Source organism: Ovis canadensis, chromosome 2 (assembly GCF_042477335.2).
Source record: "Ovis canadensis isolate MfBH-ARS-UI-01 breed Bighorn chromosome 2, ARS-UI_OviCan_v2, whole genome shotgun sequence".
Lineage (NCBI taxonomy): Eukaryota > Metazoa > Chordata > Mammalia > Artiodactyla > Bovidae > Ovis > Ovis canadensis.
This window is the reverse complement of record NC_091246.1, coordinates 251457499-251529126: the sequence shown is the minus strand read 5'-3', so window position 1 is coordinate 251529126 and position 71628 is coordinate 251457499. Positions and strand designations below refer to the sequence as shown.

At 51.1% G+C, this 71628-nt stretch overlaps 1 long non-coding RNA gene across 1 annotated transcript; it reads right to left on the bottom strand.

The window, feature by feature from the left end:
* Window positions 1–12671: 12671 nt before the first annotated feature.
* On the bottom strand, window positions 12672–32798 carry LOC138433057 (uncharacterized). The gene is made up of 4 exons (XR_011254122.1): window positions 32675–32798; window positions 21229–21343; window positions 15721–16125; window positions 12672–13331 (listed from the first exon to the last, which is right to left on the bottom strand). It is a non-coding gene; the product is annotated as an uncharacterized lncRNA (long non-coding RNA).
* Between the last annotated feature and the right edge of the window lie 38830 nt (window positions 32799–71628).

Sequence of the window (71628 nt, the reverse complement as noted above, 5' to 3'; positions counted from 1 at the left end):
TTCTCCAGGAACGCATACTGGAATGGGTTGCCATGCCCTCCTTCAGGGGATCTTCCCAACCCAGAGATGGAACCCAGGTCTCTGGCACTGCGACTGGATTCTTCACCGTCTGAGCCACCAGGGAAGCCCATGAATACTGGAGTGGGTAGCCTATCCCTCCTTCAGGGGATCTTCCCAACCCAGAGATCGAACCCAGGTCTCCAGATTGCAGGTAGATTCTTTACCAGCTGAGCTACCAGGGAAGCCCGATTAAGCACAGTACCCACAGTACCGGTAATAAAATTAAATGAATAAAGGTCCTCAAAGTAGCTGGCCTCCACATTAAGTCTGCTGCCTGGGATGGGGCTGGGCTGATCAGGGAGGGGGTGGTCACGGGCAGAAGCCGGCCTGGCAGTCCCCCCTCCTGGCCGCCTCTGCAGCCTCCAACTCGCCAGTTTGGGCCCAGCTGTATCTCCTGTCCCCTTCCTCTGCCTCTGTCTCCCAGTCGTCGCCTTCCCTTGTCTTATCTCCTCTCTCCAGGGGCGCCCAGCCGGGGTCTCTCCCGGTCCATTATGCCCGCTCCCCTTCCCCACTCCGACCAGCGCCCGCCCCCGCCCCCGCGCGCCCAGCCTCCAGACCCAGCGAAGCCACACCTGTCCTTAACCCAAAATCCTGCCAATTAAACCGCTCCCTCCGGCTTCCGCGGCTGCTGCTGACGTCGGGAGAACCAGGCGAGGCGAGGCGGCCGCCTACGCGGGTGGGGTGCGGAGAGGCGATGTCCGCGCCCCCGCGGCCCCCGCGGTCTGTCAGTCCGCCCACAGCCAGGTGAACCTCCAAGGTCCAAGCGCAGCCCGTCCGAACCTTAGTCCCATCCAGCCTCGTGCTCAGAGTACCCACCTGCTCCAAGACCCCCCAGCTGGGGCCCTCTGCACCGCGCCTCCATCCCATGATCCGCCACCTGCTCCGAGAACCCGCAGCTGGGCCCCCGCACCCCCCACCCCACTCCCAAGACTCCAAACTGCGCTCAGGCAGGCCTCTCACGCTCCGGCTCAGGGACCCCCACCCTGCGCTTCTCAGGTCCCCAGCCCTTCAAACGCGCACCCTAAGCACCTCGGCGCCTCGCCCGCGCGGGCACCCCCACCCGCCGCCCCCTCCGCGCGCGGGTCCTCGGTTTCCCCGCCTGCAGCGCTGACTCCGCCGCCGCCACAAAGGCGTCGCCGTGGGAACCGGGAGGGGGCACATTAAGAGCAATTAGCCCGCGCACAGTTGGCAGCGATACCTTAATAAATAATAGTCTGAAAGGCATGTAAATAAATATTAGAGCGCATTACGCGGGCAGGAGGCGCGGCGCAGGGGCCCACGAGCGGTTCCCAGACGAGACGCGGGCAGATTGGCACGTGCTGGCGGCTGCGGGGGACCCCCGCGCCCCAGGGGCTGAGCAGGGCGCGGAGAGGGAAAGGACATAAACCAGGCAAAGGGCAGTGAGGACAGACGTCACAGCCAGGATCGAGCGCCCCGGGAGAGAAGTGAGCGCCTTCTCCCTTTGGATTCTCCCCCTCCCTCTGATGGCTCCTCCTCAGTCCTCTGCTGGCCTCAGATGGCTCAACCTTGGGGTCCCCCAGCGCTCAAGCCCAGGGCCTCTTACCCTTCCTCACTTGCTCACTAGTTGAGCACATCTGATCTGGGGGCTCTAACTGCCATCGAGGGTCAGACCTGTCTCCTCCGAGCCGCTGGCTCACCTGCCTCTTGGATGTCCAGACCTTCACATGGCCAGACCGCAAACCGCCCTCCCTCCCCTTTGCCCTCAAATTCTCCCCAGGTGGGTTGGGGGCAGCTCCTTCTTTCCATGTTGTTGAGGCAAAAACCTTGCAGTCATTCTGGCTGCCTCTCCCTACCACCTCCATCTGATCTAGCCCGTCAGGGAATCCTGTCCTCTCTGCCTTGAAAAGGGTTCTGAAGTCTTTCCGCATCCCCCAGCTCCTGGTGCCCTGTGAGCACAAACTCCCATTGTTTCTAACCCAGTTGTTGTAACGACCTCTCCTTATGGGGCTCCCTCAACCCCAACAGCCTCTCTGCAGACAGAATGGAGATTTTAAAATAAACATACAGGATTTACTTAGTGGTCCGATGGCTAAGATGCCGTGTTCCCGGTGCAGGGGTCCAGGTTGGATCTCTGGTCAGGGAGCTAGATTCCACAAGCTGCAACTGAGAGTTCACATGCCACAATTAAAGATCTCACGTGCCACAGCGAAGACCCAGCACAGGCAAATAAATAAATTTTTTATTAACTTATTTTAATTGGAGGCTAACTACTTTATAATATTGTGGTGGTTTTTGCCATACATTGACATAAATCAGCCATGGGTGTACATGTGCCCCCCGTCCTGAACCCCCCTCCCACCTCCCTCCCCATCCCACCCCTCAGGGTCATCCCAAGGGACCGGCTTTGAGTGCCCTGTTTCATGCATCGAACTTGGACTGGTGATCTATTTCACATATGGTAATATACATGTTTCAATGCTATTCTCTCAAATCATCTCACCCTCCAAAGAACTAAATAGACATTTCTCCAAAGAAGACATACAGATGGCTAACAAACACATGAAAAGATGCTCAACATCACTCATTATCAGAGAAATGCAAATCAAAACCACAATGAGGTACCATCTCACGCCAGTCAGAAGGGCTGCTATCAAAAAATAAATAAAAATTTAAAAATATGTATATGAGTGTGTGTGTCAAATTAAGCCACTCCTCTGCTGGAACGTTTCGTTCGGAAGAAAAGTCAACATCCCTAAAATGGCATAACAGGCCCTAAGCATCTAGAACCTTCCAACTCCCCATCCTGGCCCTGACCTCCTCCCTGATTTCTCCCCACTCACTCCCTCTGTGCCAGCCAGCCCAGCCTCCTCTCTGTGTCTGGGAAACGCCAAACTTGTTCCTACCTTAGGATCTGTGCACTACCTCTTCCCTCCTCCTGGAAAATTCTTTCCCCACACACCATCAGAGGTTAGCCATCACCTGCCAGTCTTCAAGGCTTTAGCCTTCAAGTCTTTGTTCAAATCTCCCATTCTCCATGAGGCCAACTGTTCCATTAAAACTGTGAATTTCTCTCTCCCCCACCACAAAGAACAGCTCCCCCGTCCTCAACACTTTGCTGGATCCCTCCAGAGCACTCAGCCCCTTCTAATGTGCTATGTAATTGAACTATCTTGTTCTTGGCCTCACTCTCTCCCAGCTCCACGAAAGCATGGATTCGGTCCTTTCCCCTCCCCCATGGCTGTGCCTCCAGTATCTTGCAAAGGGCCAGGTACCTTGGCAAAAAGAGACTCAAAAATATTTGAAGGAAAGCAAGAACGGTGTGGAGCTGGTGGGAGGGAAGGAAGGGGAATAAAAGAGGAGAGACAGTCCCGGGAGGAGGGAGCAGTGCTGGTGAAGGCAGGGTGGCCTGGGCAGGCACAGCAGCCTGGGGAAACACTTGGACGGAAAGCCCTGGGGCTGCTATGTCTGAGCGGCTTCCTCACCAGCCTGATCCTCGGCTGGAGAAGCACCAGTGGGGGATGCGGCGGCCCCATCTCTGCTGAGCCCCCAGCCCCCTGGCAGGGAGCACCAGCCTCACCTCAGGCCCCAGCTGGGTGTTGGACCCCAGGGTTTCGGGCGGTACTGCATGGGTAGGCCCCTGGTAACAGCCACAGTAATTACTGGTTGTATGCGATTAGGGGATAATTACGCTTAATAAGTCCAAAAGTAATTACCATGCAGCCTGCTTGCTGCTTTGGAAAACAGAGGCCCCCGGTGAGCTGGAGCCAGAGACGTGAGAAGGGGGAGAGCGGGCATCGTGGAACCACAGAGGCACTGGTCCATTTCTCCAGCAGATGCCTGAACCCTCCTGGGGGCACCCACCCCAGGAGCTTGCTCCCCTCTGGTGATGGGGAGCTCACTATCACACAGGTAGTTTCATCACTGGATGCCTGCACCTTCCATTTTGCATAGTTTTGGCTATTCCTGTCTCTTCACTTTTTCATTCAACATCTTAGCATGTGCAGAGACAAAGAACAGAAAAATTAATTGTAAAAGGAGAGAAGTCCATATTGCTCCTAGCTATCTTATTGACTCACGACATCACTGAGGCAGCATTCCCTATTAGCCCCACTGCACAGGTGAAGAAATCCAGCCTCTTGGAGGCCAAGCTCTTAGCAACGGTGAATAGCAGAGTCAGAACTCGTATTTCTGCCTGTCTGATGCCAAAATCTATGTTCCTAACACCTAAGTTTTACTGCTTCCCCTGGGAAAAACACAGAACCAACCCATCTTCCCAGAAGCTAACCCACAGCCCTTCAAGTCTTTCCTTTTTTCACTCTGCACTGAAGCAGCGGCTGGGCTCATGGCACTGTGCCCAGGAGGCCGTGTAGCACAATGAGAGGAAACTTGATCCTTTCCATTGGTTCTGCTGCCAGCTAAGCGAGGCTTGGGACAGGTCAGCTGGCGTATGGGTCAGGTCATTTTGCCACCTGCACAAAGTGGGGAGGGGCCCCCCACTGCTGATTTGATTCTTCTCCTCCAGGTCAGCCCTAAGACCTGAGCAGCTCCAGGCCCCCACTGGCACCAGGCTTCCACACCAGGGGCCTGGGAAGACTCAGCGACTTCTTCCAACACCTGGGACGGTTCCCTTTCTTCCTCTGGGTTGAATTACCCTGTGGAGGCACCTCAAGAAGATGCCTGAGAAGGGACAATGGCCAACACAGCTCTGGATACACAACCGTGCCCTTCCATTACCCCAAACATCTACCTTCAACTTCATTTTTAGACTTTGGTCTCCAGAGAAAAGGGAGAGAAATGGAAGCTAGCAAGACATGAAGAATATCATAATAAAATGCAAATAAATGCCCCCCTTAAGTTTGTAGCCATCATCTGGGTTCAGATTCCTCCGTATGATTATAATAACTTATGGGAGGGGCTTCCCTTGGGGGCTCAGATGGTAAAGAATCTGCCTGCAATGCAGGAGATACAGGTTCAATTCTTGGGTCAGGAAGACCCCCTGAAGAAGGGAATGGCAACTCACTCCACTATTCTTGCCTGGAGAAATTCATGGAAAGAGGAGCGTGGCGGGCTATAGTCCATAGGGTCGCAAAAAGCTGGACATGACTGAGTGACTGAAACTCTGACTTTCCAATGGTGACTTACAGGATGACACTTTGATGTCCATTTTCTCATGTGATCTCTCCATCAGCCCTGTCGAGGCATGGATAGTGCTGTCCATATTTCACACACCAGGCAACTGAGGGTCAGGAAGTAGGAGCAGTTTGTCCAAGACGGCACAGCTAGCAAAAAGCAGAACCAACCTTTGAATCCAGACATGACACCAAAGCTTGTGCTTGCGATCACTATTCTGTACCTCCTGACAACCTCAAAGCCAGCCGCTCTGGAATCTGGAAATCAAATAAGAGGGTAATGCAACTTACAAGGGTCCAACTCACCCTCCTCCCCAAGGGGGCTGTCAGAGGCTAGTGAAGCTCTCTGGCCCCATCCTGCTGGCATCTGTTTTGGTAGAATGTCCGTTGTGACTATTCCTCCACTGACAATTTTCTCTTTGGGGTCTCACAGGGAAAGAGAAGTATCTAGAAGAGTAAATACCATAATAAAGGCATCTCATCTCTGCCTGGAGCAGTTCAGTGTGGGGATGGAGAGCGCATGAACATAATTAAAACCACTCCAGCTCCCTGAATCACCAGGCCTGGAGGCAGAGGGAAAGAGTGGAGTGGAGTTCAGAGGACCGCAAGTATTGGATCCGGAAGAAGTGTGCACCCTCAAACTCCCAGAGTAGAAAAATGGTTGCCGCTGCTATAAAAGTAATTGAACAGCCAACCACCCATAAAATCTGCTCTATTAATATGAAACATATAAAAACGATTTGCTTTTCTCTGAGAGCACTAAAATTACAAATTTATTAAGAAAAATCAGAAAATAATATAACTGAAAAGCAATGATCCACGGGAGAGGTGGGCTAGGGTTGGGATACGCAAACATTCCCCAAAGAATTGCGGTGTGAAACCACTCTCATGGAAGATTCTCAAATGTGCAGAAGCTGAGCACTGACTCTGGGAGATTCTGATTCAGTGAGCGAGAGGCAAGGCCTGGGAACCACAATAATGATGGATTTTCCCCGGGAGATTTTGCAGCAGCCATTCTCCAGCCAGGTCTGGAGTTGAGGACCCCCGCCCAGGTCCCAGCCGTATTTCAGCACCAGGGACAGTGACACAACGCATTGGCTCTCTCAGAAGTTCCTGGTCACTCTGCCTGTTGGGGGTGGGCGGGGTGGGGGTAAGTTTAGCTCTTTTGCCTTCTTTGGTAGCAGAGAGAAGAGTGGGAATTTCTCACCTCCTCCCTCTCTCTTGGCGGGGGGAGGAAAACATTATTCTTTATAGCCACTTGCAGAACATGCAAGGCGAATGGAAGTGGGGCAGAGGGGACCACATCAGTCTCAGAGATGAGGGACACTCACTCTTCCCCCTAGAGAGGATCTCACGCTTCTCCTTGACAGCAGGAAGGAAGGGAGGGGAGAAGTGGAGGAGTCCTGGGCTGGGAGCCCTGCGTATGAGCCTCGGGTCTCCCTCCAGCCAACTGTACGGCCTTGGGCAGCCCACTTGTCCTCTCTGGGCCTCATCGTGACATTTATTGAGCCCTGTGGCTGGTAGGGTAAAGCTGGGGGTGACTTCAGATCTCTCAGATGACTCAGAGAGTGCTTTCTCCCTCTACCTCAGTCACCATGGTCTCAAAACAGTGACTAATCTCCAATTAGTATGTCTCAGACTATGACCTTCAAAAGTGGGTGTGTTCTAAGAGACAGGTGTTCTGTGCTTACAAAAAAGGAAGAGGGAGTGCTCTGAGAAGTCCAAAGGTAAGCAAAGGCCTACAGACCTTTTCGCTGTAGGGCTCCTGGGGCCTCTCCTGTGCCATTGTGCGTTGATGACTTCCAAGATGATGGGTTATTACAGAAGAGCTCAGTGTTTCTCAGACTTTCTCTCATGGAACGCCTATAGGAATAGCTAAGAGTCATTCAGCACTTATTACGTGCTAAGCACTGCTCTAAGATCTTTCCATTCTAAGGCATTTATTCTTCACAACAACTTATTGAGCAGGCGTTATTGTTGTTACCATTTTCCAGAAAGGCAAACCCAGGCACAAAGGGATCAGATACTTATCCAAGGTCATGGCTCATGTGCTGCCGAGCAGGGGTTGGCACCGAGGCAGACAGGCCCCAGTGCCGGTGCTTTAACCACATCTCTCAACGGCATCACCCATCTTGAGGACCCGGAGTTCACAGGCCACAGTCTGGGAAACGCATGTCTGTTAGCTTTGGAAAGTTTTAGCCATAGAGTTTCCTTTTCTGTTTTGCTGGCTTTGGGCTGACGTTTTGATTGCCTGAGCAAACAGTGGCAGGGGAAAGGAGAGACGGGCAGAGTGGCTGGAGGGAAAAGAAAGAGAGGAGGTGGAGGAGAAGGAAAGAGGGGGACAGAAGAGACAAGACGGGGGTGAGCGAGAAGGAAGGAAAGAAAGCAGGCCGAGGAGGACTAGAGGCAGACGGAAGGGCGAAAGAGGGGAGCGGGAAAAGACCCCCTCCCCTCGGCTGCAGTGCTGGGGTCCCCCCACCACCCCCTCCAAGGCCGTCACTCTCCCCTATGCTCCCCGTGGGAGCACCTCCCTTCTCCACAGCCCAGGTGACCCCCCCTTTCCAAGCGGTGCTCTGAGGACACCTGGGAAGCAGGATCTGGGGCTAGCCCAGCCTGTGGACCTCAACACTGTGTCTTGGGAACCCCCACACTCCCACAGCCCCATTCTGGGCCCAGTCCTCTCTCCAGGCACTTTCTGCACAGTTTCCCCAGAGCAAACCATCCTGCCTGTCACCCGCCACCACCAGGAACCGCAGCTCCCTTGCTGTCTCCCTGGAAATTCAAAAGGGCCCAACACCCTTCCTCTCCGGCAGCTCTTCCTTGCTGAGGTGGCTCAGCTGGCTCCAGGACTCAGCTGTGCTGCTCATTTTCTGATCTTTAAAAAAAAAAAAACACGGATCCTGTTTCTCTTCTTACCCGGAGCATCAGCACCAAATTGGAGCATTATTGGTGACAGTCCCTGCTCAGGGCCCAGCCCTGGAGCCTCCTTGAGGGCATGCGGGTGGTGTCATCTCCATGGCCTGAGACACGGGTGGACTCCAGTCCCATCCAGGTCAGCCCCCACCCCAGTCTTAGGCCTCTCACAGCCCGGGGCGCCTCGGGGAGGAAATTCAGGGCCAATGTTGCCGTGGTAACCATGATGCTCAGCTGGTAGGATTATATGACCTGGGGTTTCAGATGGGAAGCAGCTGACATTGCGGAAAAGCCACGCACTGGGAGTCAGGAAGCCACTTCCAGCAGGAGCAAAGTCAGCATCAAGCAAAGTGGCTCTGACAAGTTCCCTGTCCTGGCTGGGACTCGGATGCCCCACCTGTCAGATGCCTGTCTGTGTGAATGTGGGGAGGGTTGTGTGAGATGGTCCCCAAGCTGGACAAAATTGGTGGCTGCCTTCTATAGCTAGGTGGCTGCACGACCAGTTCCCAGGAGAGGGTGAAAAAACAGTCCAAAGTATATTCTCAAAAGCTCTGATTTGGGGATCCCCAGGTGACCCAGAGGTTAATATTCTGCTTTTCAATGCAGGGGCCACAGGTTTCATCCGTGGTGGGTGAACTATGGTCCCAACTGCCCCAAAGTGTGGCCAAAAAATAATAATAATTTTAAAGCTCTGTTTCTATTCGAATTCCCTCAACCAGAGATCGGGATAGTATTAGTCCAAAGGAAGGCAACATCCCTCACGAGTTGGTCTCTCTTAGAAAACAGCTACCTCCCTCCTGTTGCTAGGAAGCTTTGGTCCTCTTCCCATCAACCCAGCCCTAAAAGCAGTCCTTCCTTTGAGTCAGTAACCCCTCTTCCGGAAATCTATGCTCAGAAAATCACTTAAAGTACATGAGAAAAGCTTCAACACAAATAAATGCATCACTCTGATGCTTGCTACAGAGAAAACTTAGAGTCTATTCAAATGTCCAAATGTAAGAGAATGGCTTCCCTGGAGGCTTAGATGGTAGAGAATCTGCCTGCAATGCAGGAGACATGGGTTCAGTCTCTGAGTCGGGAAGATCCCCTGGAGGAGGGCATGGCAACCCACTCCCGTATTCTTGCCTGGAGAATTCAGTGGACAGAGGAGCCTGGCGGGCTACAGTCCACGGGGTTGCAAAGAGTCAGACATGACTGAGCAGCTAGCGCACAACAGCGCAAGGGGATGGTGAAGAAAATTAGGGTACATGTCCCCAGCCGGAATATTGTGACCATCATTAGCAATTACCCTCACTGCGAGTCTTCACTCACAGGAAATTGCTTTCTCTCTAATGTTAAGCAGAAAAACTAAGATGCCAGTGGAGTGCGCTGTATGATTTTTTTTTAAGGGCATAGAAAAAAAAAATTGGTTTAGGGTCAATTTTATTTCTTGAACTCTACTTTCCAAATCTCTACAGCTAGCATGCATTAGTATGTTCTAGAACGATTCATAAGTCATTTTTAAATGGGCCTTGACAGAGAGACAACAGGGTTTGACAGCTCTTGGCTCACACCCCAACTCCAACACCCTCCAGCTGTGACTTCCTTGACCGCTATGCACGGGGATGACACCCAACGTGAAGCTGGGATGAGACAGCACCCCCTAGGGCACCTAGCGCGGGACTGGACACGTAGTGGGTGCACAGGAAACTGGCTGCAGGCTGTGTGGCCGTCCCTCAGACCCAGGCTGGCGGAGGCCTCGCGGCCTTTCTGAGTCTCGGCCTCTGCCGCTCAGGCTGCGGTCTGGATTCACTCATGCTCTCCTGGCTCCATCTCTGCCCCATTTGGAGAGTCTGTCCCCTGCCCCCCGGCTCAAGCCCATTCCAATATGCCAGCCACCCCAGATCCTGCTCAAAGAGCTGCTCTAAGGGTTTCCCCAGGATGCCCAGCTGAGTCCGACACCCCCCCAGCCCCCTGCTGCCGGCCGGACCACTCCCCAGCCCTCTCCAGCCTGGTGGGCTGGGGTCTGCCGCCTGGCCTAGGATTCTCTGATCAAGCTGCTCTAAAGAAATTCTCCAGCCCTAGAGACTCTTCTCATAGCCTTTGCCCCTTTCTCCGGGGCCTCTGGGGAAGACGCAGTCGGGCCTGAGTCCGCCTCTACACCCCAGCCCGGAGCAGATAAGCATCTTCCGATGAACCAGCCGGGAGCAACACCCCACCCACCATGCCTGGTGACAGACGTGTTTTACCTCTGATAATTCCACCGCTTTTTGGCACCTACGAGGCAGGGAGAGATGGAGCAGAGCAGGCAAGAGAACAGTGAATATTTTGTGGGAGCCAGAGGCGACTGAAGATCTCTGCTGATGCCACACAGGCAGGAGCGGGCTGGGGAGACGTGTCAGCACTGCAGGGTGGGGAAGAAGGGGTCCCCGCGGGACGTGAGCCGAAACCCATCCTCCCCGCCTGCCTGTTTCCCCTTTCATTTCTTTTTTCCTCCTGTTTTCTTCCCTCCCTTCTTTCCTTCTTTTCCTTCCCTTCCCCCTTCCCTCTTTTCCTCCTTCTTTCTTTCCTTCATCCCTTCTTCTGCTCATTCACTCATTCCTATTTTTATTTTTAAAAACTTTTTATTTTATACTGGAGTATAGCCGATTATGCTGTGATGGTTTCAGGTGGACAGCAAAGGGACTCAGCCGTACATACACATGTATCCACTCTCCCCTAAACTCCCCTCCCATCCAGGCTGCCACATCACAGTGAGCAGAGCTCCCGGGATTCATCCCTACGTTCCTTCCTCTTCCCTCTGTCTGTTAAAAGGATATTCCTTCTGCTCCTGCTCTGTGCTGAGTCTTGTTGTTGGGCGCTGGGGACACAGATCAACCAAACAGAGCCCAGGTCCTGAAGGACATGGACCCCAACAACCCCATCACTCCAGAGCACCGGGGAGAGCAGCAGCAGAAAAGCCCGGACCAATGTATCTGGGAAGGCTTCCCCAAGGAGGTGCCCACTGTGGAGAGCCATGAGGCCTCTGCCCGCGGGCAAGGCAGGGCAAGGCATCTGGGCACAGAACAGCGTGTGCAAAGGCACAGAGGAGGAACTGCCCGGGCGTGGCCCGACGTGAGAGTGTGGCCTCACGGCAAGGAAATGATGCCGCTCACGTGACTTCCTGTGGGCTCGGCACGTCGGTAAGCACTATACCTTGTGCAATGGGGAAACTGAGGCTCAGAGAGTCATGGGACTTGCTTAACATCACACAGCCAGTGAATGGTAGAGCTGGGACTTGAATTCAGACCTGGGTGGTTCAGAAGGCCATGACCGTGCCTCTTGATCATGATAAACCTCAGCTCAGTAGTTCTCCAAGGTGCCAGCCACAGCCATCGGGTGACCGGTGAAGCCCGCTCCTGCAGCCTCAGGGCACACAGGGTACTTTTCTGCTGCCCACAGAGGTAAGGAGGCTGCGCCCTGCAGGCAGGAGCCCTCCTGCCACCTTGAGCCACTGGGGAGAACGCAGATCTCCCCATTTGGAACATGGAGCAGGGTCTGGCTGGAAGGTAAGCCCAAATGGCTTTGAAGGGCAGTGCCCTATCCTAATCCCCGCACCCCCTTCAGGCTGGGCATCCTCCCTGGCACCTCCAGGAGCGAGGGGCAGGAGGAGGCAGCAGCTGCTTCCCCCCAGCCCTGCCCTGAGCCTCCCAGAATCACAGAGTTGCCAAAGGTGAGAACCAGGAACAGGACATAAAGAAGGCTGAGCACTGAAGAACTGACGCTCTTGGACTGTGGTGTTGGAGAAGACTCTTGAGAGTCAAAGCAGTCCATCCTAAAGGAATTCAACCCTGAATATGCTGAAGCTGAAGCTCCAACGCTCTGGCCACCAGATGTGAAGAGCTGACTCATTGGAAAAGACTCTGATGCTGGGAAAGATTGAAGGCAGAAGAAGGGGACGACAGAGGATGAGATGGTTGGATGACATCATCAATTTAATGGACATGAGTTTGAACCAACTCCAGGAGAAAATGAAAGACAGGAAGTCTGGTGTGCTGCAGTTCATGGGGTCGCAAAGAGTCAGACACAACTTCGAGACTGAGCAGCAGGGAACAGGTGGAAGGTCACTCCACCAAAGGCCTGTAGGTGGAGGTGCTGACTGCCACCGGGCAGGAGGCCCATCTTAACCCCGAACCAACCTCCCCACTTCTCAATGCAAATCATAACCCCCACGTCCCACTGCTGGTGTCTCCTGGCTCAGCAAAAGAGTGGCCTTGGATGAGGAAAGACTAAGAGCTTTAGAGGCAGAATCCTGGGTCCGGGCCTCAGCTGTGGGACCTCTCCACTCAGAACCTCAGTGTCCTCAGGCATAGACCGTTGACAATAACATCCCGCTTTGGTAAAGAACCCGCCTGCCAGTGCAAAGACATAAGAGATGTGGGTCCCATCCCCGGGCTGGGAAGATCCATGGAGGAGGGCATGGCTGCCCACTCCAGTGTTCTTGCCTAGAGAATTCCATGGACAGAGGAGCCTGGCAGGCAACAGTCCATGGGGTCACACAAGTAAGACACAAGTGAGTCCACTTAGCATGCCTGCAGTATTCCTGATACCTACATGAAATCTCCCAAGTTAAATACCGACTACTCGAGCTCCACGCATTCATTCATTTATTCAGAAGATAGATACACAGGGTCTATGTGCTCCAGGCACTGAGGTAGACATGGGATGGGGTTGGAATACCCCGGAGTCCAAAAAGAACAAGGTCCCCTCCTTAATGGTCAGCACACGCTAGGGGGTGGGGAGAACAGAGTGGCAACAAATGAAGCGGGCTGACATGGTGGCATGTGACTGGGAAGCTGCTTGAGGCAGGGTGACATGCAAGGCTGCTCTGAAGGGATGAATGACAAGAAGGAGCCGGTCACGCCAAGACCTGGAGAGACATTCTGCAGAGGGCACAGCATGTGCGAAGGCCCTGAGGAAGCAACAGGCTTGGTGTCTATGAGGCTGGTGAGGGTGAAGACAAGGGTTGGTGCAGAAAGTGCTGGGCTGAGGTTGAGGGTGAGTATAGCCAGGTCAGGATGGAGCCCTAGAATGTGTATAAACGGGGCTGGACACACGGTGGGTGCTCCCTGTCGGTAGCTGTAAGATCTCCGGTCCCACGCCCTCATTTAGTAACTGGGGAGACAGGCCTCACCATTCGCCTGTGGGGGCTCCCTCTGGCCTCAGTGACTGCCAGTCCATCTGCTCATAGCCTGGTGGTCTGTCCTGACGCAGAGGGCTTCTGGGCCACCAAACATCAGGTCTTGAGTTCTGAATAAAATAAAGGGGGGCCCTGGGGTGAGCACCCTTCCCAGTCACCTCCAGCCTCACCTGTTTCATGCACTTTTAACACTGTGCTCAATCGTGTCCGACTCTTTGCAACCCGAGGGATGGCAGCCTGCCAGGCTCCTCCGTCCCTGAAATTCTCCAGGCCAGAATATTAGAGTGGGGCACCATTCCCTTCTCCAGGGGATCTTCCCGACCCAGGGATCAAACCCAGGTCTCCAGCGTTGCAGGCACATGCTTTACCGTCTGAGCCACCAGGGAAGCCAAAGAGTGAGGGGCACCAGGAAGAGGTGGCCCCTGCATCCAGGTGAGCCCTTGGGACTAGCCAAGCCTGCTCAGTTAGGCAGAGAATTCACCCTGAATTGACTGAGGTCCGTGAAGCTGAAGGGAAGGGGCCCTTTTGCAGCAGCTGAAGCCCTGAGCCTCAGGAGGCGTGCAGTGGAGTGAGCTGGGGTGAGGAGGTTTCCCACCACCGCTCTCAATGCCTGTGAGCTGCGCTCACAGTTTCTGGCGACCTCTGCAGAGTCCCACCAATAACGGCCTGGCTGTCAGGGGCCCAGAGCTGCTGCTGCTCGGACAGTCCTCCCAGGACCCCCAGCCTCATCCGCTGTGTTCTCTCTCCCCGTCTCCCTGGACCCTCCCCCTCTCTCCCCTCACTCTCATCTCCATCCTTAATCTGTCTCCAGCTCTCCTATTGCACCTTCCTCTGGCTCAGAGGGTAAAGAGTCTGCCTGCAGTGCAGGAGACCAGGGGTCAATCCCTGGGTCAGAGAGATCCCCTGGAGAAGGAAATGGCAGCCCACTCCAGTATTCCTGCCTGGAGAATCCCATGGACAGAGAAGCCTGGTGGGCTACAGTCCATGGGGTCACAACGAACTGGACACAACTGAGCAACTAACACACACACACACCCTTGTCTCCACGCTTCTCTCTTGTTCCTCTTTTCCGAGTTAAACATCTGTTGGTTAGTTGACTGATTGTTCTCTTGCACATGCACGCGTGCACTCTCCCAATTTCCAGCAGACTTCCAGGGGGTTTGTAGGAATATATAAACCAGAAATACAACAAGGATCAAGTCAATGTTCTTGGGGGGGGGGGGGGGTCCGCGAGCCAAGCTCTATTTGGGAACTAAGATCTTCATCACCAAAGGAGGAGAGGACTGCTGGCCCTTGGAAGACCCTCTCCCAAGAGGGTTCCTCTCCACAGTGTTGTGGATGAAGACTGCGGTGCGAGGCAGTAGTTCCAGGCAGGTGCCCCAGTGAGTCTCTGCAGGTCAGCAGCGCCCTGCACGCCGCCCATTACAAGCCGAACTGTTGGCTTCCGTGGGTACCCAGGGGACTGCCAAGCGAGGTCAGAACCACCCAGGGAACTTGTTGAAAATACAGATCCAAAGGCCCAAGCAAGAATTGCTGAACTGCGTTTTTCAGGCTGGAGCCACAGCATTTATAGCTGTTAACAAGATCCCTGGGGATTCTGATGGACAGTGAGACCGAAGGAAGCCAAGCAGGGTGGGGCTGTTCACTCGTTCACCACCTCCCACTCCGTGCCAGGAGTGTGCTCAGAGCTGGGTGTTCACGGGTGAAGAAAACAGACAGTGCCTGCCCTGGGGTGGGGCTCATTCTACCAGGATCCTGACCTAAACCCTAGCGTTCCTACCAGGCCCTGAGCAAGCCGGTCCTGCCCATGTCTCCCCTGCCACCGTCCCTCGTGCCAGCTGCACGTGACCTCAGCCAGTTGCTGGAAGGCACTTTCCACGTAGCTCTGTTCCATCTGCCCGCCTCATTGTTGCCTCGTTAAACCCCCTGGTCCACCAAAAACAAACGGAGAAAAGTGACTAAGACACTGGATTCCAAAGCCAGGGAGCCTGGTTTCGAATCTCTACCCTGCTACTTACTAACTGTATACATCGGGCAATTTACTTTCTGTGCCTCAGTTTCCCCATGTGTAAAATAATGATAATCACCCTCAAAGAGCCCCCGCTCCCAAAACCACTCCTCACTCCGTGTTTTGTGTTTTCTTAGCAGTCCCTGCTTGGCAGAGTAACGCTTCAATCTGTCATTTCCTTCCATTCATAACTACTGGAGTCGTGTCTGTTCTCCCCAGGAGGGCAAGGACTGCTTCTATTCTGTCCTCACCTCTGAATCCCATTCCCAACACAAGCTCTGATGCTTCCTGGGAGTTTAAACAATATTTGTTGTCTGAGCAAATGAAGGAATCAAGGGTAACTCTCTCCAAGCCAGGCCATCCCACCTCCTCTGAGTCAATCTCAGCATGAGTTACCAGTCAAAGCAACGTCAGTCTTAGACCCAGAAATCACCCCAAGGCCGCTTGGAGGCTTTACTGCAATCTCTTATTGTTCAGTCACTAAACCATACCTGATTCTTTGTGACCCCAAGGACTGCAGCACTCCAGCCTCCGTGTCCTTCACATCCTTCATGTCCCAGCACTTGCTCAAACTCACGGCATTGCGTCAGTGATGCCATCCAACCATCTCACCCTCTGTCGTCCCCTTCTCCTCCTGCCTTCAATATTTCCCAGCACCAGGATCTTTTCGAATGAGTCAGTTCTTTGCATCAGGTGGCCAAAGTATTGGAGTTTCAGCTTCAATATCAGTCCTTCCAATGAACATTCAGGACTGATTTCCTTTAGGATGGACTGGTTGGATCTCTTTGCAGTCCAAGGGACTCTCAAGAGTCTTCTCCAACACCATAGTTCAAAAGCATCAGTTCTTCAGTGCTCAGCCTTCTTTATGGTCCAATTCTCACATCCATATATGACTGCTGGAAAAAAAAAAAAAAAAAAACCATAGCTTTGACTAGACGGACGTTTGTTGGCAAAGTGACGTCCCTGCTTTTTAATGTGCTGTCTAGGTTTGTCATACCTTGTCTTCCAAGGAGCAAGCACATTTTAATTTCTTTTTTTTTTTTTAATGTCTCTTGAGAGAATGGCAAAAGGGTGGAAACAGTAATCAGCCAGACCCAACATCTTTAAGCCCCTTCAGCTCCCCCTCTGGCCAGCTCAGCCCCTCAGGAGAAGGTGCCAGGCCACTACTCTGGGAAGGAAGCACATAGTTTTTTCGATGGAGACCACATCTTGATTTCTGGAACCTTCCTTCCCCAAGGGAGGGAATGATTCGCTGACCAGCCTGGGGATTATGAACCCTTGAAGGACGGGTGAACAAAGAGCCCTCGGCCCCCTTTGCCAGGCCCAGCCAGCTTGTCTCGAGGTCCCCGCGAAGGAACTGAGGGAGGGGCCCCCTCTCCCCTGCCCCCGCTGACTGCGTAAACCAGCAGCTGACGGAAGACAGTGTTCACGTGGGTGCTTCCGCTTTCATTCTTGACAAACTTGGAGTCCATACAGTCCTGCATGGAACATTGGGGCTGGGAAGGACCTTGACAGAAAAAAGCATCCCCTCTGAGCCTTCAGTAAGGCCTGGCGGGGTTCAGACTGTAAAGAATCGGCCTGCAACATGGGAGACCTGGGTTCAACCCCTGGGTCGGAAAGATCCCCTGGAGAAGGGAAAGGCTACCCACTCCAGTATTCTTGCCTGGAGAATCCCATGGACAGAAGAGCCTGGCGGGCTAGTCCATGGGTCACAAAGAGTCAGACACAGCTGAGCGATTAACACAAGTTCAGTGAGTCCCTTCCCTTCTCAGAGTTTGTTTTGTCCACCTACACGGGGCGACTAAACTCCCTTACTGGAAACCAAGGTGGTCCAGTCACCCTAGAGCAGCGAGGGAAATCGGCCCAGGGCTTTGGCGCGTGGAGTCAGACAGCTAAGGCTTCCGTCAAGTTGGGCACCTTCCTGGGGCAGTCATAAAGACCACCAGGCTCTTAGTGACCAGAAAGCCTAAGACGGCTTTTATCAAAACACACGTAGCGGAGTGGTGCCTCTAGGTATGAATCTTAACCACGTAGGATCTTTCTTTCCTGTGGGTAAGTTTGCCTATGTTCTCTGAGACGCACCTTTAGGCTGCATTGTATTAATGACGTCTCCAGCCCCCTCAGAGAGCTCTAAATATCCCCTGTAGCCAGGAATACACGTATATGTGTGTCCTCGGTAATAAGAGATACTGTATCCTGTGTGCCAGTGGACGCTCATTAAATGTTTGCTGGCTTGAGATTTTTTTTTTTTTAATTGATTTTGCAGTTTCTGGCTGTGTGATGTCAGGCAAGTTTCTTAACCTCTCTGAATTCAGTTTTCTCATCTGTGAGATGAGAATAAAACATATCTGCCTGCAGGGTCCTTTTGAGGATTAAATAAAATTATGCACACCAGGTGCTTAGCTCTGCATCTATCACAGATAAAGATCTCAGAAAACGTCGATACTGATCGGTAGCGATGATGATGGTGGAGACAGTGGTCATGGTGGTGTCGGCAGTGGCCGTGGGGATGGCAATGTGATCATGATGGAAAAAATCATGGTGACGGTGGTGATGGTGGTGGCAGTGATTAAGACGATAAGATGGTGATGCTTGCCTAGGTCAGCTCAGGCGAGCCCAGAACCAGCTCCCCCACCAGCCCCCGAGTCCAGCCAGTACTTGGCAAGCAGGCACTTGGAGCACGGACAAGGCCTTTTGGCCTCAAGCGCTGCCACTGAGGCGGAAGCAGAAAGCATCCACCCACAGTCAATAGGAGGTTGTGATGTTTCGTATGGCATGTTCTGCCAACAAAAGGTAAATGTAATAATTTTGAAAAGGATATTTGTGCACTTGAGCGGCTGCACATCCACTTAATATAGTGCTTGGCAGGGAAGGTGAGACACGTGGGCAATGAGAAATCTGTATCCATTATGCCCAGAGGACGGCCGCTGCATGTGGGGATCAGGGGCTGGGTTCCATTTGTCTGGGAAAAGGCTGACTACAAAATCAAGCCCAGACCTTTGCTGAGCTCCTCCTGTGTGTAGGCTGGGCTTTGTGAAGGGTACAACTGAGCATGAAATCCAACCGTTACCTTAAAAAGCCAGCTGCAGGGAAGGGAGGCAAGACATATAGAAAAAAGACATTAGCCTATGTCCATTCATTCAACAAATGTCCACTGAACACCTATCATGTATCAGGGCTATCATAGATCCTGGGAATACTGGGGTGGGGTTGGGGGGTGAAGGGCTCTGTCCTTCAAGAAGTTCCCAGCCTGGTGGAGAAGACAGATAAGTAAATAAATACAAAAAGTGGACCCTGAGCCATTCAATAACCCTCACTCACTGGGGCTCATACAAGCTCACACCGGGCCTCCCACTGGGATAAAGGTCTTATTTTCATCTCAATTATCTTACCATGAGTCTATGAAGTCAGGCCCATTATGATGCCCATTTTATACAGGAGTAGACTGGGACCCCCAAGAGCTTCCGTCACAGAGCTCCTAAGTGGAAGAGTCAGGGTTTGAACCTGACTTGTGCTTTTAGGCACAAGAAGGACAGTGGCAACCCGCTCCAGTACTCTTGCCTGGAGAATCCCATGGACGGAGGAGCCTGGTGGGCCGCAGTCCAAGGGGTCGCAAAGAGTCGGACACGACGGAGCAGCTTCTTTTGTACGCGTGTGTGTGTTTAGGCACCCTCCTGATGCAGGAGAAGGAGGATCTCAACTCTGCTGGGAGGATCAGCGAGGGTTCAGAGGAGACCCCTGAGCTGGGTCACAAAGCGGGAGGAAGAGTGCCAGGAGCTGATGCGGTGGGCAGGGCGTGGGCAGAAGCAGGCATTCTAAAAGGGGTCACAGCTGGACCATGACTGGAGATGAGAAAGCAGGGCACTCCCTGGGGACAGCGAGCAGAGCAGGGGTGCCTGAGTGGAAAGCTCCTGCAGGTGAAGGGGGAGCGAGACCACGAATGGAGGGGAGCCCCAGACAGACTACTGGGCTGAGAGCAGGCCCATCAGGAAACTGAAGCTGCCAGCAACGAGGCTCTAGGCCCCTGCCAGGCAGCGCTTGAGTGAAGGGTGACTCCTTGCACTCCTGGCACCTGGTCCAGAGCTCTCCTGGGCTCTGGATTAAGCTTCCACTTTCAGATACCGATGCGGCAGAAAGAACACGAGCCTGGGTTAGAATTCCAGCTCCAACCCATACTCTCTGAGCAATTTGGGGCAAGTTGTCTAACCTCGCTGAGCCTCAGTTTCCTCACCTGTAAAATGGGCTCATTAATACCTACCTCACTTTTATGCGCATAGTATGATACTACCAAAAGGGAAAAAAAAACTAACATAAAGTCTGGCGTGCAGCAGATGTTCCTATATGACAGATCCTCTGTTCCTTTCCCTTCCTTTCCTCTTCCTTGCTTTCTGGCGGAAACCACGTAACCACAGTTTTCTGAGACTGTCCTTATTTCAAATATACTGTCTCCTCACCCCCACAAGCCATCAAGAGATCCCCTAAATTGTAAAGCTTCTCCGTCTACATCATGTCCTTCAGAATGTGCACTGGTCCTGGAACCAGCCTGGAGTTCCTCTGCAGGTGCTGACTTGGGATTCAGAAGATCCCATCCCTTCATAGGGAAGATGCACGTTTAATACACATGATGGGGGAAGGTGCTTATCACATTCCCCAGTGCTCTGCCCACCCTAGGATTAGAAATTAGCCCAAAGAAATGCTCTCATTGGAAAAGATCCTGATGCTAGGAAAGACTGAAGGCAAATTAGAAGGGGGTGGCAGAGAATGAGATGGTTAAGTAACATCACTGACTTAATGTACATGAATTTGAACAGACTCCTGGAGATAGTGGAGGACAGAGGAGCCTGGCATGCTCCACGGGGTCGCAAAGAGTCGGACGTGACTTAACAATTGAACAGCAACAACAACTGATCTAAAGGGGTTTCCCAAGTGGCTCAGTGGTAAAAAACCCACGTGCGATGCGGGAGACTCAGGTTCCATCTCTGGGTTGGGAAGATCCCCTAGAGAAGAAAATGGCAACCCACTCCAGTATTCTTGCCTGAGAAATCCCATGGACAGAGGAGCCTGGCTGGCTACAGTCCAGGGTGTCACGAAAGAGTCAGACACGACTTAGAAAAGACAGACGAGGTTGGTTGCTTCTGGAAGGTGCCAGATGAAGAGGGGCTCCTGAGGGTCTGTCCTCCTGGGGCTGGGGGCTGGGAGGACACAGCACCCCCTATCCACCTCTTCCCTGAGCTCTAGACCCTCTGCCCATCCACCACTAGGAGGCCTCAAAGGCAATGCAAACTCGACATGATCATGACTCAATCCTGCTCTTCATCCCCAGACATGGGCTTCTCCCAGCCCCATGCTTACCTCTTTAGTCAACGGCTCAAAGGCTGTTTAGAACTCTAGAAGTTGCTGTCAACACCCCTCTCACCCCGGTCCCCCACACGCCATCCATCACCACGCCTTGTCCAGGGTACCACCTGAGGATCTCACAGCTTCATCCCCTTCCTTCCATCCCCACCTTCATGACCTAACTCCAGTTCCTCTTACCTGGACAATCCCACAGCCTCCTGACCAGCGTTCCTGCTCTCACACCACCCATTCTTCCCAGTCCAGGCCCCCTTTGTAAAATGCAAGCCTGACTGTGCCACTGCCTTGCTTAATGGCTTAATGGTATAGCTCTTCATTGCTTTAAAAACAACGTTTTCTAGATGAGAAGTGAAGTGAAGTGAATTGAAGTCACTCAGTCATGTCCGACTCTTTGCGACCCCATGGACTGTAGCCCGCCATGCTTCTCCATCCATGGGATTTTCCAGGCAAGAGTACTGGAGTGGGTTGCCATTTCCTTCTCCAGAGGATCTTCCCGACCCAGGGATCGAACCCAGTTCTCCCGCATGGTAAGCAAGACACTCTATGGTCTGAGCCACCAGGGATGAGGGGAACTGATATTAGGGAGTTTGGGATAGACATACAGACACTGCTATATTTAAAATGGATAACCAACAAAGACTTACTGTATAGCTCAGGGAACTCTGCTCAATGGTATGCGGAAGCCTGGATGGAGAGGAGTTTGATGGAGAATGGATACATGGATATGTACGGCTGAGTCCCTCCGCTGTTCGCCTGAAACTGTCACAACATTGTCTATTAATCAGCTGTGAAAGCTAAAGTGTTAGTCACTCAGTTGTGTCTGACTCTCTGCAACCCCATGGACTGTAGGCTCCTCTGTCCAGGAAGTCTCCAGAATACTGGAGCGGTTAGCCATTCCCTTCTCCAGGAGATCTTCCCGACCCAGAGACTGAACCTGGGTCCCCTGTGTTGCAGGCAGACCCTTCACCATCTGAGCCACCAGGGAAGTATCGGCTATACCTCAATACAAACTAAAAAAGTTTAAAAGGCAAAAAAAAAAGAAAAAGAAAAAAAAGGAACCTTCCCTAAAAGATTAGAAAGGCCCTGTGGGGTTGGCCCCACCCTTCCGTCGGTTTTCATTCCACACCCCCCTCACTGAGACACAGCGCCTTCCTCTCCCTTCTGTAGCCACTCTGCTTCTTCCCACCACAGGGCCTTGGCATATGCTTTTTCTTCTCCCTGGAAGGTTCTTCTAACCCCTTTACATAAATAACACTTCACAGCTCAGCCGAAGGATACCTCACCCAGGAAATCTTCTGTGACTTTCCAGACTAATTCTGGGCTCCCATAAAGCACCGCATGTCTCTATAACATATAGCACTTATCACGGTTGCAACTGAACATTGAACATTGATTTGATTACTGTCGGTCTCCCTGGAACTCCCCAGAGGTAGGGATCACGGCTGCTTTTGTTCATTTCAGAACAGATGGCATTGGTGCATTGTAAGCACATGATGACTTGAACCCAGTGAATGAATGAAGTGATGCTTCTGCAAGGACACACCCTCCACTTCTTGAACTTCTGTAAACCAAAGACAGATGGAGACATGGAGAGGAAATGCGAAGCCGCACAGCCAGTATGCAGCTGTGCCCAGGAGAGCCCAGGCTCCCTGCCTGGGACTCCCTCCCACTTCCTGACTTGGGGCCCAAGTGCCACATGGGGCAGTGGTGGGGTGGGCAGGAATGCAGGAAGGGATTCCCTAGAGGAGGCCTGAGGGCCAGGGGAGAAAAGACTTTCATAGCCCTGGTCTCTGTGCACCTGAGCTCTATCTGCTCAGCATGCAGGCACCCTAGAGACCAAAAGAATGTGTTTCCATGTCATTCCAGGCCCTGCTTTCAGCACATGCAAATGCATGCAAATTAGGTGCAAACACAGCCTCTGGCTCGATGAAAGAAACCAAAGGCCTGGTACAGGGGGAGCCATCTGAGACTAGACCAAGCTGGCAGGCCCTTCCGGCCGTAAAGCTCTGACGCAGCCCTGTTGGCTGCACAGTTGAAAGAGATGGAGGGGGCATTTGCAGATGGGAACATCTCTCCCCAGTAACCCCCATACTTCTGCCCTCCCTAAACACAGACCACCAACCCCAGGGGAGCTGGGTACGGTGAACTTTGGGGCTCTTTTTCCAGGAGTAAAGTCATGCCCCCTGCCCACTCATCCTTGGCACAGCTATAAGCAGAGTCTGCTCTGAAGGGACCATGCCCAGAACCCTGATGGAGGTGGCTCAGTCAGTAGGTAGTGGGTCCTCATGGCTTCACTCAAGCATCCTCAAAAAGAGGTTCCGTGGCCCAACCTCAGAGAGAGAACTTGCAGGTCAGGAAGAGTCCTCACATTTTGCTGAGCTAAACACACTCCTGTTCTGCCTTGAGACTCAACTCAAGGATCCACTGCGAAGATTACTCCTTAGTCTCCTCACTTTTCCCCCTTGGCATGGACCTCCCCCCACTCTTAGCCCCCGGAAGCCCTCCAGCAGAGCCTGGCCCCTTGGGGAATTTTCCTGTGCAGTGCTCAGTCTCTCCCACTGCTCTCAAAAGGCCTTGGGAACACATGATGAGAGATGGGAGAGGCTTGGTGAGTAAATGAATGAGAGAGTGATGGGGAAGGAAAGAATAAATGGAGCATCAATGATCTCCTAAGGAAAATTCCAGAAGGTCTGAGAGAGCCAGTGAGGCAGCCAACAGTGCAGCGTGGGCTAGGGGTATCTGGCCTCCCGCCGCCAGGTGCCCCGGGGCCTGGCCCTGCCTCAGCTGAGATTTTCCGTGGCTCCTGTTCACCCTCCCCCTGGCCCCAGCATCAGCCTAATAGGCTGTCAGCACCTTCTTTTGCCCAGAAACTGAGCTGTTCCTTGAAACCTCACAGCCATGATTAGATCCATGACAGCTTCCTAAGCAGCTCAGCGGTTCCCATGGCAACCCAACTGGTACCCGACTGGCAATGGGCCACCTGGAGGAAAGAGAGGGAGGAGGGAGAGACAGGTGTGAAGCTGCTGCCTGAGGCAGGGAGATGATGGAAGGAGGGAGATTCAGAGTGGACAGAGGAATCAGGAGAGCCCGGGGAAGAGGGGAAAGCCCGCAATCACGGGTACCCGGGGGCAAGCGGGTGTGAGCTGGGGTGGCCGGGAGACACAGCGAGAGTCAGCTGGAGGAGACTGGGGAGATGTGATAAACCTGAGGTCAGGAGACAGAGCGACTGGATCTGGGGCGATGAGGAGGGTGAGACTTTGAACTAGGAGATACGGGAAGGCTGAGAGTGGAGGGGGGTGGGCAAGATCAAGGGATAACCATGGGGATGACCACAGATGGCAGAGAGAAGCTGGTCAGGCTGGGCCGGAAGCAGGAAGCAGAGGCTCACTAGCTGGGGAAGCTGCGGCCGAAGAGAATGGCCTCTGGCCCACCCACCCCTCGAATAAGGAAGGAAGGAGATGGACAGGGCCACTGCCCATCCTCGGCCTCTGACCTCAGCCCGTCTCCAGCCTGAGGGTCCCAGCGTCGCTAACGAGGAGGCCCAGCAGCAGCTGCAGAGGGGGCCTGGCAGAAAGAAGCTCTGCTTGACTTAGAAAGGGCAAGGAGCCTCATCAGAAAGTCCCCACGTGACTAAAGTGCCCGAGCCCGTGGTGGGGAGTTACAGATCAGCGTGTCACCCCATCTCCGGAAGAGCGCCACCCCTCTCAACAGTGATGCCCAGCAGGGAAATACGGCTGTTACCAAATGCTGGTCCACGTGCCCGATGCACAGTGAAGCCAAACAAGACAGACACGTCTGAGTTTGGAGCAGAGAAAGGCTTACCGCTGGGCCCCCACGCTGGGGGCCACAACTGTAACAGGGGAGGGGCGGGAGCAAGACCCTCAGGGTCCTACTCCGCCAATAGTCGGCAGCACAGGAGTCCTGTGCCAGAGGCAGCGGTCCCCTGGGTCCCAGTCTGTGGGACGCGGCCCCCATCTGCACAACCCGAGGAGCCTGGGGGCTGACTGGGTCCTGGGCGCCTGGCTCCCTCAGTGATGATGGCTGGGCAGGGTCTGGGGGCCTGACGCTGTGGGTGCCACCAGCTGAGATTTGCCTCTTCACCAGGGTCTGGGCACTGGTAGGATGACCTGGACTAGGTGTTACATGGACACTCCTGGGATGAGTGACCAGCCCAAGCAAGAACCCCTCCTCTCAGCCAGGGCCTGGACCTGGAGGGAGAAAATCAATCATTTGGACCTTGAACAAGTGAAATGTTGCTTTACGTACAGGATTTGTTAAGTATTAAAAGCTACGAGGAGACAGAATTCAGTGCCTTCCCTTCCATTTTTTGTATAATTTTCAAGGCTATGACCTTCTAGAGTATCATGCTGCTGCTGCTGCTAAGTCACTTCAGTCGTATCCGACTCTGTGCAACTCCATAGACGGCAGCTCACCAGGCTCCCCGGCCCCTGGGATTCTCCAGGCAAGAACACTGGAGTGGGTTGCCATTTCCTTCTCCAATGTATGAAAGTGAAAAGTGAAAGTGAAGTCGCTCAGTCGTGTCCGACTCTTGGCGACCCCATGGACTGCAGCCCACCAGGCTCCTCCATCCACGGGATTTTCCAGGCAAGAGTGCTGGTGTGGGGTGCCACTGCCTTCTCCATTAGAGTATCATACCTTTAGATTTAAAAAAAGTTGCAGAATATATGATAACATTTGTTTTGATGAAAGTTTACAACAACATTGTGACCTGACCCTAATCTGACCTAGTAGACAGCTACAAGAACAAAGGATTCAATACCAAGAAGGTTACCACAACTAACCACACTCCTGTCTCACCTTTCCTATAAAAGGGCTTTACTGAAAGCCTTTGAGGAGTTGGGGGACTCAAGGCATGAGCCACCTGTCTTCTTCATGGCCCGGCAATAAACCTTTCTCTGACCCAGACTCTGAGGTTTCTGTACAGTTTGGCCTCACTGTGCATTGAACCCATGGCCCTGCACTTGGTAACACTATGGCAACTTTAAGGGCCAGCCTTCCACTGCCCTCCAGGTCCAACCACTGAGGGCTCGAGTTGGGACAGGGCAGCCAGGAAGAGGGGCTACACTAGGGGTCAGGCATTTGAGCATTGCCCCCAACTCATCTCTAGTTTCTCCAGACATGGGAGGTTGGGAGGAATCAATGCAGATTTAGACAAATAGCCAGGACTGGAATAACCCTCAAAGCCAGAGCAGAACCAGGTTCTCCCTCCTGCCACTTGTGGCTGAGTTCTAAGCTAGTCTCCGTACCAGAGCTGCGGTACACCCAGCAGGGCCAAGAGCCATTGTCAGCTTTCGCCAAGCACTCCCATCTCCCGCAGGTACAAGCGGTGAATAATGAGTGGTATTTAGAAACTGCAGCAATTCGTAACTTTTATTCAGCGATTTGTGTAAACATGTAGGGTCTGTATCGGGCCCAGGCAGACATGGTTTGCACTGCAGAATGGCTTTCTTAGTGGGCTAGCAACAGGGAAGCTGGCCTGATGGTCTGCCTGAAGTCACCCATGATCATTTTATGCTCAAGGACAACAGGGTGTTAGGGTCAAGACAGCATCCAAGGTAGGTCTCCGGAGTTCCCCATGGCCAGGCCCCAGCTCCTGTGATCCCTCTTACCACCCCCTTCCACTTCCTTCTGGAAGTGGAGCCAAGCGGTTAGGAACATGGCCTTTGGAGCCAAACAAACCTAGTTTCAATCCTGGCTCCACCACCCTCTCCCCTAGTGGCCTTGAGTGAGTCATAGCAATTGCTGGGGCCTCGATTTCTTTTCTGCAAAGCAGAGCAAATAAAAAAAGCCTACTTCCTGGGGTGGAGAGCTCAGAGAAATAACCCATATATTGACATGGAACATGTTCAGTAAACAGCCCTTGAAACTTTCCACCAATTTTGACTCCTTGGTAGGTACTGCCCTCTCTTCACCTTTTTCCCCCCAGAAGCAACACCTGGGCCTTGGTGCCAAGACACCACCACCCACTGGCACCTGCAAACACCAGCTGGCACAGACTCTCAGGAAACAGCAGCAGTGGCTTATACCCCATAAGTCATTAGGACTCACTTGTGCTTTTTAAATACACTGAGTCTAAACATTTTTTTAATCTACTGTTGCACCTTCAGCTCCTAAGACAATACCTGGCACTTGGTAGGCACACAACAAATATGTGTTGACTAATGGATGTATTCGTCCACTCACTCATTCTTGAATTATTGGTACTGACTATGCTCCAGACGGGGGCTTCCCAGGCGGAACTGGTGGTAAAGAACCCGCCTGCCAATGCAGGAGACCTGAGAGACATGGGTTTGATCCCTGGATGAGGGCATGGCAACCCACTCCAGCATTCTTGCCTGGAAAAGCCCCACGGACAGACGAGCCTGGCAGGCTACAGTCCATAGGGTCACAGAGAGTCGGACCCGCCTGAAGAGACTTAGCACACAGGTTTCAAACACTGATCACAGGGAGAAACCAAGCGTGGCCTGTGGAGGGGTGTGCACAGGGGCAAAGATAAAGTGAAAGTTGGTTCCTCCAAGACACCTGGTCCCTCTCACAGCCCCAGTCTCAGCTTTGACTTTGGGAAGATACCTGCGGTCTCTACTGAAAGGCAGGGGCATTTGAAAGTCACCCCCTCCCAGATTATTTACCATTCAAAATTTATTTTGAACCCAACAATGATGCCAGAAAGCCTAAGCGGGTGCTCTTCTTTTCAAGAACTTTTTTGAGAACAACCAGACCGCTCCATCTGTTGCCCTGTATTCTAGAGTCAGTATAAAATGGTTAATGAGGACATAATCCAGGTGTTTGGTTCATGAGAGTAGCTATGTCCCATCTGGTCCTCATCTCTCTCTAAAGCTGTCATGAGGAGTGAAGAGGTCCCTTTCCGAAACGCCGATGTTCCACTTGCTCCAAGATCTGCAGACTATCCCTGCTTTAGCCCCAATTAGCTTCCAGCATGCACTTGGGCTGTTCATGCAAATTAACTTCCTCTCTTTGACAGCTGTCACCAAAAAAAAGCTTTAAATCTAAAGCCCTAAAGTGGCATTTAAGGACCATGAACAGTCTTGTCCCAATCCTGGATGGATGGATGATATGTGAATGCATGCATGGATGGATAGACGGATGGATGAAAGGGAAATTGTTAGTCATGCAGTCATGTCCAACTCTTTGTGACCCCCATGGACTGTAGCGCACCAGGCTTCTCTGTCCATGGTATTCTTCAGGCAAGAATGCTGGAGTGGCTTGCCATCCCCTTCTCCAGGGGATCTTCCTGACCCAGGGATCAGACTCATGTTTCTTGTGTCTTCTACATAGACGGCAGATTCTGTACCTGCTGAGTCATCGGGAATGGATGGACACATAGATACATAAATAGATACATGCACAGATATGTAGATAGACGGATAAGTAGATAAACGGATGGATGGGTAAACTGACAGCCTGCTCCCCCTCTCTCCCTTCCCATGGGCCCACTCCTCTGCGCATGAAAACCTACATCTGGCCCCAACTGTGGATGAGTAGGTGAATCGACGGGTCAGTGACTGTGTGAACTGCTGACTCCTGGGTCTCCTCTTCCCTCTCAGTTGGCCTGCCCCCTAAGAGTGAAAGCTTATGCCTCAAGGGCTCCCCACTGGCCACCTGCCCAGAGCGCCTGCGGAGCAGGGCTCCAGCTTTTCTGCATCAGTAGGGAATCTCTGGTCAGCGACAGCACCTGGTGAAATAAGTGAGGCGATGCAGATAAACACTCATTCACTCGCTCGCTTGCCCTTTCATTCATCCACTCATCCTGTCAACAAATATTTACTGAGGCTTCCTTCCCTGGTGGCTCAGATGGTAAAGAATCCGCCTGCAGTGCAGGGGACCTGGGTTCTTCCCTGGGTCGGGAAGATCCCCTGGAGAAGGGAATGGCAGCCCACTCCAGTATTCTTGCCTGGAGAATCCCATGGACAGAGGAGCCTGGTGGGCTACCGTCCCCGGGATCGCAGAGCTGGGCACGAATGAGTGACTCTCACTATGTGCCAGGTACCCTGTGGGACAGAGTGATGAGCCAACCACTTATCGGCTTCAGGAACATGACCAAGTTCAGTGGAAGGGACAGAAGACCTACACCACTTTTTCTGTGGTTCTCGATGTATGCTGAGAATATATTTAAGAACATTATATTTAAAACAAGGAGGGAAAGGAACTTTAAAGGCGGGAAGATTTTGTGCAAACCAAAATATAAATACCAGTAGACTGTGATAAGTTATGTATGTATAATGTAACATCTAGAAAAACCACTAAAAATCCATCTATAAAAAGAGATACATTCAAATACACTCTAGGTCAATCAAAATAGAATTCTAAGAAGTGTTCAAGTTTTTAACATTGATAGAACAATTAAAAGACAGAGATGAGCATAATGGATTTTTTCAAAAGCAAACATGATCCAACCATATACAATCCATAAGAAATCAACTTCAAATATAATGATATAGACAGTTTGAAAAACAAGAGTGGAAAAGAATATACCGTGCAAACAATGATTTAAAAAAAAAAAAAGGAGTGGCCACATTAATGTCACGGTAGCAGACTAGCTTTATTTGTAAGAGCCAAAAACAGGGGAAAAAACCCAAATGTCTTTCCATAGGCAGATGGTTAAGCAAACTGGTATATCCATACAATGAAATACAAGTCAGCAGTAAAAAGAAACCAATGATTGATATATGCAGCAACTTGGATGAACCTCGAGGGTACTATGCTGAGTGGGGAAAAAAAGCCAGTCTCCAAAGGTCACATACTGCATGATTTCATTTACACAACACTCTCATAACTGTACAATCCATGGAATTCTCCAGCCCAAGAATACTGGAGTGGGTGGCCTATCCCTTCTCCAGCGGATCTTCCCAAGCCAGGGATCAAGCCCAGGTCTCCCACATTGCAGGCGGATTCTTTACCAGCTGAGCCACAAGGGAAGCCCAAGAATACTGGAGTGGGTAGCCTATCCCTTCTCCAGCGGATCTTCCTGACCTAGGAAATGAACCGGGGTCTCCTGCATTGCAGGTGGATTCTTCATCAACTGAAGTATCAGGGAATCCCATCTATCCATGCGATGAAATACAACTAGCAGTTAAAAAAAAAAAAAAACTATTGATATACACAGAAATTTGGCTGAACCTCAAGGGCACTATGCTGAGTGGGGAAAAAAGGCACTCTCCGAAGGTCACAGGCCACATGAGTTCACGCACACAACACTCTCATGATGCTGGTTTGTGGAGACGGTGGTACCGGGAGCGGTGACAACAATACAAGGGTCACAGTGATGCTGGGATGAAGGTGATGTGACCGTGATGGTCATAAGGCTGGAGGTGATGATGATGGTGGCAGTGATGTGATGACGAAGGGGAGGGCAGCAGGAGAAGAGAAAAGGCCCGTACTGAGCACCTACCCCGCTGAAGATTAAACTCTGATCTAGCCATTCCCCAGGCACTACCGATCCGAATCCTCGTACCAACCATACTGTTAGCCCAGTTCACAGACAAGAAACCAGAGACTCAAATAGGTTGAGTGACCTACCCAACATCACATGGCTCAGTTCCACATCTGTCCGACGCTGGGTCCTTAACTCTCAACCTGAACCATTCTTGGTGAGTGGGATGCAGATGGAGCTGCGCCAGAACCCAAGACGTGGCTTCTACCCAGAAAGAACTACTTCTGGTCTGCCACCCTCTGCAGCTTCCTGATCCGTGCCCTTGACTCACTCACTCAGCAACGAACGTTCACCGTGCCCAGCTGCGGGGTTGGCACATTGGAGCGGCTCACAGAGTCCCTTCCCGCCAGGGGCCCTCAGGTGCTGTCAGGTGAGCTGGGGAGAGGGCCACATAAACAATTTAGGACAGAACTCGGTGCTGAGAACCAGTCTCAAGGTGATGGGAGCCCCGAGAGAGAGGGGCATTCCACCAGGGGCGGGCACAGAGAGCTTCACAGGACAAGTGACTGGACTGGTTTCAAGGGATGAGTAGGAGTTTGAGGATACGGTAAAGACGGCAGAGAGAGCTGTCGGAGCAAAGGCGTAAGGGAGGAGGAGAAAATCAGTCCAGGAAAGGGTGTGGCCAGAGCAGAGGGTCCCCAGGGAGGTGGGAAGGGGCTGGATTTAAAAGGGCCCTGAATGCCGACCAGGCCATTTAAACTTTCCGCAGAGGCAGAAGAGAGCCATGGCCGCTTGTCAAGCTGGAGAATGAGATGATCAGGCTTGCGTCTTCAGAAGGCCAGCCCTGGGGGCAACAGTATGGAGCATGGATTAGGCAGGGTGGGCAAGAGGAAGTCTGCAGAGAGGCCTGGAATGGGTCTGGGCCTCCTTTCCCAGGGGCGAGGCAAGAGAAAGCGAGCGGGAGAGGACGGCTGGAGACGTACAAGCTGCGTGTTCCCGGGCTCTTCTCTTGCATTTGAGCAACCAGGTGGAGGCCCTGGAGGCTGGTTAGGTGCCTGCATTTTAAAGGCGGACACAGGTTCTGCCACTTAGCGACTGAGTGACCCTGGACAAGTCACTTAACGTCTCAGAGCCTCGGTTTCCTCATCGGAAAGATGGATCATCACAAAGCTGAGGAAACCGTATGACTCGGGGAACTCAGACTGGAGCTCTGTGCCAACCTCGAGGGGTGGGATGGAGTGGGAAGTGGGGGGGGGGGTCAAGAAGGAGGGGACATGTGTGCACCTGTGGCTGATTCATATTGATGTATGGCAGAAACCAACACAACATTGTAAAGCAATTATCCTTCAATTAAAAATAAATACATTAAAAAAAATAAAGGAGTAAAATAACGTATCAAAGTGTTTAGGCCCCTACGTTCAAACCTTCAAGTTGCAAACTTTCAAAGGTGTGAGCACGCGTTTACATGTCCAATACATTAGTTCACGTGTTTGTAAGATTACTGCACTCTAAGATTTAAAATGTTCTTTTTTCGGGGGGAGGGGGTGTTTGTTTTATGCATTATCTGTGTGAAAATACTATAGTACTATACAGCCAACTGGGGTTCCCCAGGGGGCCCTAGTGGGAAAGAACCTGCCTGCCAGTGCCGGAGGCAGAACAGTCACAGGTTTGATCCCTGGGTCGGGAAGATCCCCTGGAGGAGGGCACGAAAACCCACCCCAGTATTCTTGCGCAGAGAATCCCATGGACAGAGGAGCCTAGCGGGCTCCGGCCCACAGGGTCACAAAGGGCTGGGCAGGACTGAAGCAGCCTAGCACAGCAGCGCAGCGCATGCAGCCGACTGTGTTTGCTGGCTGACCAGGCTAGCTTTGTTGGATTCACGTACAAATTGAACATACGAACAGACTCTCAGAACGGAACTCGTTGGTAGGTAGGGGACTTACTGTACATGGTAAATGCCAGTGAGTGTCCCCACTGGATAAATGAAACTGAAGCCCAGAAAGACGCCGCGACAGCGTTATGCAGCTCGAGAGCCTCCAAGCTGGGGCGCAGACGGGCTCTTCCCACTCTGCGCCCCCCTTTCCCTGTGTTTCTGCCGCTCCCCGCGCCCTCAGTGTCCACCTGAGGGCACGGGGAGCCTCCTGGTACCAGGGCTCAGCAGCAAGGAAACAGGCCAACGGCCCAAGCGTCAGAAGGGATGGAGCAGATCAGTCAGTTCAGTCGCTCAGTCGTGTCCTACTCTGCGACCCCATGAATCGCAGCACGCCAGGCCTCCCTGTCCATCACCAACTCCCGGAGTTGATGGATCAGGGGCGCTCCCAAACCCTCCTCCACAGCCAGTCACAGCCTCCGATGCCATCTGGCCTAGATCCTGAAACCCTGCCTGGGCTCCTTCAACACGGCAGCGTTCGGTGGGCACAGGAGAGGCCTCCTCCACCCTCACCTTCCTCCAGGGCAGATAAAACTCTCCTGCTCATGGGGAGCAAGACTTCCTCAGGAGCCAAGCTGAAAATTTGGTCTTCGACTGCTCTTGCTTGGTGATCAAGAGCTCTGGGTTTGAGTCCCGGTTCTGCCTCTAACTCAGTGTGACCTGGATATTTCCCTTCTTGGGACCTCAGCTTCCCCATCTCAGAGTGAGTGGGTTGGACTCTAAGCTTTCGAAGTGCCTGCCCACCTACCTCCTGGAACTCCTTCTGGCGGCATCCCACCATCCTCTCTCTGCTGCTCGCCCTGGTTTTCTCTTTCCAAGCTTCCACCCTGCCCCCTGCTCCCACGATCTGTGCTCAGCCTCTCTGGGGCTCCCAGGGTCCAAGGGACACAGCCCCCAGCCGGAGCTGAGCATCTCCCTGGCTGGGAGGAGCCCCACTTATTGGCAGGGCGCCTCCCAGCGCCAAGAAAGCCACCCTGCCTTCCTACTCAGGGCCAGCGGTGCCTAAAGAAAACCCCTGAGCTGACTTCAGAGGTTGGTCTGAGCTAGGGCTTAAAAATGCAAGTGCCCATGAACCCCCCAGTGCCAACTGCCCACTCAGCCCGCAGGCGGTGCTGCCCACCACACAGATGCCGTTGCGGCCACTGTGGGCGGTACCAAGGGAACACCAGGGGGTGGGGAGTCCAGAGAGGCCCGGGGGTGGCTGGTGAGGGGGGCGGACATTCCTCGGATTCTAGACTGCAGAGCAGGGCTGTTTACGCCATCTGGCTATAGCTGGTTCTCCGGACTCCGCAGAGAACTAGGCCAGCTCTGTGCAAACTCACAGAGTCAGGGGCTTTGGAGGTGGACCAGCCTGGAATCAGATCCTGGTTTGGCCACTGAACTGGCTGTGTGAGTCGGCGCAGGTCACTGGCCCTCTCTGAGCCTCAGCCACTACATGTAAAGTAAGGATAATAGAAGTACACACTTCCCAGGGCTCTTTATCACAGAGCCTGACCCATCAACGGCAGCTGTCTTCCTTGCCACTGTTGTTATTACGTGGAGGGCTGCTGGGGTCTATCAGGGGGCACGGGAGAGAGTCAGGGATGCGATGTCCTGGCGTCGTCCTGGCGCCCACCTCCGAAACCGCCAAGGTCCAGGCACATCGGGCACCAGTGCAACCGGAAGGGGAGCCCATCTTCCTGCTGGACAGACAGGCAGACGGGGGCCGGGAGAGAGCATGTGCCTGGCTCACGTGCGAGTCAGAACCTAGAAAGCGGAACTCACTCTCTCGGGTGTGAGAGACAGCACCCCGAGAGCTGAGAGGACCCCTAGAGATGACCCGAGGCAGCCCTCCTCGGCTTTCCAGAAGAAACCCCAGCCCAGGACGGGGAAGGGATCCGTCCCATTCGGGGGAGAGCAGGACTGAGGCGAGGATTCCGACTCCCTGACAGGCGCCACCTCATTTGGCAGGACTGGTGGCCGAGCCTGGTCCCCGCTCCCGAAGCTTCTGCTGGGGGCTGGGAGCAGGGGCTAGGGAGCGGGGGCACGGCTCCCGTACCTCAATCCCACCAGGGCCTGCGACACCCTTACATAACCCACATCCGGTTACATAACCTGCTGCTGCCTCTTCCCAGAATGGGAGCTCCGGGAGCAGATTCGAGCATGGGGAGAGACCACGAGCTGCGTCCATATGAAAACAGGGTCATTACCAGCTCCTGGACTCTAGCGCCGGCTAATGGCCTTCCCGCAGGGGCTGGGTGCCTGCCAGCCCACCCCCAGGCCCCAGGGAAGCAGAAAGATCTGGTTAGGACTGGAGCCCCGTGCCAGGGCAGGGTGCAGAGAGAGGTCACTGCCTGCAGGGGTGAGGCTGGAATCTACTGCCCCAGCATCCAGGCGGACACCGGCCCCCAGCCTCCAAAGTCCCAGGCAAGTTCAGCAGTCCTAAAGGATTCCCCAGAGGGAAACCTAGGGGCAGGCCCACTGAGGGGCCATGGAGCCTGGAATCTCAGTTCTGAGTTTGAGTTGGCTAATGCTGGCCACTAATCAAGTGACTACAGAAACATCACTCTACTCCGCATCTTGGTTTTCTTATCTGGAGAATGTGATGACTAAACGGACCAGCCTCACTGACCGCTGCTCACATTACTTAAAATCCTGACTCGAAGGGGCCTAGTGCAATGCCTGTTCCCAGGTAAGTGCCCATTTGGCAGATGAAACACTGAGGTCCAGACTAGGGATGTGACTTTAGGGGCGTACATCTGGGAACAGAGGATGAAATGGTTGGACGGCATAATTGACTCAATGGACGTGAGTTTGAGCAAACTCTGGGGGATAGTGAGGGACAGAGAACCCTGACATGCTGCAGTCCATGTTGACAGATGAAGAACTCAGGCTAACAGGGCTTAAACGACATCCTCAAGGCATGCCTATAGGAAGGGGCGGAGCCCGGACATGAACTCAGACATCTGGCTTCAGAGCACTGCGGCCAGGAGCAGTCAAGCTGGCCCCAAGTCAGGAGGGACACCCCTGTGCCCGTCACCGCCCTTCAAACCAACAGTCACCCTCCCCTCTCCCCGTCTCCAGCTGCTGCTGTGCTATGTGACCTTGGCTGAGCCAGCTGACCTCTTGGGCTCTCATCTCCCCATCTGATACAGGAAGCCTGATCCCTAGGTTAACAATTACCAGGGTTATTGTGAGGACGCATTAAGATAACGAGTTGGAAACTGCTTTTCAGCAGAGAAAAGTCCTGCACAGCTGTGACGGCTCATCACTCCCCCAGCCTCCAACTCCCTCCGCTTCAGCAGGAACAGCTAATAGACACACACCAGGGGCCTCTAAGCATTCCTGGCTATTCAAACAAACACCTCTCCTCTCCACCGCCCCTGCTCTGGGCTGCCCTTTGGAAAGCTTCAGTCTTCTCTCTAGCTTCTCCACAGGGCTGAAATGGATCAGGCTAGACATCTGAGTCACCACCTTCTTGCCCTTTTTTAAAAAAAAGCCTTCTTTTCTGCTGAGCCCCCAACTATGCACTTCACGGGTACCTTCACAATCTTCACAATGACCTCCAGGAAGCTGGGATCCATCTCGCCCATTTTACAGATAAGGAAGCTAAAGCTCAGAGAGGTAGTCATTAGCCTAAGGTCACACAGCTGTCAACCCAGGGGAGCCAGGATTCACAAACAGTACTGCGTGGCTGCAAAGTCCACACTCTGAACGCCTCGCTAACCCACTTCTCCATGAAATGGGTCATGTTGTACCCATTTTGCAGAGGAAGATGCTCAAAAGGGTTAAAGCAGTTGCCCAAGAAGCCCCGGAGAAGACCTAGGCTGCATACTCAGGGCCACCTTGCTCCTTCCCTGTCACTCAGGGATGATACCCAGGTGGGAGCTATACCAGGCAGCCCACAGGAGAAGCCAGGCTGGGTGGACCCCACACGGGTTGATGGGGAAGCAGCTTGCCCAAGCCACAGGGCAAAGGATCACCAGAGTTAGCTCTGGGCCAAGTCATATCCCTCTCTGGACCTCAGTCTCCCCAAGTGTCCAAGAAGTCCAGACCCTGGTTTGGTCAGGGAGACCCCTGAAAACCCCCACAACTGCAGGAGGCTGTGTCCCAATCCGAAGTCCCTAGAATCCCCTGGGAGTGTGGTACAACCCCCAAATGCCGAGCCACACCCCAAAGAGTTCATTTCATAGTACAGGGAAGGGGCCTGGGGATCAGAATTCACTAAATCCACCAGGACCACTTCCCCACCCCCACCCCAAGCTTCCATCATCAGCCAAGACCAAGAATCCCAGTCTAGGACAATTTTCCTAAGGTTGGATGGGCCCCAGGCCCCTGCCTGCCCTCATAGAGGTCTCCTTTAGGGTGGGAGCTGGTACTCAGAGGTCCACCGGCAGCTGAGGTAGGTCAGGGCTTGTATCGAGGGGTCTCCACTGTGGACCACAGCTTAGAATCACGGCCTGGGAGAATTCTAGGAGTCAGGTTGGGGCAGAAACTTGAGATGCCCCAAACTTGGTTGACTCATTCCTCATTTAGCGAATACCTATTAGCAGCGATGGTGAGTCAGCGACATTTCTAGGCGTTGAGGGAATAGCAGTGAATAAAGCAACGTCCTTTCTCCCGGAGTGCACCCGTGCTGTGGGGAACAGCCACAGCAGACCAGCCCGGCCCGCTGCAGCTCTCAACAGGCTTCCCCACCACGCCTCCCTCAAGTATGACCCCAGTCGTGAGCTGGCAGCTTAGTCCCCATTTTACAGATGGTACAGATGAGTCACTGAGGCTCCAAAGCCATTTCAACAGCCTGTCTCCCCACTCCAGGCAGGCCACACCGCCATGCCTCCCAGCCCAACCCGCCTGTGTGTGTGTGTCTGCCTCTGAGCACAACTTTCCCTGTTGCCACGGCAACCCCCCTGGGGAGGCCTGCCCTACTTTGCATCCCTAGCATAGAGTCGGCAGCCTCACCCCACCCCCTAAGACAGAGAGATGGGCTTTATCTCACTCATGGAGAGAACTGGTCCCACCGGGGAGAACAGGCTTTCTCATTCAGACGTGTAATCAACGACAAGCAGAACCAATGGCCCAGGGACCCAGCCAGGCCCTGGGACAGGAGACAGGAGTCATGGTCTTGCCCTTCTGGAGCACACCACCTGCCAGGGAAGGCTGACGACCACCCAGCTCAAGCAGTGAGCGCGAGATCAACGGGGACCGTGATGAGAGCGGCTAAGCGCTCGGGGCAGTTCTGAGCCCTTCCCACAGATTAACTCCTGTAATCTTCCCGTTACCTCTTGGGGAAGGTGTCGATGTGATCTTCATGTTACAGATGAGAAAGCTGAGGCTCAGAGAGGTTCAGAAGCTTGCCCAAGGTCAAACAGCTGAAACACAGCAGAGCCGGAAGTAGGACCCAAGGGAGATCCTCAGCTGCACCGTACAACGTGGGAGAAAGGGGCCCCTAAAGGTGATCTCAACAGGAGGAGATGAGCCGGGGGACGGGAACAAGATGGGACAGGGGCCCTAAGAGCTGCCAGACTGCTGGCAAAGACCCAGTACTAGGGGGCGAGGTCTGGTTCTCCACTTCCTGCCTGACGGGGCTCAGCTGGGCCTTGGGGCACATGATTTGAGAAAAGAAAACGCAAGTAAAATTTTAGAGAGGCTAGCTCAGGAGCCTCGCGGCACTGGCCCCCTGAGAAAGCTGAAATGCTCCCAGTGGTTCCCAAGAGGGCGGCTTCCCACCACGTGCCGACATTTATACCCTGCACATATTCCCCTGTGCTTCCCCTCCTGTGAGGGGGAAGGACCAGGCTAGGGTCTGGCTTAATCCTGGCAGTGCCTGTCTGCAGAGTGGTTATGAGTGTGGACTGTGCAACTGATTGCCTGGGTTCAAACCCCAGCCCTCCCACGCCCTAGCTGCGGGAACCTGGGCAAGTTAGGTAACCTGAGCCTCAGTTTCCACATCCAGGGAAATGGGGCTAATAACACAGCCACATGTATACAGTTCATAGCGTCACTGCAAGGGCTCAACTTGAGTTCACAGTGCCTGGCGCAAAGGTGTGCGTGACCATCAGCTCTCGTGATTACTTACCTCTGTGGCACGTAGGGGCACACGGGTCTGCATTTTTACACAGGTAGGGGCTTGTGGGTGTGCAAGCCCGTGCACATGGAGAAGGCCCACACGTGTGAATCTACCCAGTCGAGTGGACACCCCCTTGAGTGGGAAAGGGAGATGCAGCTAAAGCCCACAGGCTTGGGCCACGAACATTTCCTGTGTGCCTGTAGGGAGGTGAGCACGGGTACCAGCCTGGGCACGCCCATCCCCGTGTGAACACGTGCCTTCCTGTGTGCACACCTGGGCCTGCATATGCCGTGAGCACACGTGCACACATGGCTGAGGCCAGCACATGGCACTTAGACCTGTTTTGATTGATGTTGCAGCGGGGAAGGAACGGGCTGCTTTATCTCCTGGAACCACAGTGACGGAAGACATCTCAGCTCTGGAAAGCACAGATCAATCACTAGGGAGAGGGGGGAAAAAAGGGTGCTTAAGGCACAAACCTCCTCCCACAGGCCCCCAGAGAGTGTTAAAGCCACACTTCAGGAAGGGAAAACATGATGAAGATTAAAGTCGGGAATCAAGGCGCCGCCAAGCGCTTTCCTGTTTCCCCAGACAGGAGGTATCCCCGAGGAAGCCACGGCGCCTCGGAAACACTCAAAGGCCGGTCTGGACTCCGTTCACCTTCGACCGATAGAGGAAATGAGTCTTCTTGGGAGAAAAGAGATATCCCTCTCACCCCCCACCACTGCCTTGGATCTCACCTGGAGGGAAGAGACTAGAAGGAAAAGGCTGCTTAGCAAGACCTCTCTAGGGAAACGGCCCTGAAGCTCTGCTCCCCAGAGGGGATGAGGAATAGGGAAGAATGCCTGTGCCCTAAGCTGTCAGCAGTCATTCAAGACCCCCAGGCCAGGCAGCACACGGGACGACAGACCCTGAACTGAGGCGGGCCCCTCGTGTTCATTCAGCATTCTCACAGGCATCACTCCAGGAACCCACACTGCAGGCCTCCGCAGTTCAGAGAGGTCCAGCCACCTGCTCAAGGTCACCCAGTATTTCATCTGTAACGTTAAGATTTGATCCCTTGTCTGATTCCTCATCTCCTGGCATATTCTTTACATCACAGCATTGCCCAAATGTAATATACCAACAGCAACATTAGTTGCAAAATAGGATGGGGCTGGATTTCAAAGAGTGAACTGGGACAAAACCAAATGGCAGGAAATAGGGGCTCATTGTCTAAGGGTTGTAAGAGAGAGACAAGCTCAGATGGCTTAGGAAGGTGAAGAAATACTTTGTGGAGGGTGAGGGGCTTCCCAGGTGGCGCTATTGGTGAAGAATCTGCCTACAATGCAAGAGACGTAAGAGACGTGGGTTTGATCCCTGGGTCAGGAAGATCCTCTGGAGGAGGGCAAAGTAACCCACTCCAGTATTCTTGCCTGGAGAATCCCATGGACAGAAGAGCCTGGAAGGCTACAGTCCACGGGACTGCAAAGAGTCAGACATGACTGAACCACTGAAAACACACACATACACGGCGGCCCCAGGCAGGAAGGACATCACCAGGCAAAGGGCAGAGACCAGAAGGAGCTTGGTGTGTTGGCAGTGGGGGCAGGGGCAGGGTTGGGCACTTGTGGGTCTCAATGGGAGAATTTCTTTTCGGCAGAAGCAAAGAGTGAGGTGAGATAGACTGGATGGCTCCAATCTTGAGAGACATAGGTGAGACAGCCATGAGCTTCCTATACTGTTCAGGCCCAAGGCTGTACAGGACATTCAGCAGGTACCTAGAATCTTTCTGAATGGATGGATGGATGACAGATGAATGATGGATGGATGGATAGGTGGATGATGGGTGCATGGATGGACAGATGATGCATGGATGATGGAGAGACAAACGCTGAACTAATAATATGAGGTGATAATAATAATGAAGTAATAACTAATAATATGGGAGAGGTAAGTGTGACTGCAAGGACACTGGGCTGGGATTTGGGAGCCTAAAATTTAGAAGGTCCCTGGTCTGCCACTGATCAACCATCTGAGGATGTCTCTGGGTCTCATGGCAAATAGATGGGGAAACAATGGAGACAGTGACAGACTTAATTTTCTGGGCTCCAAAATCACTGCAGATGGTGGCTGCAGCCATGAAATTAAAGGATGCTTGCTCCTTGGAAGAAAAGCTATGACCAACCTAAACAGCATATTAAAAAGCAGAGACATTACTTTGCCAACAAAGGTCTGTCTAGTCAAAGCTATGGTTTTTCCAGTAGTCATGTATGGATGCGAGAGCTGGACCATAAAGAAAGCTAAGCGCCAAAGAATTGATGATTTTGAACTGTGGTGTTGGAGAAGACTCTTGAGAGTCTCTTGGACTGCAAGGAGATGAAACCAGTCAATCCTGAAGGAAATCAGTCCTGAATATTCATTGGAAGAACTGATGCTGAATCTGAAACCCCAATACTTTGGCCACCCAATGCAAAGTACTGACTCCTTAGAAAAGACCCTGATGCTGGGGAAGATTGAATGTAGGAGGAGAAAGGGATGGCAGAGGATGAGATGGTTGATGGACATGAGTTAGAGCAAGCTCCGGGAGTTGGTGATGGACAGGGAGGCCTGATGTGCCAGGCCATGTGTCCATGGCGTCGCAAAGAGTCAGACACGACTGAGCGACTGAACTGGACTGAACTGGGCCTCAGTTTCTCCATCCACAGAACCCAGATGATTCTCAAGGGTCTTCCACACGTGACAGTCTATGATCTTGTAGATAGAAGCAGAGGCTCAGGCAAGAAGGCTGACCCAGGCAGTGCCCCCAAGAAGGGAGAAGGGAGGGAAGAAGTTGACAACAGGGGGCCTACTGGTTAGGAACACAGCCTCTGTTGGGGATTGCCTAACCTGAGGGTCAGGAAACCTAGTTTTCAGCCTCTGCTGCTCATCTGCTGTCACTCCCCCTCCCTGGACCAGTCTCAGCAGATGCGGCCCAGCACCTTAGGATTCTGGGAGACTTGCCTCGCCCAGTCTGTAGCGCCAGAACCCCAGCCCCACCCCTCTGTTAGCCCACTTAGGAGGTTAAAGCAACTTGGGAAAAACACTTATTCTCAGCTCCTGGAATTACCCTTCCCTTTCCTGGCAGATAATTGGGGCAAAACAGAAGATGTTGTTGCATTTAAATGGAGCAAGGGAGGCGGAAGTTTATGAAATTTGAATACACTTTTGGCTGCTTTTGAATATTCATTTGCCCAAGGGAGTGTCGGGCGGCCAGATCCAGGGCCCAGAGGGAGGTTATTTGAGGTTGTGGGGGAAGGGAAGCTCAAAGACAGGTTTAGCAGGAATCCCTGCTCATCAGGCTCTTGGGAGCTCACTGTGGTTTTCCACCAGCTAAAATGTCACAGACTCAGAGTAAATGCTAGGAGTTGATACACCCCACAGTTACTGTTGCCATAGCAACTGCCTCTCTGTAACCAACTGTACAGGCAGATCACAGCAGATAAGACAAGTGCAAGGAGAATGATGGGGAGCCAGCCCAGGACTCTAGCAGGTCCCCAGAGTTCAGAAATACATCCCAGAATTCCAGAATACACCCAGGCTTCCAAAGCATTCCCAAGAAATCTGAAACAGAGCCCAGAGTTTTGGAACAAGCCTAGAATTCTGTCTTCCAATTCTAGAGTAAGTTTTCCCCAGATCCAGAACTGACTCAACATCAAAGAATATCCTCCATTTCTGGCGGTCAGGGCACGCACTCCAGGAAGCTCCCCCAAACTCCAAAATGGGCCCCTGAATAGAGTGTGTCCTTAAATTCTGATCCCTTTTCTGTCTGAACAGCAAGGACTATGGGGTGCCCAGGGCTCATGTTGGAGAAGGGGGTTCAGGGGACAACCCGCGGGATAGCGAAGATGACCTTGCCTTTGTCGCTTGGGGAAGGCAGACATGCCATGACATTGCAGCCCTCATAAGCCAAAGGAGACGCCCCCACCACCACCCCCGGCCGGCATTCCCAGCGTGTTCCTTGGTGTGCCCTGTCCTCTGTGGTGGGGGCGAGTTGACACTGAGTCATCCCCACCTGCTCCTGAGGTCCACGGGTGCCCTAATCCTGAGGGCGCAGGGAGGGAGCCAAAGCCGAGGGCTGCCCCAAAGGCTTCTCTTTGCCCAGGCAGCTCAAGGTGGGGGGTGAGGGGGTGGGTGGGAGCCGCTGGGCTGTAAGCCTTAGCAACTGCCTCCCTCTAGGCTTGGGAGGCACCAGTCTGGCCCCTCCCCCACCATCCCTGCCAACACAGTCCTGGGCGATTCCTGGACCGGAGCATCATAGGCTGATGGAGAACCGCAGACGATCTTAGCCTCTTCCCTCTTCCTTTCCCTCCATAATAAGCTCACTGCCCAATCAGCTCCCGTCTTCATTCCCTTTCTCTCCTGAATCCCACTCCTGTTCCATCCCACCCCCAGACCTCATCTTTCAGCCTCCTCCCCAGTCTTCCTGCCTCCATTTCCACCCCCCTCCCTTTTCAACAGCCCACAGGCAAGGCCCTGATGATTCTACCACCCCGCTCAGAACCTCAGGGCCGACCCCCACACATCACACTTCTGGCACAAGCATCCCACCTTAGCACTTATCCCTCTGATAGCTGGCCATGTCCAACATTTCCCATAGTCTCCCCGCCGCCTGCCAACCCGGCTGGCTCACGGTTGTCTGAAGAAGGCCCACATGCCCGCTTCCCCCCCACTCCCAGGCCTGCTTCTCTTCCTCCTCAGAGGCTCTCTCCACCAGCTCTAAATTTCCAAACCAAGGTAAGGGCCACCTTCTCGGGGAGGAAAACAGTCCTCACCTTGCCCTTCTCTGAAGCTCCAGCGTTTCCTGGCTGTACCACGTTTTTAGAGTTGCCCTGGATTGTCAGGGAGAAGGCAATGGCACCCCACTCCAGTACTCTTGCCTGGAAGGTCCCATGGACTGACGAGCCTGGTAGGCTACAGTCCATGCGGTCGGGAAGAGTCGAACACGACTGAGCGACTTCACTTTCACGTTTCACTTTTCACTTTCGTGCATTGGAGAAGGCAATGGCAACCCACTCCAGTGTTCTTGCCTGGAGAATCCCAGGGACGGGGGAGCCTGGTGGGCTGCCGTCTATGAGGTCACAGCGTCGGACACGACTGAAGCGACTCAGCAGCAGCAGCAGCATGGATTGTCAGAGCTGCTAGGAGATGCCCAAGTGGTTTTCAAACTGGGCTTTGTGGCACCCCAATAGGAGACAAATGAAAATGAAAGTCACTCAGTCGTGTCCGACTATTTGCGACCCCACGAACTACGCAGTCCATGGAATGCTCCAGGCCAGAACACTGGAGTGGGGAGCTTTCCCTTCTCCAGGGGATCTTCCCAGCCCAGGGATGGAACCCAGGTCTCCCGCATTGCAGCTGGATTCTTTACCAGCTGAGCCACAAGAGAAACCCCCAACGGGGGCAGGGGGACCTCAAAGACGGAGGATGAAGATTGTGAGGGGATGATCCAACCAGTGGGTTTACACAGCCCTCCACACCCAGATCAACGTGACCTTCACCTGTTTCAGACCATCATTCATTCACTCATTCATCAAGGAAAGACTGAGTCCCTTCACTGTGTTTGCTGCTATGAAGGGAGCAGTGAAAAGGCCAAGTTACCCTCACGGAACTTGTAAGCTAGTGGGGGAAAGAGCCCATAAACATTTTAACAGATAAAGACACAGGGAAGCATCAAGGAGCCTTGAGGACACGGTAAAAATGGAAACCAGGTGCAGAGTGGCTGGGGTGTGGGATATCGTTAGCTGGTTAGAGAAGCTTCTCTAAGGGAGTAACATCCCAGCTAGCTCCTGAATGCGTGCCAGGAGAAGGGCTGGCTGCGCCACCCAGACCATGCCAGAGGAAGGGTAGTCTAGTCACGCGAAAGGAAAACCCAAGGCAGAAAAAAGCCTGCCGTCTTTCAAACACACACACTGAGTTCAGGGGCGGAGCAACCAAGGGCCAGATCCTTCCATGGGGAGACTTGCGTAGTGCCTTCCACTTGGGGAAACCGGATTTCACTGCTTAAAAACTATGAAGCCACTGACCTCGTCTAATCCTGACACGGCACAGAAGAGCCGATGTTTCCAGGGGTTGCCTGAAGTCAAAACGAGAGTGGGTGGCAGAGCTGGGACCAGCACTCGGGTCTCAGGACTGTGTCCCAGGCATCATCTCTCCCCACCCCACCCCACCCCACCCCGGGCACTGAAGCCTGAGGGAAGCAATGTCTCCCAGGCCAGCCCAGCTCCAGGGAGCACGCAGCCAGCCAAATAAAGACTTTATCGGATTTGTTAAACATGCATCCTGTGGCCAAGGGCCTCCTGGCACCAGACAGCGTGATGGAGAGGAGAAAAGAAAAGCGGACGATGAAATTAAAAGGCATTTCATTTCCAGAGCCCAGGCTGACGCTGCAGAGTGAGCCCGGGTCTCTCCCTGCTTTTCTCCCCTCCCCCCCGGCCCCGCGGCTTCCACGGCTGGCCTAGCCCCACTGACTCGGGGTCACAGCTCATACAGCGATGCAGGAACTGTGGGCCACCTGGCCCAGGAACCAAGCATCCGGAAGGGATTCTGGGGAAGGAAGGACATGAAGCAGGTGTTTGGGAGGTCATCGAGTCCATCCCACTGCCTCAGGGCTTGACTGCCCCCCCCAAAGGAAAGGGCAAACCCCAAACCCAGAACTGGGCAGCTTAGGTGAAGGTTAGGACGGGGCCGCCGTGGGGACCAGTGAGCCTGGGGCTTCCTCCCGCCCTTCCCCAGCGCCCTCTGCAGCCCTGGGCAAGTCCCCGGCCTGCTGTGTGCCTCTGTTTCTCCTGCTGTGAAACAGGAAGTGACTGTCATGAGGACGCAATGGGATATTTTGGTAAAAAGTACGTGTGCTTCGTGGGCACCAAAGAAATAACATGTTTAAAGGCGCTTGGAGCTCCAGTTTTTCCACGTGACCTCCGCGAAGTGAGAGGGTGGAATCTCTGTTTTTCTACTCCACACTCAACCCGCCAGGCTCTCTCCAGTTTCCCCAGGGCCTCTCGTCAGAGCAAACAATTTGTGTTTAAATACATTAAACTGCATAATATTTTCCCTGATTCCCCTAAAGAGTATCAGCTGATTTCTCTCTGTTCATTCCTTTCAGAGCTGTCAGGCCCCTAAGAAAGCGCGTTAGTCGCTCAGTCGCATCCTATCTGTACGTAAACAGATGCTATTCCCCCACCAAGACTGGGGTATGGGGATTAGGGTGGGAAGGGGCCCGTGGGAATTGACAAGCATCATAAGGAAACAAGATATTGATAGTTCGTAGATTACTTTGGAGGAGACCTTTTCCCTGCTGCTCTTTTTGATGTTTGTTTTTTTTTGTCAGCAAATATGTATTAAACATTACAGTGTACAAAGCAGAGTATTAAATGTATTTTGCTCATAAAATCAAACAAATTGGACCCACCTTCTTTGCTCTGGGAGCTTATGTGTCAGGGCTGAGGGATTGGATGGTTAACTAGATTCATAATCTGTCAAGTGACCCAATTTGAGGGATGGCTGATAAATGAATCAATGTCAGCCTGCAGGAGGTCTCTGATGGTGTACCACGGGATCTGTCTTTGGACCTGCTCATCAAAGATACAATGATGGAGAGATCCTGGATTCAAGCAAGCTTGAGGGAATCCATACACAGATGTTTACAAAACACTAACTCTGTGCCAGGCACTGTTCTAGGCGTAGAGACACAGCCATGAACAAGACGGACCAAAATCTCTTGTCTTCATGGGATTTATATTCTAGTCGAGGGAGACAGATAATCAACCAATTAATAAGTAAAATAAAGAGAATGACAGATGCTGGTAAGTGCTGTGGAAAAATTAAGCAGGGGGCGGCTAGAGACTGCTGAGAAGTGGGGTTTGAATTTTTTAAAAGATGATCTGGGAAAGCCTCCTTGAGAAGACAACACTTCAGCAAAGGCCTGAAGGAGGGGAGGCAAGTCAGGCACACCACCTGGGTGACACAGAGCATTCTGAACACTGGAGAAGCACGTGCAAAGGTCCTGGGGTGGGAGTGCACTCGGCATGCTCAAGGAGCAGCAAGCAGGCTAATGTGGCTGGGTGGAGCAGAGAGACCAAGGGGTGTGGGGTAATAGGTGAGGCCCGAGGGGCAACAAGAAGAGGCATTGCAGGAATCAGGTGGCCAGTAAGAGCGCTTAGACGGGGAGACACACTGAACAGTGATTAAGACATGGGCTCTTGAACCAGGCTGCTGAGACAAGGACTTGTCAGCTGCATAATCTTGCCAGGTATCCCTGAAAAAGGTGCTTCCCATCACGGTAAGGGCTTGGAGAACCCTCTGCCTTGGAAACCAGATTCTGCTATGACACGTGAAGGCTGCAAACACCCCTGGGTGGCTCCAGACCCCACCAGAACATCTAAATCTCTGGTAGATCTCCACGCCTGACCCCAACCCCCAGATGGGATTACCTTCTCTCTTCGGGTCCCTGATAAACAGCTGTAGCTGGCACAGGCCAGCTGTTCAAACGCATCCACCCATCACCGCACGTCAACCCTGCCAGTCATTCAACAAACACTTGCTCAGTGTGACAGAGGGAGGCTGACACAGCTCATAAGACAGCCCTCGGAGGGGTCAGATCCCAGCTGGGCCACCTCCAGCCGTGCGATCTTAGCTGGGCTTCTCAACCTCTCTGAACCTTATTTTCCCATCCCCAAATGAGGAAGAAAGGAGCACCCACTTCAGGACTGGGGTAAGTGCTTCTTAAAATAACTAAATGTAAATCAAACCCTGACACTGGATGCCTTAAATGTATACAGTGGTGTGTGTCGATTATTTCTCCACAAAAACGAGAGGAAAAGATGGCTGTAGCAATGATGCTCTCGTGGCAAGCATTGCGCTAGACACCGAAGGGGCACACAGTACGGTAGACTTGACCCTGGCGTGCTTCTGGAGGGGGTTCAGGAATGTAACAATTGATAGCAACACAGAGGAGCGCCACTCGGAACGTCTATTAGGACGCAGCGAGCCCACTTCGGGCCCCTAGCCCCAGAGCTCAAGGCTTCCAAGAAGGAATCACAGGCTCTCCTCCCCAAAGGTTTAAGGACCCTGACTTCAGTGGGAGTTGATGACCTGCCAAAGAAAACTGGCTTTTGAAATCTGCGTGGCTCGGTTAATCAGACCCTTTTTGGCTTTTTTATAAAGACAGCACAAATAGAGCCTTGCCTAAATCCTCAAGGCAGTCCCTGCCCTGCCATCAACCTATCCCCCATCCCTTCCACCCCTGCCCCCACCCCTGCCTGCCTCTGCACTTCCTGCAGCCCTGGTCCCGGGTGTCCAGGCGCCGCTCCTCATCCAGTGCCCTGCTGCCCCGTCACTACACCAAGGGTGGCTTCAGGTGCTCCATGTATGACTGTCTCCAGTTTGGCCAGCAAACAAGGACCCGATGTGTCAGGCCCAGGCTGTTTGGAAGCCAACCACCAAGTGCAGAAAGGCCAATCCCTCAATGGCAGAGCGCCAAGCCAGTGGATCAAGAACCCAGCAGTTGCCCTGGGCACCAGAAAGAAGTCAGGTGGGGGCACCTGCTGTGGGAGAAGGGGTGTGCAGAGCCGGTGGACTGGAGCCGGAGAAGCCTGGTTCCCAAGAGCAGTAATTTCTAATCATGGGCCTATTCCGAGCCAGGCACTGTGCAAAGCAATGTCATCCATTAACTCGGAATCCCCACAGAACGGGGGACTATTTTTCCCCCCATATACATAAGGAATTGAGGCCCAGGGCACTGCGGAAGTTCCCCAGATCACACCCACAGTGAGTGAGTGGTAGAGCTTCCCACTGAACTCGGGCCCCCATGTCGACCACATCCCTGTTCTGCATCGTTTACCATTCACCAGTTGCTCCTTTGGTGCCTTCCCGGCTGCAGGCCTCACTCTGGGCTTTCGGGACACTGAGTTGAACAAGACCCAGCCTCTGTCTCAGAAGAGCTCACAGCTGAGGGTAGGCAGAGAATGGCAGCCAACTGCAAGAAATGCTCACCCCGATAGCAGCATGTGCGCAGCCCTGGTGAAGCCGTCCGGGGCAGCTGATCCACCTCGGGCAGTGCTGGGGGGCTTCCGAGAGACAACATCATTGGAGCTGGACTTTGCCGGCCTCTCTCAAGGGATTGTTCACCTAGCAGGGAGACGCTCATGAGCACAGACAGCCTGGAACGAGGCTCTGTTCTAACTTCTTCCCCAAAGATGAGGAACTGGGTCTTAATCATTCCCTCAACCTCCTGGAGGGCCTGCCTCAGCAGCATTCTCGGGAGCCAAGGCTTTGAAGTCAGACAGGCTGGGGCCACATGCCCCTTCTGCCACTTTATAGCTCTTAAATATTAATTGTTGCTGTTGTTTAGTCACTAAGTCATGTCCAACTCTTTTGCAACCCCGTGGACTCTAGACCTCCAGGCTCCTTCTGCCCGTGTGATTTCCCAGGCAAGAATACTGGAGTGGTTTGCCATTTCCTTCTCCAGGTGACCTTACTGACTCAGGGATAGAACTTGCATCTCCCACATTGGCAGGCGGATTCTGTACCACTGAGCCACTAGGGAACTCTCATGTTAAATATTAATACAACAGCAATAATAATGCATGGATAGATAAGCAGATTAATGAATAAATGAATGACAGGAAGGACTATAGACCCAGAGCTCCTCAAATCTCCTGACTAGTATAAGGTCAGTCCCGAGTCAGGGCTGGGGTCAAGCAGTCATTCACATATGTAACACGGATTTGTTTAGCACCTAGTACAGGCCTGGCACTGTTGTAGGTGGTGAGGATATAGCAGTGAACAAAATTAGCCAAAATCCCTGCCTTCGAGAGACCATCCATTCTAGAGACAGGAAGATAACTATAAATAACTAAACAAGCAAATATAAGTATATGCAATCTCAAGAATTGCTATGAAAGTGAACATCACTCAGTCGTGTCCGACTCTTTGAGACCCCCATGGACTATACAGTCCACAGAATTCTCTAGGCCAGGGAGTGGGTAGCCTTTCCCTTCTCCAGGGGATTTTCCCAACCCAGCAGCGATCGAGCCCAGGTCTCGCGCATTGCAGGCAGATTCTTTACCAGCTGAGCCACCAGGGAAGTGTGAATAGAGAAAGATAAAATGGGATAACCAAGATGGAGAGGGCCCAGAGAGGAAGAGGGACTGATTTTTAAATAGAAAGGTTAGGGAAAGTCACAGGTGGCCTGAAGAAAGTGGGGGAGTGAGCCCTGCAGGAATCTGGAGGAACATACCTAGAGAAAGGCCCAGGCAGAAGCAAGAGGCAGGGAAGCAGCCTTCTTGCATGTTGTGAAATGGCCAAGTGGCCAGTATGATTGGGAAGGTGTGTGGGGCTCGATCGTGTAGGCTCCTGTTGGCCTTGTGGGATTTGGGCTCTTAGTTCAGAGTGAAATGGGAGCCACAGGAGAGCTTTAGAAAGAGGAGTGATGGATACGATAGATAAAAAAGTTGCTGTGCAGAGAGCAGACTGTAGGGGATGCAAAGACAGACAAAAAGAGGGGCCAGCATGGAGATTCCTGCCTTGCTCAGGTGAGGGAAAGTGTGACTTGGCCCTGGGTAGTGGCAGTTCGGGTGGTGAATTCTGGTTTATATAGTATATAATTGGTTGTGCTGGGTCTTCGTTGCTGTGTGCGGGCTTTCTCTGACTGCAGTGGTGGGGGCTACTCTCTAGCGGTCGTGTCCAGGCTTCCCATTGCGGGGGCTTCTCTTGTTGCGGAGCACAGGCTCAGTAGTTGTGGCCCATGGGCTTAGTTCCACAGCTTGTGGAATCTTCCCGAACCAGGGAGCAAACCCGTGTCCCCTACATTGGCAGATGGACTCCTAAACACTTGGACCACCAGGGAAGTCCCTGGATATATTTCAAAGGTAAAGTTCAGACAGTTGCTGAGAGATTGGGTATGGTGCATAGGAGAAAGAGTCAAGAACAGCTCCGAAGTTTGGGCATCGGCAACTGAGAGCATGGAGTCTCCGTTTCACTTAGATGGGAAAGGCAACACAAAGAGACGACATCTACGTGACACCTTGGACCACTTAGCTTCTCCCCACTTCTTGAATGTTAAAACAACAGTAAAGGGATTTCTTAACTGTTTGAAGGTAGGAGCCTAGAAGGATGGGGAGAATGGGAGATGAAACCACAGGAAGAAAAATTCGGGAGTTGGAAAATAAATGGACAATTGAGAAAAACGAATCGAGGGAAAAAAAAAATCCCCAAAGATTCAGGAATTGGCAGCATCAGGTACCTCTGGAAGTTGAGGTAAAGGGCAACTCAAACAAAGAGGATTATTTGAGAGGAAGTTTTTAGAACTGGTTATCACAGATTAGACATCTACAGATGGGGGACTCCAGGCATAGTGTTAATACTTGGGATGGTGCTCTACTGATAACAGGGAGATTCAGGGAGTATGAGTAAGCTGGATGTCAAGACCCCAGTCATCTCCCACCACTCTGCTCTCCAGCAGCCAGGCTTATGCCCTCTGGGCAGACAGCTGGAAGAGCTTTCTCTGAGGAACATGATGGAACAAATGAAAAACCCTAGAGACATCAACGCAGGAGATTTTCCAACTAAAGAGCCTGGCTAGATCCCCATGCAAAGAAGCCCACAGCCTACAAGACACATCCGTGTAGTCAGAGCATACACTCTGCTCCTACGTGGCTATTTCTGAATATGCACAGATAGCTGAGGTTTACCACACATCAGAAGAATGCTTCAAACCTGAAAGATAAAAATAAACCAAACAAAAAGGACCAACTTGAAGATAACAGAGAATAGCGAGAAAAAAAAGGGAAAAAAAAACCTGTCTTTATATCATCAAGGAGATAACACAAGGCATGCACAGGTGAAATTAAAATAGGATTCTCATTAAAAAAAAAGACTCAGCACAAAGTAAAAAAGCTTTTAAAAACTAAAAATATAATAGCAGAAATTAAAAAGCAAACTTGGAAGATAAGGTTTATTCTTCCCAAGTGACAGATAGGGACAATAGGAGAGAAGAAGAAAGAAAAGCCAGAGGACTTGTCTAAGAGTTCCATTTTCAAGTAATTATAGTCCCAGAAAGAAAAGAAAAATGTGAGGGTGTAAGGGATCATCAATAGGATACTTTTAGAAAATATCACAGACGTGAAGAAAAACTTTCTAGATTTCCAGGACTCACCGAGGGTCCAGCACAATAAATAAAAATAGACTCCTGCCAAGGCACATTGTCAAGAAATGTCATTACTCTGAGAACTGAAAGAAGATTCTCTCAGGTTCCAGTTTGAAAGGATAAGAAATGAGAACAGCTTCCTTCTCTTCACAGCCATTCTGGAAGCCAGAAGGCAATAGAAAAAAAAAAACGCTCAAAGTTTCTGGAGGAAAATAATTTCCAACCTGGAATTCTATACCTAGACTAATAAGCCAATCAAGGATGAGACATTTTCAGATGTGCAAAGTCTCAAGAAATCCATCCCACATATCTTTTCTCAGTGATGACTGGAGGATGTACTCCACCGAAACAAAGGAATAGGCCAAGAGAGAGGAAGACGTGAGATCCAGGAAGCTGCGAGAGACAGCGATCTCCTCCAGGCTGACAGCGATGGGTCCAGGGTGACATCTGTGCCAGGGGTGAAAAGCAACTCATCCAACTGGAAGCAGAGTGGGAGGCCCTGGAAGCCTCCTCCAAGAAGATGAAATGGATGGGAAACCTGGTGCATCCGAACATCTTAAGAGGAGAGTCACACTGTTAACAAGAGTTGGAGGTTTTCCTTTGTACAGCTACAGACAAGCAAAGACACTCTTCAAAAATGCAGTTAAGGAAAACAAAAAAGTTGCTCAGAAAAGGAAAGATTCATAGAATTACTGGGAGAAGAGGGGAGTGGGAAGAGTAAGGTAAGGATGGGGAAGAGAGCAAAGAAAGCTAAACCCTCATCTTCCTTAGCATAAAGTCAAATAGCTCGAGGTGTACTTCTGGCATAGCAGCGTGAGGAGTTCTGCAGACTTGTTCCCCAGTGAAACTGCTGAAGATTATTTAAAGTCTCTGGAACCATTTAAAGTCTCTGGAAATGGTCCTAAGGGCTTACAGCAAATGAAGAAACATTTATTCAAGAAAACCTAATGAAACCTCATAAGAACAGTAAGAGCCTATGGCATTTGAACTATGATCTTCTCCCTCCCTCTCCCCTCCCAGCTCAGCATTATGGAAACTCCACTCTAGTTGAGTACAGCAATTAGCACAGGACTCTCTCCTCTTTGCTCCCAATGGAGGCCTGCAATATCTTCCCAGAAAGGGCAGGATGTCAGTATTTCTCTTCTTTCCCAGATTACTGTTGCAAAGGCTATGTTCTGGGTGAGCACAGCTGAGAGATGAGAGCTCCCTTCTTTCCCCCAGACTCACCAGTGGAATGGAGGAGCTACCTTGGTAGTGGGATGCTGAGAAATACTGGGACCACAATCACCGTCATTCTGGCTTATTCATAAAGCAGATGTCCCATGTGGGGAAAGGCAAGCTGAGAAGACCAAAGGCTACAGCCACACCCCCTCCACCAAATGCTCAGCTGCTGAAGCAGGGATGAAGGAAAGGTGCCGTTGTCCCCATCCCCAGTTCCACAGCCCTGGCTTGGAGGCCTTACACAACTAAGAGGGCAGCAGTATGTTCATTTCAAACACAAACTAAACCAGTAACTGACTAGTTTACCAGGAAGAATTAGGAGGAAAATGGATGAGAAAAGTCCTTCTGGTCTGAACAAATATCAAGTAATGATCTAAAAAACTATACCCAAAAGAAGGCCAAAATCACTACACTATTTTAAAAACGCAATTCCAAAAACAAAACAAAACAAAAAAACCAAGACGTGCATAGAAACTAGAAAGTTTGATCCACACATGGAAAAAAGGCCAGCAACAGAAACTTGCTTCTGAATGACCAGATGTCAGATTTAACAAAGAACTCAAAGCAGCTATTATAAATGTTATCAAAGAGCTAAAAACCATTCTTAAAGAAGTAAAGAGAGGTTTATAGCAATGCCTTATTGAACAGAGAAGATAAACAGAAACGTCTTTAATGAAAATGTTGGAAGTGAAAAGTATAACTGAAATGAAAAACTGACTAGACGAGCTCAATAGCAGATATGAACTGGCAGAAGATATAATCAGCAAACTTGATGACAGGTTGATATAGATTAAGCAATCAGAAGAACAAACAGAAAAAAGAACGAAAAAAAAACGAAGCGTTTCAGAGATGTTGGGAACACCATCAAGGGCAACATATCCACAGTGGGAGTATCAGAAGGAAAGGGAATAAATAAGTAGAAAGAAATAATGGCTGAAAACTTCTGAAATTTGATGAAAAACCTTATCTACAGATTTAAGAAGCTCAAAAAACTCTAAGTTGGACAAACGCAAAGTAGCAAGAATACTGAAAGCCAAATATATTGAGAAAATCTGCAAAACAGCAAGAGAAAAACTAACCATTACTACAATGGGATCCAATAAGATTAACAGGTGAATTCTCATCAGACACAATGGGGATCAGAAGACATTGGGATAATGCATTCAATGAGCTTTAAAAAAAAAAACTGCCAACCAAGAATTTCATACCCCATACCCAGAAAAGCTACCTTTTAAAAAGGGAGGAAAAAGAAAGATATCCCCAATGTTACTGATACCCAAAACCAAAGACATCACAAAAAAGAAAACTACAGACCAGTATCTCTTATGCATAGATTCAAAATCCTCAATAAAATGCTAACAAACTAAATCCAACAGTGTATAAAAAGTAGTATACACTGTGACCAAGTAAAATTTATTTGGGGAATGCAAGGTTGGTATAACATCTGAAAATCAATTAATGTAATACATCATATCAATCAAAATATTTTAAACTCGCATGATTATCTGGACTCGGAGGGTATTATGCTATGTGAAACAAGGCAGACAGAAAGACAAATGCTGTATGATGCCACTGATATGCATAATCTAAAAAACAAAGTAGTGAACATACCAAAAAAGAAACAGACTCACAGATACAAGCTAATCCTTACCAGAGGGGAAAGAGAAGGGCAGAGGGGTGATAAAGGCACAGGGACTAAGAGGTACAAACTATTATGCATAAAATAAGCGACAAGGACATATTGTACAACACAGGGAATACAGTCAATATATCACAATAACCATAAACGGTGTATAACCTTTAAAAACTGGGAACCACTGCACTGTACACCTGTAAATTATATACTCTTTACATCAATTATGCTTCAAATTTAAAAAGCAATGATGTTGAAGATGCAAAAAAATTACATGATCATTTCAATAAACACAGAAAAGGCACTTAACAAAATCCAACATCCTTTTATGACCAAAAAATTTTCAAAAAACTGGGGATGGAAGGGAACTTCTTCAACCTGCTGAAGGATATCTGTGAGAAATCCACAGTTAACATAATACTTAATGGTGAAATACTGGATGTTTTCCCCTTAATATCAGGAGCAAGACAGGACCGTCCACTCTCACCACTTCTATTCAACATTGTACCAGAGAATCTAACCAGATAATTAGCCCAGGAAAAGGAAAGGGAAAGCAAGCAAGGAAAGAGAGAAAGGAAGGAGGAAGGAAGGGGGGACGGGAGGGACGAAGGCAGGTGTAAAACACGTCTATTCACAGATGACACAATCATGTATAAAGAAAACCCTAAGGAACCTGCGAAAAACTGAAAGAACTAAGAAGCTCAGCACGGCTGCAGGATACAAGATGACCACCCAAATTCATCTGAATCTTTATACACTCGCAGTGAAAAGTCCAAAAATAAAATTAAGACACAGTTCCATGTTCATTAGCATCTAAAAGAATAGACTACTTAGGGATAAATTTAACAAAAGAAAGGCAAAATTTACCATCTGAAAACCATAAAGCATTGTTTGAAAATAGAGGAGACCTACATAAATCTCGAGATGGCATACGTTCGTGGACCATAAAATTAAATATTAGTAAGATGGCATTACTACCCAAACTGATCTCTGAACTCAGTGTAATGCCTATCAGAATTTCAATGGCATTTCTTGAAATGGCAGAAATGGAAAATCCAATCCAAAAATTCATGAGGAATTGCAAGAGACCTCAAAGAGGCAAACTATCCTGAGAGAGAATACCGAATCCTAACCACAAGACCACCAGGCACAGTACACCATCTTGAAAGAGAAGAACAAAGTTCTGATCTTTGTTGGAGGAATTACAGTTTCCAATTTCAAAACTTACTTCAAAGCTACAGAAATCAAAACAGTGTGATATTGATAGAGGATAGACATATATGCCAGTGGAACGGCATTGAGAGTCCAGGAAAAAACCCATGCAACTATGGCCAACTGATCTTTCTTTCTTTCCTTTTTGGCCGCACTGCACAGCATGTGGGACCTGAGTTCCCCATCAGGGATCAAACCCAGGCCCCTGCCGTGGAAGTGCAAAGTCCTAACCACTGGACCATCAGAGAAGTCCCATATGGTCAACTGATTTTTGACAAGAATACTAGGACCATTCAGTGCGGAAAGAATTGTCTCATCAACAGATGATGCTGGGACAACTGGATAGCCACGTGGAAAAGAATGAAGTTTGACTCACAACACACACACAAAGAAGTTAACTCAAAGTGGATCAAAGATCTAAATGTAAGACCCGAAATTATATAACTCTTAGAAAAAAATATTGGGGCACATCTTCATGACCTGAATTTGGCAATAGATTCTTATATGTGACACCAAAAGCAACAACAAGAAAAAGAACAAGTAAGTTGGACTTCATCTAAATCAAAACCTTTTGTGTTCAAAGGACACTATCAAGGAAGTGAGAAAACCCTTCACTTCCTTGGGAGAAAATCTTTGTAAACTACATGTCTGATAAGGGACTTATACCTAGAAAATTTAAGAACACTTCTGGATTGGGTAGCCTTTCCCTTCTCCAGGGGATCTTCCCAATCCAGGGATCGAACCCAGGTCTCCCACTACAACTCAATGATAAAAGACTAAATAATCCAAATTAAAGGGAGTAAGCTTCCCTCATAGCTCAGTTGGTAAAGAATCCACCTGCAATGCAGGAGACCCCGGTTTGATTCCCAGGTCAGGAAGATCCCCTGGAGAAGGGATAGGCTACCCACTCCAGTATTCTTGGGCTTCCCTTGTGGCTCAGCTGGTAAAGAATCTGCCTGCAATGCAGGAGACCTGGGTTCAATCCCTGGGTTGGGAAGATACCCTGGAGAAGGGAAAGGCTACCCAATCCAGTATTCTGGCCTGGAGAATTCCAGGGATTATACAGTCCATGGAGTCCCAAAGAGTTGGACACGACTGAGCAACTTTCACTTTCGCTACCAAAGGATCTGAATAGACATTTCTCCCAAGAAGACACACAAATATCCAAAAACACACAAAATATAATCAACATAATTAGCAATCATGGAAACAAAATGAAATTATGATGTGACAAAACCCACTAGAATGGCTATAATCAGAGCGTCAGAATATAATAAACACTGACAAAGATATGAAAAAACTGGAAACCTTACACACTGCCAATGGGAATGTAAAACGGCGCACCCTGCCACAGAAGAAGTCTTGCATTTCCTCAAAAGCCTAAACATGAAGTTACCGTGGTGGTGGTTTATTCACCAAGTCATGTCTGACTGTTGCAACACCATGGACTGTAGCCCACTAGGCTACGGAGGTCTTCCTGACACAGCTTATAAACCTAGGTCTCCTGCATTGTAGGCGGATACTTTACTGAATGAGCTATAAGGGAAGCCCCATAAAGTTACCCCAAAAATCGCTCAGCCATGTCCAACTCTTTGCGACCCCATGGACTGTAGTCCGCCAGGCTCTTCTGTACAAGGAATTCTCCAAGCAAGAATACTGGAGTGGGTAGCCATTCCCTTCTCCAGAGAATACTGGAGTGGGATACCATACCCTCCTCCAGGCGATCTTCCTAACCCAAGGATAGAACCCACGTCTCTTATATCTCCTGCATTGTCAGACAGGCTCTTTACCACTAACACCACCCGGGACCCCACCCAGTAATTCCACTCCTAGGTATAGTATACCCAAAGAAATGAAAACATATGTCCACACAAAAACCTGTATACAAATGTTCATAATAGTAGCACCACCTGGGAAGTCCCCTTGGGAAAGTTATGACAAACCTAGACAGCAGAGACACACTTTGCCAACAAAGGTCCATCTAGTCAAAGTTATGGTTTTTCCCCAAAGTCATGTACGGGTGTAAGAGTTGGACCATAAAGAAGACTGGCGCTGAAAAATTGATGCTTTCGTGCTGTGGTGCTGGAGAAGACTCTTGAGAGTCCCTTGGACAGTAGGAAGATCAAACCAGTTAATCCTAAAGGAAATCAGTCCTGAATATTCACTGGAAGGACTGATGCTGAAGCTGAAGCTCCAATACTTTGTCCACCTGATGCAAACAGCTGACTCACAGGAAAAGACCCTGATGCTGGGAAAGATTGACAGGAGGAGAAGGGGGCGACAGAAGATGAGGTGGTTTGAGGGCATCATCGATTCAATGGACACAAGTTTGAGCAAACTCTGGGAGATAGTGAAGGACAGGGAAGCCTGGTGTGCCGCAGTCCACAGGGTCACAAGGAGTTGGACACAACGGAGTGACTAAAGAACTGCTGCCCCACACCAGACCCCCAGGAGAAAGAAGTCTCCATCAGCTCTCTAATCTGGAAGAGACTGTGGTACATTCAGTTCAGTCTCCTCATTGCACAAGTGGGAGGCAACACCCTCAAAGAGAAAGGGACCGGCTGAGGTCGCACAGTGGGTTAGTGGCTACGCCAGTTCTCTAACCCGCTGGTGGAGCCGATGCCCTCCTGCTGCTGTCAGACGTGCACCCTTATCACTGTCTCCTCTTAACTCAGTCTCATGGCCAGGAAAGATGCTACTAATTTTCACTAAAGAGTGAGTGACTGATAGGCACCCACTTCTCACAATTTTTATGTTTTAAAGGAGACAGAGAATCCGTTTCCCTCTCCTCCTCTTGTCACATGCTGCTCAGCTGCTGCCCAGTTATCACTTCAATTCAGTTCAGTTCAGTTCAGTTGCTCAGTCGTGTCCAACTCTTTGTGACTCCATGGACTGCAGCACGCCAGGCCTCCCTGTCCATCGCCAACTCTTGGATTTTACACAAACTCATGCCCATTGAGTCGGTGATGCCTTCCAACCATCTCATCCTCTGTCATCCCCTTCTCCTCCCACCTTCAATCCTTTCCATTGTCACGGTCTTTTCCAATGAGTCAGCTCTTCACATCAGGTGGCCAAAGTATTGGAATTTCAGCTTCAGCATCAGTCCTTCCAATGAACACTCAGGACTGATCTGCTTTAAGATGGACTGGTTGGACCTCCTTGCAGTCCAAGGGACTCTCAAGAGTCCTCTCCAACACCACAGTTCAGAAGCATCAATTCTTCGGCGCTCAGCTTTCTTTATGGTCCAACCCTCACATCCGTACACGACCGCTGGGAAACCGTTACTTCAATAACAACTAGGAAAAGTGGTAGCAGATCCACATGCATCACTAACAGTTAGGAGGACAGGTTTGGATTCAGACAGATTTGGCGTCTAGTTCTGGATCTGATCTTCTGTACTTAAATAATCTCGGGAAAGTCACTCCACTCTGAGCTCCCACCGGATGGCCTGCCACGCCTCTGCTCCTGTATGTTCTATCCACTCCCCCACTGAAGTGGGCTGGTTGCCCCCATTTCCCGGAACTCGGAGAGGTGATGAGACTTGCCGCAGCTCACACCGCAGGCCAGGAGCGGAGAGGACGAGGAAGGAAACCCAGGCGCCTTCCTTCCAGGTGCCAAGGGCGCATGCCCTCCCCTCCAAACCCCTTCCCTTAACAGCTGTTAGGGGGGTGGGTTTTGTAACATCCTTTGCCCTGGAGGGCCAGCTCAGACCTGCCCCAGGACCCGAACAAGCCAGAATCAGCCCAGTTCTACTGAGAACCCAGCTGATGTGGGGCCTCTGCCCCCTGCCCCACCCACCCACCCACCCCATCAAGGCGCCCCCCAACCAGTCCTAAGGCTGATGGACCGGGGGCGACGGCGGCGCCTCGGCGCCCTCTAGTGGTGGCAGGAAAGAGAGTCTCTAGGGAGACAAAAGGGGGAGGAGGGGTGGGGGAGGGGAGGAGGGGTGGGGGAGGAGAGGAGGGGTGGGGGAGGAGAGGAGGGGTGGGGGAGGAGAGGAGGGGTGGGGGAGGGGAGGAGGGGGAAGGGAGGAGAGATGGGGGAGGGGAGGAGAGATGGGGAGGGGAGGAGAGATGGGGGAGGGGAGGAGAGATGGGGGAGGGGAAGAGGGGGTGAGAGGGGGTAGGAGGGGCATTGGGGGGAGGGGCGGGGAGAAGAGGGTTAGGGAGAAGGGCGAGGGTTGGAGCAGGGGAAGGGGGTAGAAAGAGCGGGAGGAGACCCGCTGGGTATTTTGTCCTTGGCTCCAGGGTCGCACCTTCTCCCTGTCCAGGGCGCCCCCGGCTAGCCGCCTCTTTGGGTTTCTGCCCTCGGGCTCAGCCCTGACCCTTGGAGCCTCAGGAGGACTACCCTGCCCCCAGAGAATCGCTGAAAGCTTCTCTCCCTCCAGACTGGGTCATCCGTCTGTCTCCTGGGATGAAGCTGCCAAAGGCCTCCCCCACGTAAGGCAGGAAAGGACCTCCTTCCCTCTCTGCCCCTCCTCTCCCCTCCCCCATCAGAGATGGAGGGTGAGGAGGGGGCTAGGCAAAAGACCCCCACACCGTCACAAGGACACGCGCCCCAATCCCGCCCCAGCCCTCACTGACTCCCTCCACTCCCTCCATCTGGCCTCCCTACCCAGAACCATTCCCCTCCCCAATCCCAGCAGCTGCCGTTGCCTTGGTAACAGCACCCCACCCCACCCCAGCCCCCACCCCTCGCACATAAATAAACCGCCGCCCGGGGAACTGGAGCTGTTGGAAGAGGCCGAACATGCAGAGCCAACTCATTTCCCACTCCTCTCACTTTGGGATAATTAGTGCAAATTAAATTTCACACCCCTTCCCGAGCGGAGAGCGCTCCCTGGGAATGGAGACCCACGATGCACGGGGGAACGTACTCAAAAGTCTCTTCTCAGTGTGCAAACGTGAGAGAGCATTTCTGGGCTGCGAGTTCTCAGCCATTCCCCGAAGTCAAGTTCATTCAGACTCGTGCTGCTGGAGCGTGCCCGGAGGAACTGGGGAAACAGAAGATGGGGGTCTGATCCCCTGTCCGGCACCCTTCCCCCAGGCGCGTCTGTAAAACCTGAAGGATGGGCCAAATCGCGAGAGGAAAGAAACCGGGAATCAGCAGGGCCTCAAACAGGCGCATCACGCCCACGTCCTGCACTTCATCCACATCCTCCTCCGGCCTGCAACGCGGTCACCCGTCCTAAGTCCACAAGGGCCTGGGAGCTTGGTCCAAGGCTCTGTCTGCTGTCTGAGTTTTGAACAAAGGGCCCACATCTCGTTTTGCGCTGAATTCTGCCAATGATACAGCCTCTCCTCCCGGCACTCGTGTAACTGCACGTTTAAGAATCTGGGTAATCAAGCACACACAACATACCTGGGGGCTAGTGTGCCCGTAGCCCAACAGCACCTACTGTGGACCGGATGCTCTTTCAAGTGCTGCTTTCTGCGCCTTAGTCTCGCTCAACCCTCACAGCGATCTCCTGAGGCTGTTTCATACAGTTGCTTCTTGAACTTTCATGTGCTCAAGGGCTGGGGATCCTGTCGCAGAATCTGAGTCAGCAGGTGGGGGCTAGGGCATTCTAGCAAGTTCCCCAGGGAGGCTGATGCCTCCCAGGACCTCGTTTTGAGAAGACTATGGGCACACTAGCCCCCAGCTGCTGTGATGTGGGCGCCCAGCAGCTCACATCTGCCCACTCTCTAGAATACTGCCCTCAGCCAACCCAAGCTGTCTCACCAGAAGAGGCCTGGGGGTTACTTCCTCCTCCAGGTGGAGGGTCGGGGGGACACAGTCAATGACTGGCGGGCAAGGGCTGACACCCTTCCCTCACTGAGTCATGCTCCAGGCCTCCCCTTGGGATCAGGCTAAGACTAGACTTCAGCTGAAGCCGCAGCTCCACTCAGCATCTCCTCCAACCCCACCCTGGTTCCTCTACCCCCTTTCAGGTCCCCCCTAAATAGATCACGTGTGTAAGGATGCCTGCCTCGGGCCCTGCTCCTAAAGAACTACTGTTTTCCCCATTTGATCGATGAAGCTGATGGAGGGTTAACTGGCCCAGGACAAGTAAATGGCAGAGCCAAGGTTAGAACAAGTAACCTGGTTCCACTATGATGCACCTGGATGGGCCTGTATACGCAGTGCAAGGCCTCAGCCATCCTCACATGCATATACTGTCACGAATGCATCTGGTTATGCGCATGTCTGCAAAAAACCACTTCTTGCATATGTGTTGACCATCACATGCGCATTAGCGGATGGCAGTTCATCCTTTTTTGTTGTTGCTGCTGCTGAAGTATGGATGATGTGTGACGTCACAGAAGTTACAGGGGTAGAGCCGTCAATTCATCCTACGGTCTCCTCATACACATGCACACAACTCTACGCCCCCAAAGGTCCAAGTGTGTGAATTCATTCATTCAGTGAGTGTGTGAATGACCGCCCCGTCTCTCGGGTCCCGTGGCCGCTGTCCTCAGCCAGGTTTACCATCTGTCTCCCCTGTTGCTCTGAGCGCTCCTCTAGGGCAGAAGACCTAGTCTGATTTGCCATCATAACCACAGGGACTGGCCCATGGTAAGTGCTCAGTTCAGTTCAGTTCAGTCGCTCAGTCCTGTCCGACTCTTTGCGACCCCATGAATCGCAGCACGCCAGGCCTCCCTGTCCATCACCATCTCCTGGAGTTCACTCATACTCACGTCCATCGAGTCCGTGATGCCATCCAGCCATCTCATCCTCTGTCGTCCCCTTCTCCTCCTGCCCCCAATGCCTCTCAGCATCAGGGTCTTTTCCAATGAGTCAGCTCTTCTCATGAGGTGGCCAAAGTACTGGAGTTTCAGCTTCAGCATCATTCCTTCCAAAGAAATCCCAGGGCTGATCTCCTTCAGAATGGACTGGTTGGATCTCCTTGCAGTCCGAGGGACTCCCAAGAGTCTTCTCCAACACCACAGTTCAAAAGCATCAACTCTTCAGCGCTCAGCCTTCTTCACAGTCCAACTCTCACATCCATACATGACCACAGGAAAAACCATAGCCTTGACTAGACAGACCTTAGTCGGCAAAGTAACGTCTCTGCTTTTGAATATACTATCTAGGTTGGTCATAATTTTTCTTCCAAGGAGTAAGCGTCGTTTAATTTCATGGCGGCAGTGACCATCTGCAGTGATTTTGGAGCCCCAGAAAATAAAGTCAGCCACTGTTTCCACTGTTTCCCCATCTATTTCTCATGAAGTGATGGGACCAGATGCCATGATCTTCGTTTTCTGAATGTTGAGCTTTAAGCCAACTTTTTCACTCTCCTCTTTCACTTTCATCAAGAGGTTTTTTAGCTTCTCTTCACTTTCTGCCATAGGGTGGTGTCATCTGCATATCTGAGGTGATTGATATTTCTCCTGGCAATCTTGATTCCAGCTTGTGCTTCTTCCAGTCCAGCGTTTCTCATGATGTACTCTGCATATAAGTTCAATAAGCAGGGTGACAATATACAGCCCTGACGTACTCCTTTTCCTATTTGGAACCAGTCTGTTGTCCCATGTCCAGTTCTGACTGTTGCTTCCTGACCTGCATACAGATTTCTCAAGAGGCAGGTCAGGTGGTCTGGTATTCCCATCTCTTTCAGAATTTTCCACAGTTTATTGTGATCCACACAGTCAAAGGCTTTGGCATAGTCAATAAAGCAGAAATAGATGTTTTTCTGGAACTCTCTTGCTTTTTCCATGATCCAGCAGATGTTGGCAATTTGATCTCTGGTTCCTCTGCCTTTTCTAAAACCAGCTTGAACATCAGGGAGTTCACAGTTCACGTATTGCTGAAGCCGGGCTTGGAGAATTTTGAGCATTACTGTACTAGCGTGTGAGATGAGTGCAATTGTGCAGTAATTTGAGCATTCTTTGGCATTGCCTTTCTTTGGAATTGGAATGAAAACTGACCTTTTCCAGTCCTGTGGCCACTGCTGAGTTTTCCAAATTTGCTGGCATATTGAGTGCAGCACTTTCACAGCATCATCTTTCAGGATTTGAAACAGCTCCACTGGAATGCCATCACCTCCACTAGCTTTGTTTGTAGTGATGCTTTCTAAGGCCCACTTGACTTCACATTCCAAGATGTCTGGCTCTAGGTGAGTGATCACATCATCATGATTATCTGGGTCGTGAAGATCTTTTTTGTACAGTTCTTCCGTGTATTCTTGCCACCTCTTCTTAATATCTTCTGCTTCTGTTAGGTCCAGACCATTTCTGTCCTTTATCGAGCCCATCTTTGCATGAAATGATCCCTTGGTATCTCTAATTTTCTTGAAGAGATCTCTAGTCTTTCCCATTCTGTTCTTTTCCTCTATTTCTTTGCATTGATCGCTGAGGAAGGCTTTCTTATCTCTCCTTGCTATTCTTTGGAACTCTGCATTCAGATGCTTATATCTTTCCTTTTCTCCTTTGTTTTTCACTTCTCTTCTTTTCACAGCTATTTGTAAGGCCTCTCCAGACGGCCATTTTGCTTTTTTGCATTTCTTTTCCATGGGGATAGTCTTGATCCCTGTCTCCTGTACAATGTCACAAACCTCCACCCATAGTTCATCAGGCACTCTATCAGATCTAGTCCCTTAAATCCATTTCTCACTTCCACTGTATAATCATAAGGGATTTGATTTAGGTCATACCTGAATGGTCTAGCGGTTTTCCCTACTTTCTTCAATTTAAGTCTGAATTTGGCAATAAGGAGTTCATGATCTGAGCCACAGTCAGCTCCCGGTCTTGTTTTTGCTGACTGTATAGAGCTTCTCCATCTTTGGCTGCAAAGAATATAATCAATCTGACTTCAGTGTTGACCATCTGGTGATGTCCATGTGTAGAGTCTTCTCTTGTGTTGTTGGAAGAGGGTGTTTGCTATGACCAGTGCATTTTCTTGGCAAAACTCTATTAGTCTTTGCCATGCTTCATTCTGCATTCCAAAGCCAAATTTGCCTGTTACTCCAGGTGTTTCTTGGCTTCCTACTTTTGCATTCCAGTCTCCTATAATGAAAAGGACATCTTTTGGGGGTGTTACTTTTAAAAGATCTTGTAGGTCTTCATAAAACCGTTCAACTTCAGCTTCTTCAGCGTTATTGGTTGGGGCATAGACTTGGATAACTGTGATATTGAATGGTTTGCATTGGTGATGAACAGAGATCTTTCTGTCGTTTTTGAGATTGCATCCGACTACTGCATTTCAGACTCTTTTGTTGACCATGATGGCTACTCCATTTCTTGACAGAATGTGGTCCACTGGAGAAGGGAATGGCAAGCCACTTCAGTATTCTTGCCTTGAGAACCCCATGAACAGTATGAAAAGGCAAAATGATAGGATACCAAAAGAGGAACTCCCCAGGTCATTAGGTGCCCAATATGCTACTGGAGATCAGTGGAGAAATAACTCCAGAAAGAATGAAGGGATGGAACCAAAGCAAAAACAATACCCAGCTGTGGATGTGACTGGTGATAGAAGCAAGATCCAATGCTGTAAAGAGCAATATTGCATAGGTAAGTGCTCCGTTCATATTTATTGAAATAAACTTAATTGAGCTCTACCATTTACTAGTCGTGTGACCTCTGATGAGTCCCTTCCTTCTTGGAGCCACAGTTTCCTCACCTCGCAGGAAGGTGGCTCTGTGGGGGGCTGTAGCAGGTGGACCCAGTTCAGTCTTAAGGAAGACATTAAGAAAGATTTCTTCAAGGAAAGGAAGGGACATTGAGCCAAAGTCTGAGTGAGGGTCAGGATTTAGCCAACAGAAGAGGGGAGAGGAGAGTTTCAGGCAGAAGGAACAGCATACGCACAAGGGATGTAGTTCATTCAAAGGGAAACCGTGTTCAAAGGAGAAGCCCCTGTGTCTGGAGTGCAATGGGGGTGGTTCCCTGTGAAGAGGCAGGAGAGGGCTGAAGAACGGCAGTTTGGGTTTCATCTTGAAGGCAAGGAGAGTCATCAAAAATCTTAGTGACAATCTCTTACTTGAGTTTTTAAAAATGCACCCAGACTGCCATAGAGAGAATAGAACGGGGTGGGGATGGGGAAGCAAGAAGGGGGAGTTCAGTTCAGTTCAGTTCAGTCGCTCAGTTGTGTCCGACTCTTAGTGACCCCATGAATCGCAGCACGCCAGGCCTCCCTGTCCATCACCAACTCCCGGAGTTCACTCAGACTCACGTCCATCAAGTCCGTGATGCCATCCAGTCATCTCATCCTCTGTTGGCCCCTTCTCCTCCTGCCCCCAATCCCTCCCAGCATCAGTCTTTTCCAATGAGTCAACTCTTCCCGTGAGGTAGCCAAAGTACTGGAGTTTCAGCTTCAGCATCATTCCTTCCAAAGAAATCCCAGGGCTGATCTCCTTCAGAATGGACTGGTTGGATCTCCTTGCAGCCCAAGGGACTCTCAAGAGTCTTCTCCAACACCACAGTTCAAAAGCATCAATTCTTGGGTGCTCAGCTTTCTTCACAGTCCAACTCTCACATTCATACATGACCACAGGAAAAACCATGGCCTTGACTAGACGGACCTTTGTTGGCAAAGTAATGTCTCTGCTTTTGAATATGCTATCTAGGTTGGTCATAACTTTTTTCCAAAGAGTAAGCCTCTTTTAATTTTATGGCTGTAGTCACCATCTGCAGTGATTTTGGAGCCCAAAAAAGTAAAGTCTGACACTGTTTCCACTGTTTCCCCATCTATTTCTCATGAAGTGATGGGACCGGATGCCATGATCTTTATTTTCTGAATGTTGAGCTTTAAGCCAACTTTTTCACTCTCCACTTTCACTTTCATCAAGGGGAATGTGAGGCCATTTAAAAGACCGTTGCCAGCAGCCAGGTGCAAAATGACGATAACTCAGGCTAGAATGAGATCAGTAGAAGCAGAGAGAAGTGGATTGTTTAGAGATATTGAGAAGGTAGAATCAAGTGCCTATAGACATTCAGGGAGAAGGAAGAGTTGGCCAGACACCCCAGGCCTCAGACAGACCCATGTGGACAGATGGTCCCAAACAATCCCTCTCTCCCACTCATTGCCACTAGAAGCCAGGGAGACTTGGCTTCTCTTTGTCTTCCCCAACCACAGCCCACCCTGCACATGCTCACAGCCAACTCAGTCACCTGGCTATTCCTATAGCCTGTCTGCTCCTTCAAGGCCTTGGAACTCTGGTCCTTGGTAGCCTCTTCTCCAGGCAGGATCCCACCACCGCATTCAGTATGAAGAAGCCAGCAGGCATCCGGTGTGGCCCAGGCTGATCTAAGCAGCCCCCAGGCACCAGCTGTAGCAGAAAGATCCCTGAACTGAAAGTTGCAGTCTTCAACGCCACCACTCACCAGCTCTGAGACCTTGGGAAAGTCATTTGCCCTCTCTGGGCTCCCATCTCTCCATCTGTCAATGAGAAGATGGGGTGCTATGGTTTCAGGCCATCAGGGCACCAAATGCCCTCAGCTGCAGTGATTGGTGCCAGAGTGAGCACATGACCCAAGAAGAGCCAATGAGAGTCCATCCCGGGACTTTGGTGGAAACAGTTGTACGGAAGCATCTCACTTCCTGCTGAGGTTGCTAGCTGGCAGTGTGGGAGCCTGGACATGCCAGGCCCTCCTCCTCCAGAAAAGAGCCTGTCTGTGAACAAAGTCAATACTTACCCCCAAAGGCATGGTTCAAGCACCTAGATCCAGCCACATCTGAAATCAGTTCAGTTCAGTTCAGTTCAGTATCTCAGTCGTGTCCAACTCTTTGCGACCCCATGAATCGCAGCACACCAGGCCTCCCTGTCCATCACCAACTCCCGGAGTTCACTCAGACTCGCATCCATAGAGCCAGTGATGCCATCCAGCCATCTCATCCTCTGTCATCCCCTTCTCCTCCTGCCCCCAATCCCTCCCAGCATCAGAGTCTTTTCCAATGAGTCAACTCTTCATATGAGGTGGCCAAAGTACTGGAGTTTCAGCTTCAGCATCATTCCTTCCAAAGAAACCCCAGGGCTGATCGCCTTCAGAATGGACTGGTTGGATCTCCTTGAAATCAGTTACATGGATGAATAAATCCCCTTTTTTTCACCTAAACCAGCCTGAATTACACTTCTGATGCTTGTCTCCAATGGAGTCTTGACCAACATAAGTCTTCTCACTCATATGCGCTATGCTATTATTATTTAGTGCTTTCTCCTGCGATTCATTTGGGATGGCTTCCCTGCTCTCATCTAATTCTCCTAATCCTCCTGACTTTGAATGTCACTGAAGCACCTCCTTCTCCAATAAGCCTTCCCTGACCTCCCTGGTCCACACTGATCCTTGTGTTCCTGGAACTCCCCAAAATATGGTTCTCTAATCACTGGTTGTTCCAAAATCTCATTTAATAAGGAGGATTGCATGGTCAAACCAGTTTGGAAAATACTGCATGCTGTATCCTCCCTTGAGGGGATTCTCTGCAATGAGCCTATTAAGAATTTTGAGATGCTCTAAAGTAAGGGAGCCAATTCGCTTTGTTTAGTCCAGTGTTTCACAAACTTACATCCTCATGAAGCAATGTCTTTTTCATGGAATGTCTAACAACATCCTGCAGAACAGCGCTCCAGGGTCTCCCTGGGTAAACACACTTTATTCTCATTGTTTCCTTCATGGGGGCTTGCAGATCAATTTCTCTAGTGCTTATGAAATGCGTACTGTGTGCCAAGCTCAGAACAGGTGGCTGGGAACACTTCAGCCAGTCAGTCACATCAGCCTGGGAGGAACCTGCCGGCCAAGGGATAGTCGTGCCTTATTGCCCGAGTCTGCCCTGGGCACCAATGCTGTGTGACTGTAAGATAGTCACTCTCCCCTGCAGGCTCTAATTTCTCCATCAGTAAAATGAGAGGATGGGATGCCATGGTCCCTAAGTAACTGGCCAATCAGAGCACCAGACCCCCTCCACCGCAGTGATTGGTTCCCGCATGGCCACAAGGCCCAAGCTGAGCCAATGAGAAGGGCCCCTTCACAAAGACAATTGCCACCTAAAATCATATGGCTAATGTGGGTTTGAGTGCATGAAGGCATTTTTGGTGGAAGAGAAGGTCCATAGTTTTCAATGCTTTCTCTAAAGCCTCCATGACCCAAGAAGGTTTAGAAATGCTGGCAATAATGGAAACTCCGTAACTGGAAAGTTGAGGGCGGGGAACTTAGCATGTGCAAGCTCAGTCACATCCAGCTCTTCACAGCCCCATGGACTGTATGCAGCCTGCCAGTCTGCTCTGCCCATAGAACTTTCCAGGGAAGAAATACTAAAATGGGCTGTCATTTTTCATCCTCCAGGGGGTCTTCCCCATCCAGGGATCTAACCTGCATCTCTTGCATCTCCTGCATTGGCAAGCAGATTCTTTACCACTTGCTCCACCTGGGAAGTCAGGAGATAAAGACCTTGTATGAAAGAGTAGGGGGATTAAGGCTCTGAATGAATGAATGTGTTCAAGCCTCCATGAATGCTTTTATGTTACTGTACTGAGATGGTTTTGGTCACCTTGCTGATAAAGACTTAGTCTCTGATGAATTCCAGTGACACCACTTTAATAGCTGTGTGTCCTCAGGCAAGTTACATAACTCCTCTGTACCTCAGGTTCCTCATATTGCAAAGTGAGGATACTTCCAAGTCTGATCTTACAGGAGGAGTATTAAATGAGATCGTGCAAGTTCCTCATCCAGGGATGGACACAGAATAGATGTAAAATAATGTTAGCTAGTACTATAATTGGAGAAGGCAATGGCACCCCACTCCAGTGCTCTTGCCTGGAAACTCCTATGGACGGAGGAGCCTGGTGGGCTGCAGTCCGTGGGGTCGCTAAGAGTCGGGCACAACTGAGTGACTTCACTTTTACTTTTCACTTTCATGCATTGGAGAAGGAAATGGCACCCCACTCCAGTGTTCTTGCCTGGAGAATCCCAGGGACAGGGGAGCCTGGTGAGCTGCCGTCTCTGGGGTCGCACAGAGTCGGACACGACTGAAGCGACTCAGCAGCAGCAGCAGCAGTACTATGATAGCACAGTGAAGATCCAACAGAGAGAACAGCCCTTAAAGAAGACGACAGCGATGGTCTTCTGTGGGTCTTCCCTGAACCATAAGGGCAACCCCCGCATTCCATTTCCTTCTTTCGTTTCCTGCCCACCAGAACCTTTATGGACTCTCCATTCTCCAAGTGTCCCCAAGATGCCTGTAACCTCTCCTTACCTTGGGACCAACCACAGGTGGGTTTGGAAGGTCAAGCTCCATCCTCAATCCTCTCCAGCTCTGTGCCTTGGACCTGGGTCTCTTACTCCTTGTAGCTCGAGGCAGGCAGCTTCTACTATTAAGAATAAGATGACTCCCGAAGGTCCCCACTCCCTGGTCCCCGTGTCCTTGTGTAATCCCGCCCCCCTTGTGTGTGGGCTAGGGTTAGGGTTAGGATTAGGGTCACCTCGAGACTTGCTTCTAACAGACAGAACACTACAGAAAGCGCTAGGTTGTCACTTGGAAAGTCAGGTGATAAATGACTGTGGTGTCTGTGCTGCCTGCCCTGCCGTGTTGTGAGGCGCCCTGTGGAGAGGCCCACATGGCGAGGCGCTGAGAGCCACCTCTGACTAACAGAGAGCAGACTTCCGAGGGTCTCAATCCAACAGCCCATCAGGAACCGAGTTCTGCCACCAGAGGGGAGCTTGCACGCAGATCTTTTCTCAGTCAAGCTTCGAGCTAAAGCAGTTTAAGCTGACATCTTTATTGCAGCCTCACGAGGGACCCTGAGCCAGGGGACCCAGGAAAACCCCTCCTGGATTCCTCACCCACAGAAACCGTGATACTTAATGTTGTTTAAAGCCACAAAGCTTGGGGGTGATCTGTTGCACAGTGAGAGGGAAAGTGTTATCACAGTTGTGTCCGACTGTAGCCCGCCAGGCTCCTCTGCCCATATCCCTTCTCCAGGGATCGAACACAGGTCTCCTGCATTGCAGGCAGATTCTTTACCATCTGAGGCACCAGGGAAACCCTATTAGTGGTTACTGTTACACAGTAGTAGATCACTAATACACATAGCCAAAAATGGGAAGTGAGGGTAGGGGAACTTTGGGCTCACTTAACTGAAAAGCCCAAGAGTAGAGTTTGTTTCAGTTCTGGCTGGATCCAAATGCTCAACGATCCACAGGAATCTGTCTGTCTTAGCTTGGGTTTCCATGGGAACAAAGCCTGACACAAAGACCTGGGTATAGATGGTTTATTTGGGAGGGGATTACAAGAAACAGGAATGAGAGAGCGGGGAGACTGAGACAAAGAAGGACCAAAGAGTAATAAAGGCTGTGTTTTCAAATGTTTTGCCATGAGCAACATGAGCCGGACTCCTCCGGAACCTCTGAGAGTCAGCTGGGCCTGGGATCAAGCATAAGATGATGCAGGATGCCAAAGGCCTCAGCACATCCCTCCATCTCTCAGCTTCTCTCCTCTGAGATGCCTGTAACATCAGGCAGCCTGAGGCCAGGGGTTCTTTTCCAACAACGCAGCGACCCCTGGGAAGAAAGCTCCTCTTTCTCAGTAGTTTCAGCCAGTGTCCCTTGTTTGCATTTCATTGGACAACAAGGAGTCCCTTGGATGCAAGGAAATCCAACCAGTCCATCCTGAATATTCACTGGAAGGACTGATGCTGAAGCTGAAATTCCAATACTGTGGCCACCTGATGCGAAGAACTAACTCATTGGAAAAGACCCCAATGCTGGGAAAGATTGAAGGTGGGAGAAGATGAGGCGACAGAGGATGAGATGGTTGGATGGCATCCCTGACGCAATGGACATGAGTTTGAGTAAGCTCCGGGAGTTGGTGATGGACAGGGAGGCTTGGTGTGCTGCAGTCCATGGGATCGCAAAGAGTCAGACATGACTGAGCGACTGAACCGAACTAAACTGAACTGAACTGACCAACAAAGGTCACGAGTTCATCCCTGAACCAACCAATGCATCAGTTGGCAGGACTGTCTGGACCTCTCTGTGGAGTCATAGACCAGAGTTAGTTCCTGTATTGAAATTTTGAGAAGAAAGAAAAAAAAGGAGGAGGAGGAGGAAGAGAAGGAGAAGAAAGGGAAGGAAAGGAAGAAGGTGGCGGAGGAAGAAGAGGAGGAAAAAGATAAGGAAGGATGGAAATGAGGGGAGAGAAGGGAAGGGGAAGGGAAGAGAGGGAAGGAGAAGAAATGGATGCCAGCAGGGAAACAGACATCCACGAAGTCTGCATGACTCATGATTCTTATTTGTGGGTTATGAGATCAATTTAGGTAATGAATAATCTCCATTTTTTTAAATAGAGTAAAATAGTGGTTTTCAAACTCTAGTCTCATTGGAATCACCCAGAAGGCCTGTTGAAACAAATTTCTAGGCACTACCCCCAGAATCTCCGGTTCATCAGGTCTGGGATGGGTCTCAAGAAGTTGCAAGTTCCCAGGTCATGCTGATGCTGCCGGTCCAGGGACCA